The 72,089-nt window shown below is 42.9% G+C and overlaps 1 protein-coding gene across 2 annotated transcripts; it reads right to left on the bottom strand.

Annotated features, from left to right (window-relative positions):
• Positions 1-22,650: 22,650 nt before the first annotated feature.
• On the bottom strand, positions 22,651-59,487 carry ANAPC5 (anaphase promoting complex subunit 5). Of its 2 annotated transcripts, XM_073676289.1 has the most exons (17): positions 59,178-59,487; positions 57,086-57,165; positions 52,550-52,659; positions 52,179-52,413; positions 50,613-50,679; positions 49,699-49,800; positions 47,760-47,950; positions 47,220-47,301; positions 46,554-46,646; positions 46,288-46,469; positions 45,435-45,570; positions 41,299-41,373; positions 33,768-33,889; positions 33,577-33,684; positions 28,158-28,305; positions 27,258-27,420; positions 22,651-24,538 (listed from the first exon to the last, which is right to left on the bottom strand). In XM_073676289.1, the coding sequence occupies exons 1-17, from the start codon at positions 59,376-59,378 to the stop codon at positions 24,327-24,329; spliced, it is 2,307 nt and encodes a 768-aa protein (XP_073532390.1). In that variant the 5' UTR covers positions 59,379-59,487; the 3' UTR covers positions 22,651-24,326. The 2 variants fall into 2 exon arrangements, with proteins under 2 accessions (XP_073532390.1, XP_073532391.1); XM_073676290.1 differs by lacking the exons at positions 22,651-24,538; positions 27,258-27,420; positions 28,158-28,305 and adding an exon at positions 30,301-32,016.
• Positions 59,488-72,089: the final 12,602 nt, after the last annotated feature.

Below are 72,089 nucleotides of genomic sequence, written 5' to 3'. Positions count from 1 at the left end.
TCATTTTATATCCACAGGGAGAAATCTTCCTGGAACACTTCGGATAGCAAATCCAGAGCAGTCATAATGCATATATTAATCTGAAATCTGATAAACTTGACAGCCCTATAATATTTAATAATGATTAAAGCCAGATATTTTACATGGATTTGTTTCTTGCCAGACTAAATAACTCCTACCATAATCTTAAAACCAATTTTCCATGGACAATAAAGCAAGCGTTTAAACTCTGGCATGTTATTTGTGGTGCTCTCAGGGAAAATCGCTGGAATTTTTCCATGACCACATTCAGTTTCTAGTTAGGGCCATCACAAGAAAAAATGCGTCTGTTCAGACAAGAAAGAAGCATCACTTATCTGCAGCAATAAATAGTAAGTAAATGACTGAAATAGACGGCTATATGAACGGACAAAGCAAAGTAACTCAGTTTGGTGAAATTTACTAAGCAAAATGTGTCAAAATTCTATCACTATTTCTTCAAAAAGTGGTGTACATGGCATGCACCTAATGTATGTTTTTTAAACTGTAATTGTGTCATTTGAGATTTTTGAGTAGTCTATAAATATATAAAAGCCAAGGTTATAAACAGAATCTGTTAAAAGGATTTCACACCCCAAACTATTTACCGTATATGTGCATGTAGATCTTTCAAAGACAAGTCCAGCAATACCTTTACATGGCCAGTCCGTTCCTCGGTTGCTGAGAAATCAGCGTTTGAATTGATGCAAGTGAGGCTGTTGATCTGAAGCATCTGTCACTCCAGCTCTATTCCCCACCCAGCGCCAACTGCTCCGGCTTAACAGACACCTCCTTTGCCTGACATCACACAACACAGTCTGTCAGTCAAATTCCAAAATAATGTTGCTAGATTTATTATTAAGCTAATCCTATAGAGCAAACAACCTGTAAAATATACTGCCCTGGGGCAGTAACACATATGAATTATAAAAGAAAAGAAAATATGCCTGACAAAAAAATTTATAAAAAATAAATCAATTAAAACAAATGTGGAATGAAAAGGAGATCCATACAAAGTGACATGGAACAAAAAGGTGGGTATGAATGCAACTGATGGCTACAATATTAGAAATATATATACACACATACAAAATAATAAATCAATGAACATAGCCAAATTGGTTTTAAATAAAGTGTCAGTACAACACAAGAAAAATAAATAAATCAAACCCAGTTAGCTGGACCCAATGACTATGTATAAATAGTGAAGATCAGCTAGCTGAAATCGGTGAGAAATATAAAACTAACTTCACAAGTGTCAAATTTGGAGAATGTATTCACAAAGTATAGGCTAAATTGCCAGTATATATACATAAGTAGGTAAAGTACAGCTAGCTGAAGAAAGGAAGAAGTGTGGAGATAAAATTTACATACAGTGCCTACAAGTAGTATTCAACCCCCTGAATACTATTTCAATCTCATGGCAGTGGGGACATTGGTTTCAGTCAATACCATAAGTAACGTACTCCACCGCAATGGTCTCCGTTCCAGACGAGCCTGTATGGTACCTTTACTTTCAAAGCGTCATGTCAAGGCTCGTCTACAGTTTGCTCATGATCACTTGGAGGACTCTGAGACAGACTGGTTCAAGGTTCTATGGTCTGATGAGACCAAGATCGAGATCTTTGGTGCCAACCACACATGTGACGTTTGGAGACTGGATGGCACTGCATACGACCCCAAGAATACCATCCCTACAGTCAAGCATGGTGGTGGCAGCATCATGCTGTGGGGCTGTTTCTCAGCCAAGGGGCCTGGCCATCTGGTCCGCATCCATGGGAAGATGGATAGCACGGCCTACCTGGAGATTTTGGCCAAGAACCTCCGCTCCTCCATCAAGGATCTTAAGATGGGTCGTAATTTCATCTTCCAACAAGACAACGACCCAAAGCACACAGCCAAGAAAACCAAGGCCTGGTTCAAGAGGGAAAAAGTCAAGGTGTTGGAGTGGCCTAGTCAGTCTCCTGACCTTAACCCAATTGAAAACTTGTGGAAGGAGCTCAAGAATAAAGTCCACATGAGATACCCAAAGAACCTAGATAACTTGGAGAAGATCTGCATGGAGGAGTGGGCCAAGATAACTCCACAGACCTGTGCCGGCCTGATCAGGTCTTATAAAAGACGATTATTAGCTGTAATTGCAAACAAGGGTTATTCCACAAAATATTAAACATAGGGGTTGTATAATAATTGACCCACACTTTTATGTTTAAAATTTAATAAAATTCAACTGAGCAACATAACTTTTTGGTTTGTAAGATTTATGCTTCTGTTCATAAAACCTACTCTCGTTTGCAGTTTGAAGGCTCTAACTTATTTGCATCTTATCAAACCAGCTAAATCTGCAGGGGGTTGAATACTACTTGTAGGCACTGTATATCAATAAAAGAACATGTAATCAATTGCCAAATAAGGACAGACATTGAAGATATAACAAATCAATGTGGATAATGGACATCACAGCAGCCAAGGAGTGAACAAACCAGCTAAGGGCATAAAGCCATAATGCATAAAAAGAGACATACCCAACCACAAGAGTACACCCGACGCGCGTTTCGCCTGAGCTTCGTCCAGGGCATGATTTATTATTGCAAACAAGCCCCCTGTCTAGCTATGCATTTACCTCCCATTTGGATCAAGCGGACATTGTTACACATATACATGGGTTAATATCAAAGTAATGAAGCAGGAGAATCAGAGTCTGTCACTACTTTATAATGCCCTCATATTCAGCAAAAAAACAAACAAACTGGTGGCAGATTCTCTTTAATGGCTAGAAAACAATTCCATATTACTATTATTTGTTTTTAGAGCACCACTGTTTCCATGATGCCGTACATGTAAAAAGGGGTTACATACAAAATACAAATCTAGATTATAATGAACAAACTAACAATGACAGACTGGTAAAGAAAGGAGACGACCCTGCCCTTGCTGGCTTATAGTCTACAGGATGATGGCGAAGGAAAAAGTAGGTTGGCGGGGAGGGTGGTTTGCAGCAGCTCCCGTGGTGATGAGGTTGCAGGAGGGTCATTGCAGGTTGTAAGCTTTCTTGAAGAGATACGTTTTCAAGATCAGTCTGAAGGTTCCTAATGTGGTGGATATTCGTACATGTTGGGCACAGAATTCCAGAGGAGGTGGGATACTCTGGAAGCGATTGTGTGAGGAAAGTACGAGTTTGGAGGAGAGAAGGTCTTGGGAGGACCGGAGATTACATGTGATGTCGGGAGATTAGTTCGGAGATGTATGGAGGAGACAGATTATGGGTGGCTTTGTAGGTCAATGATAGTAGTTTGAACTGGATAAATTGGGGAATTGGGAGCCAATGAAGGGATTTGCAGAGGGGAGAAGCGGACAAGTAGCGACGAGAGAGGTGGATTAGTCTGGCAGCAGTCAATGATGGACTGGAGAGGTGCGAGAGTGTTAACAGGAAGGCCACAGAGAAGGATATTGCAGTAGTCAAGGTGGGAGATGATGAGGGCATGCACTAACCTTTTTGTAGATTCAGGGTTGAGGAAATATTTTTGAGTTTGAGTTGGCAGGAAGTTGTAAGGGCTTGGATGTACAGTTTGAAGGACAAAGCAGAGTCGAGGGTTACTCTGAGGCAGCAGATTTCTGTTGCAGAGAAAAGCATCATGTTATTTATTGTGATAGATAAGTAGAAGAGTTAGTTGAGATGGAGGAAAGATGAGAAGTTTGGTTTTGTCCACATTGAGCTTTAGGAAGCGTGATGAGAAGGAGAATATGGCTGAGAAACTCTGGGATTCTAGACAGCAGAGAGGTGAGTCTCAGGGAGAGAGGTAAATCTGAGTACCATCAGCTTATAGATGGTTCTGGAAGCCATGGGTCTTTATGAGTTGCCACGGGCCAAAGGTATAAATGGAGAAGAGAGCCTTGAGGGACAATAGAGAGGGTGGGATGAGGAGCTGGTATGGGAATGGGAGACACTAAATGTGCAGTTAAAAAGGTATGAGGAGATCCAGAAGAGGGCAAGTTCTTTGACACCAAGGGAAGAGGGGTTTTCTAGTAGGAGGAAGTTGTCAACTGTGTTGAAGGCAGGCAGAGGACAGGTCTAGGAATATAGAAAATTGTCTTTTAGCTTTGACGGTAAGTCGTTTGTAATGTTGGTTAGGGCAGTTTCAGTGGAATGGTGTGGACGGAAAATAGATTGTAGGTTGTCGAAGAGTGAGTTAGATGAGAGGTAGGAGGAAAGTTCAGATTGGACATGTTGTTCGAGGGTTTGGAGGCGAATAGGAGCAGCGATATGGGACAATAACTGGATGGAGAGGTCGGGCCGAGGGATGGCTTCATCAGGATAAGTGTGATTGTGGCATGTTTGAAAGCAGAAGTAAAAGTACCAGAAGTTAATGATAGGTTGAAGAGATGGGTTAAGGCCAGGGATAAATGTGGTGGTGAGGTTAGGGAGAAGGTGGGATGGGACTGGGTCAAGTGTACAAGAGGTGAGGTGTGATTTGGAGAGATGATGGAGCTTGGAGGGGCAATGGAGGGAGGTAAAAGTGGTGACAAACTGTTTGAGTTTGTGGGATAAAGAAAATATGAGGGCTGTGAAGTAGTCATGTTTAGAAGAGGTGAGAACCGTCTTGAATGTGAGGGCTGCTTGTTTGAATGTGAAGTCTTTGTGTGAGTGCATTTTCTTCCAGATCAGCTCAGTAACCTTGGACACTTGCTGAAGCTTTTCAGTGAGATTGGTGTGCCAGGGTGGTCTATTGATTCATACCACTCTGTCATGCACAAGAGGGGCAACCAAGTCAATACCTGATTTGAGTGTGGCGTTGTAAAAAATATTGGTACTGTGTGGTGAAAATATGGAGAACCTCGGTAGAATAACAGTGAGTGTCTAAGTGTGCAAAGTTTCTGCGGGGTTGTGCTAGTTGCTGGACATGAGGGGGCAGGTGAAGAGGACAAGGAAGAGAAAGTAAGTAGATGGTGGTCAGATGGGAGGTAAAGTAGGTAGTAGAGGCGAGTGAAGATAAGGTCTAATGTATGTCCGTGAGTGTAGGTGGCTGTGGATGACCATTCCGTAAGACCAAAGGATGAAGCAAGCGACAAGAGTATAGAGCCTGCCGACAGGCGAGTGTCAGTGGAGATGTTGAAATGACCGATGATGATGGGGGAATGTGAGCAGGGAGAAAGTGTAGAGGCGAGGTGGAGAAATGGTTGATAAAGGCAGTGGCCGGGCCCAGGAGTCAGTATATGACAGCCACTTGGAGTTTGGAAGAAGAGTAGATACGGACAGAGTCCACTTCAATAGAAGGGAAGAGATATGGGAAGGTATAGGTGGAATTGGGTTCAAGGTGCAGTTGTTCTAAAGAATTTTTAAACTGGATCTGGCACCAGGTTTCACATTACAAACAGCGCACAATGTTTAAAGGGAATCTGTCACCCCCTGGGACTTATCTGACCTACTAGTATGGGCATACAGGTGACAGGTATAGATTTACATTTCTACCAGTATGCCTCATATTAGAGGTCTAGTTGCTGTGAAATGTATTTTTATTAATTCAGGTTTCTGATGCCTTGCGGGCCCTGAAGAAATCCCCGCCTTTGTTAATCATAATGTTTCCCCCCTCCCTGCACGTAACAGTGCATCATCATCGATAGGAACCGTATGTGTGTATATATACATACATATACACACACACATACATACATATAAATATATACATACATATGGTTCCTAACGATGGCGATGCCGGGAGGAAGTGGGGAGAGCACCTTAGTGTTGCGTGCGGAAGAGTTACAGGTATCAATAAAAGAAAGCTTACACATTTTAATGATACAACACACTAAAATAATGAGCGTGGAAGACATATCAGTGGATCAGAGGGAAATCCGATCAAAGAACAGAGCATTACCTTTGTTATTAAAATGATAAATCACATTACCGTTTTCTGTGCTAATCCCTGGGATTGCCAGATGCTAGCCTTAGTTGGTTAATTGTAATACAATTTATGCCGGTCTAAAACGGTTTGATCAAAAGCAATCTGTTTCTAACCACATCATATTCCAATTATTTTGCATCAAAATCTTACATTTGATATTGCAATTTACAAAAAATTAAAGGGAACCTGTCAGGTGATTCATGCTGCTCAAAAAGCAGTCAGCATAAATGGCACCAGGTATTTAATTCTCTGAAACACCAGAGTGTTTCAGAGAAAATATACTTTAAAAGATCCGACCAGGGATGGATGGCTAGAAGATCCCAACAAATTTCACACTGGGTCATTATGGTAAATACTGCAGCTTCCTATGAGAGGGTGGTATATAAAAATAGACATTGTCCTCAAAAATTTGATAAAGGTATGGAAAGCCTTGGTTTGATTCCCATTTGACTCACATTAGACACCAGGCGAGGAGGACTATTCTCTCATGATAAAGTATGTGATATTTGGTGCATGACATGGGTATCTTATGGTTTTGGTTACGATATTAGACCCATGGACAGCATTAATGAGCAATGAGAAATGTTGATTGTTCTTTTATTCCATGATGTAACCTTGTAATGTTTTATAATCTTCAATAAAACAAGTTTAAAAATAGAAAAAAAAAAAAAAAAATTGACCAGAAACCATAGCTGGAGACCAAGCTAACCCAGCTCCGCTTGCAGCCAGCTCTTCCCAGCACCGCGGCAGGTGGTTGACAGGTCTTTCCCTCCTCTGACAAAGTCACTGGCAAACTACTCGAGGGGAGACATGTGTCACTGAGGTTTTTAGCTTCAGTGATCTGAATCTAGGAAAATGCTCTAGCACACTAAGTGCTGGGAGGGGTTAATCGGCCATGTTAAGGGCGAGGTTGAGTGAACATCTGAAGAGTGGGTGGGAGGCTGTTCACCATATCTCCACCCCAGGATGAAGTCCAGAAGGTAAATACACAGCCTTCTGGCTCATTCAGTTTTGGGTGTGTCTTGAGTCGAGAGCTCCTGAGCGGGCGGATCCCCGCAGTAACACGGACTGTGCCATACGTTATATTTTTGTTTTCCTGTTAGGACAGAAAGGGAGTGTTTATTTTGCTAACTCTGCACTGGTTTATGCAGTACCTTTAATAAGCCAGTGGAAGATTTAAAGAGACAGCGTTCCTATGTCTACCTCTATGTGCAGCCAAGTGAGCCGATCTACCACACTTCATACATGAGGGAGAAACCTGTCAATCATCTAAATCAGACCAGAATAGTGCATGCAACACCTTTTTTCCATGCAGACCACTGTTTTTTGTGGAAAATTAGCCATGTTCACTGGTACACCGGCTATAATGGGTATGTGTGCCGTGTGTGGTCAGTGACACACATGGACAGCATACATCCATATAGCACACGCGTCTAAACAAGCCCATAAAATCATATTTGTTTGTCATATCTGCAGCAGATTCACAGAGATATTGCTAGCTAGCTACTGTACATATACATACACTCATAAGCGTTATCCGATCGTATTTTCACAGATATATTACATATATACAGACAAACAAGGGATAATAGAAAGAACAGAACTCAGTACTTTATTAGAAAAAAAACTTTATGTACAACTATTAATGAGTGACGACAAAGAGCTTGAAGGCGTTGTCTGGGACAAAACAATTGAAACAAATGTGATTGGTGGGATTCCAACACACAGCATTCCCATCAATCAGCTAAAATCTGCTCTGGCGTGGCCAGATCTAAGCAATGTAAGCAGTGGAACACCTTATCTTCTATTTAAATGAATGGGAGACTAACTGCAGTAGTCAGCAGTGGACACCAAGTAATGTACAGAGCTGCAAACATTGCTTAGATCTGGCTAATGCCAGAGCGGATTTCAGCGGTATGGTGGGAGTGGCGGATTTTGGAGTGAATGAGAGATAAACTGCAGTACTGGGCAGTAGCCACTAAATGATGTACAGAGCTAGTGTTTTGCTATGGTGTTCCAGCCACTGCTAGAGCATATTTCACTGATTTGCGAGGGTGTCAATTGTCGGACCCCCACCAATTACATATTGATGACCTATCCTATCGTCATCAGTTGTTTAATCCTGGGAAACCCTATAATTATTTTACATAGTACATCACTCTTTCAGTGCAAAATCTGGCACCAGGAACCTGTAACTAGTATTAATATAATAAATGTTTCCTGAAAACTAGTGTAATTTATATTCAATGTCCCCAAAACAAAAGATTAGGATAACCAAAGTCTCAATAGTATCCATGCCATATAAAAGCTTCAAACTCCGTCAGGCCAAAGCTGAAAATTGCTCCATGCCAGTCTTTACTGTAGTGGTGACATCTGTAGCCACCCACGTGACCACTACAGCCATTCACTGGCTCCAGCAGTGTATCGCTTTTAGCCAATGATTTGGGGAATTGGGAGCCAATGAAGGGATTTGCAGAGGGGAGAAGCGGACAAGTAGCGACGAGAGAGGTGGATTAGTCTGGCAGCAGTCAATGATGGACTGGAGAGGTGCGAGAGTGTTAACAGGAAGGCCACAGAGAAGGATATTGCAGTAGTCAAGGTGGGAGATGATGAGGGCATGCACTAACCTTTTTGTAGATTCAGGGTTGAGGAAATATTTTTGAGTTTGAGTTGGCAGGAAGTTGTAAGGGCTTGGATGTACAGTTTGAAGGACAAAGCAGAGTCGAGGGTTACTCTGAGGCAGCAGATTTCTGTTGCAGAGAAAAGCATCATGTTATTTATTGTGATAGATAAGTAGAAGAGTTAGTTGAGATGGAGGAAAGATGAGAAGTTTGGTTTTGTCCACATTGAGCTTTAGGAAGCGTGATGAGAAGGAGAATATGGCTGAGAAACTCTGGGATTCTAGACAGCAGAGAGGTGAGTCTCAGGGAGAGAGGTAAATCTGAGTACCATCAGCTTATAGATGGTTCTGGAAGCCATGGGTCTTTATGAGTTGCCACGGGCCAAAGGTATAAATGGAGAAGAGAGCCTTGAGGGACAATAGAGAGGGTGGGATGAGGAGCTGGTATGGGAATGGGAGACACTAAATGTGCAGTTAAAAAGGTATGAGGAGATCCAGAAGAGGGCAAGTTCTTTGACACCAAGGGAAGAGGGGTTTTCTAGTAGGAGGAAGTTGTCAACTGTGTTGAAGGCAGGCAGAGGACAGGTCTAGGAATATAGAAAATTGTCTTTTAGCTTTGACGGTAAGTCGTTTGTAATGTTGGTTAGGGCAGTTTCAGTGGAATGGTGTGGACGGAAAATAGATTGTAGGTTGTCGAAGAGTGAGTTAGATGAGAGGTAGGAGGAAAGTTCAGATTGGACATGTTGTTCGAGGGTTTGGAGGCGAATAGGAGCAGCGATATGGGACAATAACTGGATGGAGAGGTCGGGCCGAGGGATGGCTTCATCAGGATAAGTGTGATTGTGGCATGTTTGAAAGCAGAAGTAAAAGTACCAGAAGTTAATGATAGGTTGAAGAGATGGGTTAAGGCCAGGGATAAATGTGGTGGTGAGGTTAGGGAGAAGGTGGGATGGGACTGGGTCAAGTGTACAAGAGGTGAGGTGTGATTTGGAGAGATGATGGAGCTTGGAGGGGCAATGGAGGGAGGTAAAAGTGGTGACAAACTGTTTGAGTTTGTGGGATAAAGAAAATATGAGGGCTGTGAAGTAGTCATGTTTAGAAGAGGTGAGAACCGTCTTGAATGTGAGGGCTGCTTGTTTGAATGTGAAGTCTTTGTGTGAGTGCATTTTCTTCCAGATCAGCTCAGTAACCTTGGACACTTGCTGAAGCTTTTCAGTGAGATTGGTGTGCCAGGGTGGTCTATTGATTCATACCACTCTGTCATGCACAAGAGGGGCAACCAAGTCAATACCTGATTTGAGTGTGGCGTTGTAAAAAATATTGGTACTGTGTGGTGAAAATATGGAGAACCTCGGTAGAATAACAGTGAGTGTCTAAGTGTGCAAAGTTTCTGCGGGGTTGTGCTAGTTGCTGGACATGAGGGGGCAGGTGAAGAGGACAAGGAAGAGAAAGTAAGTAGATGGTGGTCAGATGGGAGGTAAAGTAGGTAGTAGAGGCGAGTGAAGATAAGGTCTAATGTATGTCCGTGAGTGTAGGTGGCTGTGGATGACCATTCCGTAAGACCAAAGGATGAAGCAAGCGACAAGAGTATAGAGCCTGCCGACAGGCGAGTGTCAGTGGAGATGTTGAAATGACCGATGATGATGGGGGAATGTGAGCAGGGAGAAAGTGTAGAGGCGAGGTGGAGAAATGGTTGATAAAGGCAGTGGCCGGGCCCAGGAGTCAGTATATGACAGCCACTTGGAGTTTGGAAGAAGAGTAGATACGGACAGAGTCCACTTCAATAGAAGGGAAGAGATATGGGAAGGTATAGGTGGAATTGGGTTCAAGGTGCAGTTGTTCTAAAGAATTTTTAAACTGGATCTGGCACCAGGTTTCACATTACAAACAGCGCACAATGTTTAAAGGGAATCTGTCACCCCCTGGGACTTATCTGACCTACTAGTATGGGCATACAGGTGACAGGTATAGATTTACATTTCTACCAGTATGCCTCATATTAGAGGTCTAGTTGCTGTGAAATGTATTTTTATTAATTCAGGTTTCTGATGCCTTGCGGGCCCTGAAGAAATCCCCGCCTTTGTTAATCATAATGTTTCCCCCCTCCCTGCACGTAACAGTGCATCATCATCGATAGGAACCGTATGTGTGTATATATACATACATATACACACACACATACATACATATAAATATATACATACATATGGTTCCTAACGATGGCGATGCCGGGAGGAAGTGGGGAGAGCACCTTAGTGTTGCGTGCGGAAGAGTTACAGGTATCAATAAAAGAAAGCTTACACATTTTAATGATACAACACACTAAAATAATGAGCGTGGAAGACATATCAGTGGATCAGAGGGAAATCCGATCAAAGAACAGAGCATTACCTTTGTTATTAAAATGATAAATCACATTACCGTTTTCTGTGCTAATCCCTGGGATTGCCAGATGCTAGCCTTAGTTGGTTAATTGTAATACAATTTATGCCGGTCTAAAACGGTTTGATCAAAAGCAATCTGTTTCTAACCACATCATATTCCAATTATTTTGCATCAAAATCTTACATTTGATATTGCAATTTACAAAAAATTAAAGGGAACCTGTCAGGTGATTCATGCTGCTCAAAAAGCAGTCAGCATAAATGGCACCAGGTATTTAATTCTCTGAAACACCAGAGTGTTTCAGAGAAAATATACTTTAAAAGATCCGACCAGGGATGGATGGCTAGAAGATCCCAACAAATTTCACACTGGGTCATTATGGTAAATACTGCAGCTTCCTATGAGAGGGTGGTATATAAAAATAGACATTGTCCTCAAAAATTTGATAAAGGTATGGAAAGCCTTGGTTTGATTCCCATTTGACTCACATTAGACACCAGGCGAGGAGGACTATTCTCTCATGATAAAGTATGTGATATTTGGTGCATGACATGGGTATCTTATGGTTTTGGTTACGATATTAGACCCATGGACAGCATTAATGAGCAATGAGAAATGTTGATTGTTCTTTTATTCCATGATGTAACCTTGTAATGTTTTATAATCTTCAATAAAACAAGTTTAAAAATAGAAAAAAAAAAAAAAAAATTGACCAGAAACCATAGCTGGAGACCAAGCTAACCCAGCTCCGCTTGCAGCCAGCTCTTCCCAGCACCGCGGCAGGTGGTTGACAGGTCTTTCCCTCCTCTGACAAAGTCACTGGCAAACTACTCGAGGGGAGACATGTGTCACTGAGGTTTTTAGCTTCAGTGATCTGAATCTAGGAAAATGCTCTAGCACACTAAGTGCTGGGAGGGGTTAATCGGCCATGTTAAGGGCGAGGTTGAGTGAACATCTGAAGAGTGGGTGGGAGGCTGTTCACCATATCTCCACCCCAGGATGAAGTCCAGAAGGTAAATACACAGCCTTCTGGCTCATTCAGTTTTGGGTGTGTCTTGAGTCGAGAGCTCCTGAGCGGGCGGATCCCCGCAGTAACACGGACTGTGCCATACGTTATATTTTTGTTTTCCTGTTAGGACAGAAAGGGAGTGTTTATTTTGCTAACTCTGCACTGGTTTATGCAGTACCTTTAATAAGCCAGTGGAAGATTTAAAGAGACAGCGTTCCTATGTCTACCTCTATGTGCAGCCAAGTGAGCCGATCTACCACACTTCATACATGAGGGAGAAACCTGTCAATCATCTAAATCAGACCAGAATAGTGCATGCAACACCTTTTTTCCATGCAGACCACTGTTTTTTGTGGAAAATTAGCCATGTTCACTGGTACACCGGCTATAATGGGTATGTGTGCCGTGTGTGGTCAGTGACACACATGGACAGCATACATCCATATAGCACACGCGTCTAAACAAGCCCATAAAATCATATTTGTTTGTCATATCTGCAGCAGATTCACAGAGATATTGCTAGCTAGCTACTGTACATATACATACACTCATAAGCGTTATCCGATCGTATTTTCACAGATATATTACATATATACAGACAAACAAGGGATAATAGAAAGAACAGAACTCAGTACTTTATTAGAAAAAAACTTTATGTACAACTATTAATGAGTGACGACAAAGAGCTTGAAGGCGTTGTCTGGGACAAAACAATTGAAACAAATGTGATTGGTGGGATTCCAACACACAGCATTCCCATCAATCAGCTAAAATCTGCTCTGGCGTGGCCAGATCTAAGCAATGTAAGCAGTGGAACACCTTATCTTCTATTTAAATGAATGGGAGACTAACTGCAGTAGTCAGCAGTGGACACCAAGTAATGTACAGAGCTGCAAACATTGCTTAGATCTGGCTAATGCCAGAGCGGATTTCAGCGGTATGGTGGGAGTGGCGGATTTTGGAGTGAATGAGAGATAAACTGCAGTACTGGGCAGTAGCCACTAAATGATGTACAGAGCTAGTGTTTTGCTATGGTGTTCCAGCCACTGCTAGAGCATATTTCACTGATTTGCGAGGGTGTCAATTGTCGGACCCCCACCAATTACATATTGATGACCTATCCTATCGTCATCAGTTGTTTAATCCTGGGAAACCCTATAATTATTTTACATAGTACATCACTCTTTCAGTGCAAAATCTGGCACCAGGAACCTGTAACTAGTATTAATATAATAAATGTTTCCTGAAAACTAGTGTAATTTATATTCAATGTCCCCAAAACAAAAGATTAGGATAACCAAAGTCTCAATAGTATCCATGCCATATAAAAGCTTCAAACTCCGTCAGGCCAAAGCTGAAAATTGCTCCATGCCAGTCTTTACTGTAGTGGTGACATCTGTAGCCACCCACGTGACCACTACAGCCATTCACTGGCTCCAGCAGTGTATCGCTTTTAGCCAATGATTTGGGGAATTGGGAGCCAATGAAGGGATTTGCAGAGGGGAGAAGCGGACAAGTAGCGACGAGAGAGGTGGATTAGTCTGGCAGCAGTCAATGATGGACTGGAGAGGTGCGAGAGTGTTAACAGGAAGGCCACAGAGAAGGATATTGCAGTAGTCAAGGTGGGAGATGATGAGGGCATGCACTAACCTTTTTGTAGATTCAGGGTTGAGGAAATATTTTTGAGTTTGAGTTGGCAGGAAGTTGTAAGGGCTTGGATGTACAGTTTGAAGGACAAAGCAGAGTCGAGGGTTACTCTGAGGCAGCAGATTTCTGTTGCAGAGAAAAGCATCATGTTATTTATTGTGATAGATAAGTAGAAGAGTTAGTTGAGATGGAGGAAAGATGAGAAGTTTGGTTTTGTCCACATTGAGCTTTAGGAAGCGTGATGAGAAGGAGAATATGGCTGAGAAACTCTGGGATTCTAGACAGCAGAGAGGTGAGTCTCAGGGAGAGAGGTAAATCTGAGTACCATCAGCTTATAGATGGTTCTGGAAGCCATGGGTCTTTATGAGTTGCCACGGGCCAAAGGTATAAATGGAGAAGAGAGCCTTGAGGGACAATAGAGAGGGTGGGATGAGGAGCTGGTATGGGAATGGGAGACACTAAATGTGCAGTTAAAAAGGTATGAGGAGATCCAGAAGAGGGCAAGTTCTTTGACACCAAGGGAAGAGGGGTTTTCTAGTAGGAGGAAGTTGTCAACTGTGTTGAAGGCAGGCAGAGGACAGGTCTAGGAATATAGAAAATTGTCTTTTAGCTTTGACGGTAAGTCGTTTGTAATGTTGGTTAGGGCAGTTTCAGTGGAATGGTGTGGACGGAAAATAGATTGTAGGTTGTCGAAGAGTGAGTTAGATGAGAGGTAGGAGGAAAGTTCAGATTGGACATGTTGTTCGAGGGTTTGGAGGCGAATAGGAGCAGCGATATGGGACAATAACTGGATGGAGAGGTCGGGCCGAGGGATGGCTTCATCAGGATAAGTGTGATTGTGGCATGTTTGAAAGCAGAAGTAAAAGTACCAGAAGTTAATGATAGGTTGAAGAGATGGGTTAAGGCCAGGGATAAATGTGGTGGTGAGGTTAGGGAGAAGGTGGGATGGGACTGGGTCAAGTGTACAAGAGGTGAGGTGTGATTTGGAGAGATGATGGAGCTTGGAGGGGCAATGGAGGGAGGTAAAAGTGGTGACAAACTGTTTGAGTTTGTGGGATAAAGAAAATATGAGGGCTGTGAAGTAGTCATGTTTAGAAGAGGTGAGAACCGTCTTGAATGTGAGGGCTGCTTGTTTGAATGTGAAGTCTTTGTGTGAGTGCATTTTCTTCCAGATCAGCTCAGTAACCCTGGACACTTGCTGAAGCTTTTCAGTGAGATTGGTGTGCCAGGGTGGTCTATTGATTCATACCACTCTGTCATGCACAAGAGGGGCAACCAAGTCAATACCTGATTTGAGTGTGGCGTTGTAAAAAATATTGGTACTGTGTGGTGAAAATATGGAGAACCTCGGTAGAATAACAGTGAGTGTCTAAGTGTGCAAAGTTTCTGCGGGGTTGTGCTAGTTGCTGGACATGAGGGGGCAGGTGAAGAGGACAAGGAAGAGAAAGTAAGTAGATGGTGGTCAGATGGGAGGTAAAGTAGGTAGTAGAGGCGAGTGAAGATAAGGTCTAATGTATGTCCGTGAGTGTAGGTGGCTGTGGATGACCATTCCGTAAGACCAAAGGATGAAGCAAGCGACAAGAGTATAGAGCCTGCCGACAGGCGAGTGTCAGTGGAGATGTTGAAATGACCGATGATGATGGGGGAATGTGAGCAGGGAGAAAGTGTAGAGGCGAGGTGGAGAAATGGTTGATAAAGGCAGTGGCCGGGCCCAGGAGTCAGTATATGACAGCCACTTGGAGTTTGGAAGAAGAGTAGATACGGACAGAGTCCACTTCAATAGAAGGGAAGAGATATGGGAAGGTATAGGTGGAATTGGGTTCAAGGTGCAGTTGTTCTAAAGAATTTTTAAACTGGATCTGGCACCAGGTTTCACATTACAAACAGCGCACAATGTTTAAAGGGAATCTGTCACCCCCTGGGACTTATCTGACCTACTAGTATGGGCATACAGGTGACAGGTATAGATTTACATTTCTACCAGTATGCCTCATATTAGAGGTCTAGTTGCTGTGAAATGTATTTTTATTAATTCAGGTTTCTGATGCCTTGCGGGCCCTGAAGAAATCCCCGCCTTTGTTAATCATAATGTTTCCCCCCTCCCTGCACGTAACAGTGCATCATCATCGATAGGAACCGTATGTGTGTATATATACATACATATACACACACACACATACATACATATAAATATATACATACATATGGTTCCTAACGATGGCGATGCCGGGAGGAAGTGGGGAGAGCACCTTAGTGTTGCGTGCGGAAGAGTTACAGGTATCAATAAAAGAAAGCTTACACATTTTAATGATACAACACACTAAAATAATGAGCGTGGAAGACATATCAGTGGATCAGAGGGAAATCCGATCAAAGAACAGAGCATTACCTTTGTTATTAAAATGATAAATCACATTACCGTTTTCTGTGCTAATCCCTGGGATTGCCAGATGCTAGCCTTAGTTGGTTAATTGTAATACAATTTATGCCGGTCTAAAACGGTTTGATCAAAAGCAATCTGTTTCTAACCACATCATATTCCAATTATTTTGCATCAAAATCTTACATTTGATATTGCAATTTACAAAAAATTAAAGGGAACCTGTCAGGTGATTCATGCTGCTCAAAAAGCAGTCAGCATAAATGGCACCAGGTATTTAATTCTCTGAAACACCAGAGTGTTTCAGAGAAAATATACTTTAAAAGATCCGACCAGGGATGGATGGCTAGAAGATCCCAACAAATTTCACACTGGGTCATTATGGTAAATACTGCAGCTTCCTATGAGAGGGTGGTATATAAAAATAGACATTGTCCTCAAAAATTTGATAAAGGTATGGAAAGCCTTGGTTTGATTCCCATTTGACTCACATTAGACACCAGGCGAGGAGGACTATTCTCTCATGATAAAGTATGTGATATTTGGTGCATGACATGGGTATCTTATGGTTTTGGTTACGATATTAGACCCATGGACAGCATTAATGAGCAATGAGAAATGTTGATTGTTCTTTTATTCCATGATGTAACCTTGTAATGTTTTATAATCTTCAATAAAACAAGTTTAAAAATAGAAAAAAAAAAAAAAAAAATTGACCAGAAACCATAGCTGGAGACCAAGCTAACCCAGCTCCGCTTGCAGCCAGCTCTTCCCAGCACCGCGGCAGGTGGTTGACAGGTCTTTCCCTCCTCTGACAAAGTCACTGGCAAACTACTCGAGGGGAGACATGTGTCACTGAGGTTTTTAGCTTCAGTGATCTGAATCTAGGAAAATGCTCTAGCACACTAAGTGCTGGGAGGGGTTAATCGGCCATGTTAAGGGCGAGGTTGAGTGAACATCTGAAGAGTGGGTGGGAGGCTGTTCACCATATCTCCACCCCAGGATGAAGTCCAGAAGGTAAATACACAGCCTTCTGGCTCATTCAGTTTTGGGTGTGTCTTGAGTCGAGAGCTCCTGAGCGGGCGGATCCCCGCAGTAACACGGACTGTGCCATACGTTATATTTTTGTTTTCCTGTTAGGACAGAAAGGGAGTGTTTATTTTGCTAACTCTGCACTGGTTTATGCAGTACCTTTAATAAGCCAGTGGAAGATTTAAAGAGACAGCGTTCCTATGTCTACCTCTATGTGCAGCCAAGTGAGCCGATCTACCACACTTCATACATGAGGGAGAAACCTGTCAATCATCTAAATCAGACCAGAATAGTGCATGCAACACCTTTTTTCCATGCAGACCACTGTTTTTTGTGGAAAATTAGCCATGTTCACTGGTACACCGGCTATAATGGGTATGTGTGCCGTGTGTGGTCAGTGACACACATGGACAGCATACATCCATATAGCACACGCGTCTAAACAAGCCCATAAAATCATATTTGTTTGTCATATCTGCAGCAGATTCACAGAGATATTGCTAGCTAGCTACTGTACATATACATACACTCATAAGCGTTATCCGATCGTATTTTCACAGATATATTACATATATACAGACAAACAAGGGATAATAGAAAGAACAGAACTCAGTACTTTATTAGAAAAAAACTTTATGTACAACTATTAATGAGTGACGACAAAGAGCTTGAAGGCGTTGTCTGGGACAAAACAATTGAAACAAATGTGATTGGTGGGATTCCAACACACAGCATTCCCATCAATCAGCTAAAATCTGCTCTGGCGTGGCCAGATCTAAGCAATGTAAGCAGTGGAACACCTTATCTTCTATTTAAATGAATGGGAGACTAACTGCAGTAGTCAGCAGTGGACACCAAGTAATGTACAGAGCTGCAAACATTGCTTAGATCTGGCTAATGCCAGAGCGGATTTCAGCGGTATGGTGGGAGTGGCGGATTTTGGAGTGAATGAGAGATAAACTGCAGTACTGGGCAGTAGCCACTAAATGATGTACAGAGCTAGTGTTTTGCTATGGTGTTCCAGCCACTGCTAGAGCATATTTCACTGATTTGCGAGGGTGTCAATTGTCGGACCCCCACCAATTACATATTGATGACCTATCCTATCGTCATCAGTTGTTTAATCCTGGGAAACCCTATAATTATTTTACATAGTACATCACTCTTTCAGTGCAAAATCTGGCACCAGGAACCTGTAACTAGTATTAATATAATAAATGTTTCCTGAAAACTAGTGTAATTTATATTCAATGTCCCCAAAACAAAAGATTAGGATAACCAAAGTCTCAATAGTATCCATGCCATATAAAAGCTTCAAACTCCGTCAGGCCAAAGCTGAAAATTGCTCCATGCCAGTCTTTACTGTAGTGGTGACATCTGTAGCCACCCACGTGACCACTACAGCCATTCACTGGCTCCAGCAGTGTATCGCTTTTAGCCAATGATTTGGGGAATTGGGAGCCAATGAAGGGATTTGCAGAGGGGAGAAGCGGACAAGTAGCGACGAGAGAGGTGGATTAGTCTGGCAGCAGTCAATGATGGACTGGAGAGGTGCGAGAGTGTTAACAGGAAGGCCACAGAGAAGGATATTGCAGTAGTCAAGGTGGGAGATGATGAGGGCATGCACTAACCTTTTTGTAGATTCAGGGTTGAGGAAATATTTTTGAGTTTGAGTTGGCAGGAAGTTGTAAGGGCTTGGATGTACAGTTTGAAGGACAAAGCAGAGTCGAGGGTTACTCTGAGGCAGCAGATTTCTGTTGCAGAGAAAAGCATCATGTTATTTATTGTGATAGATAAGTAGAAGAGTTAGTTGAGATGGAGGAAAGATGAGAAGTTTGGTTTTGTCCACATTGAGCTTTAGGAAGCGTGATGAGAAGGAGAATATGGCTGAGAAACTCTGGGATTCTAGACAGCAGAGAGGTGAGTCTCAGGGAGAGAGGTAAATCTGAGTACCATCAGCTTATAGATGGTTCTGGAAGCCATGGGTCTTTATGAGTTGCCACGGGCCAAAGGTATAAATGGAGAAGAGAGCCTTGAGGGACAATAGAGAGGGTGGGATGAGGAGCTGGTATGGGAATGGGAGACACTAAATGTGCAGTTAAAAAGGTATGAGGAGATCCAGAAGAGGGCAAGTTCTTTGACACCAAGGGAAGAGGGGTTTTCTAGTAGGAGGAAGTTGTCAACTGTGTTGAAGGCAGGCAGAGGACAGGTCTAGGAATATAGAAAATTGTCTTTTAGCTTTGACGGTAAGTCGTTTGTAATGTTGGTTAGGGCAGTTTCAGTGGAATGGTGTGGACGGAAAATAGATTGTAGGTTGTCGAAGAGTGAGTTAGATGAGAGGTAGGAGGAAAGTTCAGATTGGACATGTTGTTCGAGGGTTTGGAGGCGAATAGGAGCAGCGATATGGGACAATAACTGGATGGAGAGGTCGGGCCGAGGGATGGCTTCATCAGGATAAGTGTGATTGTGGCATGTTTGAAAGCAGAAGTAAAAGTACCAGAAGTTAATGATAGGTTGAAGAGATGGGTTAAGGCCAGGGATAAATGTGGTGGTGAGGTTAGGGAGAAGGTGGGATGGGACTGGGTCAAGTGTACAAGAGGTGAGGTGTGATTTGGAGAGATGATGGAGCTTGGAGGGGCAATGGAGGGAGGTAAAAGTGGTGACAAACTGTTTGAGTTTGTGGGATAAAGAAAATATGAGGGCTGTGAAGTAGTCATGTTTAGAAGAGGTGAGAACCGTCTTGAATGTGAGGGCTGCTTGTTTGAATGTGAAGTCTTTGTGTGAGTGCATTTTCTTCCAGATCAGCTCAGTAACCCTGGACACTTGCTGAAGCTTTTCAGTGAGATTGGTGTGCCAGGGTGGTCTATTGATTCATACCACTCTGTCATGCACAAGAGGGGCAACCAAGTCAATACCTGATTTGAGTGTGGCGTTGTAAAAAATATTGGTACTGTGTGGTGAAAATATGGAGAACCTCGGTAGAATAACAGTGAGTGTCTAAGTGTGCAAAGTTTCTGCGGGGTTGTGCTAGTTGCTGGACATGAGGGGGCAGGTGAAGAGGACAAGGAAGAGAAAGTAAGTAGATGGTGGTCAGATGGGAGGTAAAGTAGGTAGTAGAGGCGAGTGAAGATAAGGTCTAATGTATGTCCGTGAGTGTAGGTGGCTGTGGATGACCATTCCGTAAGACCAAAGGATGAAGCAAGCGACAAGAGTATAGAGCCTGCCGACAGGCGAGTGTCAGTGGAGATGTTGAAATGACCGATGATGATGGGGGAATGTGAGCAGGGAGAAAGTGTAGAGGCGAGGTGGAGAAATGGTTGATAAAGGCAGTGGCCGGGCCCAGGAGTCAGTATATGACAGCCACTTGGAGTTTGGAAGAAGAGTAGATACGGACAGAGTCCACTTCAATAGAAGGGAAGAGATATGGGAAGGTATAGGTGGAATTGGGTTCAAGGTGCAGTTGTTCTAAAGAATTTTTAAACTGGATCTGGCACCAGGTTTCACATTACAAACAGCGCACAATGTTTAAAGGGAATCTGTCACCCCCTGGGACTTATCTGACCTACTAGTATGGGCATACAGGTGACAGGTATAGATTTACATTTCTACCAGTATGCCTCATATTAGAGGTCTAGTTGCTGTGAAATGTATTTTTATTAATTCAGGTTTCTGATGCCTTGCGGGCCCTGAAGAAATCCCCGCCTTTGTTAATCATAATGTTTCCCCCCTCCCTGCACGTAACAGTGCATCATCATCGATAGGAACCGTATGTGTGTATATATACATACATATACACACACACACATACATACATATAAATATATACATACATATGGTTCCTAACGATGGCGATGCCGGGAGGAAGTGGGGAGAGCACCTTAGTGTTGCGTGCGGAAGAGTTACAGGTATCAATAAAAGAAAGCTTACACATTTTAATGATACAACACACTAAAATAATGAGCGTGGAAGACATATCAGTGGATCAGAGGGAAATCCGATCAAAGAACAGAGCATTACCTTTGTTATTAAAATGATAAATCACATTACCGTTTTCTGTGCTAATCCCTGGGATTGCCAGATGCTAGCCTTAGTTGGTTAATTGTAATACAATTTATGCCGGTCTAAAACGGTTTGATCAAAAGCAATCTGTTTCTAACCACATCATATTCCAATTATTTTGCATCAAAATCTTACATTTGATATTGCAATTTACAAAAAATTAAAGGGAACCTGTCAGGTGATTCATGCTGCTCAAAAAGCAGTCAGCATAAATGGCACCAGGTATTTAATTCTCTGAAACACCAGAGTGTTTCAGAGAAAATATACTTTAAAAGATCCGACCAGGGATGGATGGCTAGAAGATCCCAACAAATTTCACACTGGGTCATTATGGTAAATACTGCAGCTTCCTATGAGAGGGTGGTATATAAAAATAGACATTGTCCTCAAAAATTTGATAAAGGTATGGAAAGCCTTGGTTTGATTCCCATTTGACTCACATTAGACACCAGGCGAGGAGGACTATTCTCTCATGATAAAGTATGTGATATTTGGTGCATGACATGGGTATCTTATGGTTTTGGTTACGATATTAGACCCATGGACAGCATTAATGAGCAATGAGAAATGTTGATTGTTCTTTTATTCCATGATGTAACCTTGTAATGTTTTATAATCTTCAATAAAACAAGTTTAAAAATAGAAAAAAAAAAAAAAAAAATTGACCAGAAACCATAGCTGGAGACCAAGCTAACCCAGCTCCGCTTGCAGCCAGCTCTTCCCAGCACCGCGGCAGGTGGTTGACAGGTCTTTCCCTCCTCTGACAAAGTCACTGGCAAACTACTCGAGGGGAGACATGTGTCACTGAGGTTTTTAGCTTCAGTGATCTGAATCTAGGAAAATGCTCTAGCACACTAAGTGCTGGGAGGGGTTAATCGGCCATGTTAAGGGCGAGGTTGAGTGAACATCTGAAGAGTGGGTGGGAGGCTGTTCACCATATCTCCACCCCAGGATGAAGTCCAGAAGGTAAATACACAGCCTTCTGGCTCATTCAGTTTTGGGTGTGTCTTGAGTCGAGAGCTCCTGAGCGGGCGGATCCCCGCAGTAACACGGACTGTGCCATACGTTATATTTTTGTTTTCCTGTTAGGACAGAAAGGGAGTGTTTATTTTGCTAACTCTGCACTGGTTTATGCAGTACCTTTAATAAGCCAGTGGAAGATTTAAAGAGACAGCGTTCCTATGTCTACCTCTATGTGCAGCCAAGTGAGCCGATCTACCACACTTCATACATGAGGGAGAAACCTGTCAATCATCTAAATCAGACCAGAATAGTGCATGCAACACCTTTTTTCCATGCAGACCACTGTTTTTTGTGGAAAATTAGCCATGTTCACTGGTACACCGGCTATAATGGGTATGTGTGCCGTGTGTGGTCAGTGACACACATGGACAGCATACATCCATATAGCACACGCGTCTAAACAAGCCCATAAAATCATATTTGTTTGTCATATCTGCAGCAGATTCACAGAGATATTGCTAGCTAGCTACTGTACATATACATACACTCATAAGCGTTATCCGATCGTATTTTCACAGATATATTACATATATACAGACAAACAAGGGATAATAGAAAGAACAGAACTCAGTACTTTATTAGAAAAAAACTTTATGTACAACTATTAATGAGTGACGACAAAGAGCTTGAAGGCGTTGTCTGGGACAAAACAATTGAAACAAATGTGATTGGTGGGATTCCAACACACAGCATTCCCATCAATCAGCTAAAATCTGCTCTGGCGTGGCCAGATCTAAGCAATGTAAGCAGTGGAACACCTTATCTTCTATTTAAATGAATGGGAGACTAACTGCAGTAGTCAGCAGTGGACACCAAGTAATGTACAGAGCTGCAAACATTGCTTAGATCTGGCTAATGCCAGAGCGGATTTCAGCGGTATGGTGGGAGTGGCGGATTTTGGAGTGAATGAGAGATAAACTGCAGTACTGGGCAGTAGCCACTAAATGATGTACAGAGCTAGTGTTTTGCTATGGTGTTCCAGCCACTGCTAGAGCATATTTCACTGATTTGCGAGGGTGTCAATTGTCGGACCCCCACCAATTACATATTGATGACCTATCCTATCGTCATCAGTTGTTTAATCCTGGGAAACCCTATAATTATTTTACATAGTACATCACTCTTTCAGTGCAAAATCTGGCACCAGGAACCTGTAACTAGTATTAATATAATAAATGTTTCCTGAAAACTAGTGTAATTTATATTCAATGTCCCCAAAACAAAAGATTAGGATAACCAAAGTCTCAATAGTATCCATGCCATATAAAAGCTTCAAACTCCGTCAGGCCAAAGCTGAAAATTGCTCCATGCCAGTCTTTACTGTAGTGGTGACATCTGTAGCCACCCACGTGACCACTACAGCCATTCACTGGCTCCAGCAGTGTATCGCTTTTAGCCAATGATTTACTGCAGTGCTCACATGGGTTGTCAGTAACGCAATTGCCCAAGGCTGCTGCATAATGATACGCCCAACTTCTCCACAGGACCGATGCAGTAATTGACTCCAATGGTCACGTGGGTATACCATCACTGCTGGAAAGACCAGAGCACTGGCATTGGACTGTTTAGGCAAGCAATCTCTTTTTCCTGATCTTACTAAATTAATTTATTAAACTCTATGCACGTCGTATTCAGTGATATATCAAACAAGGAAATGCAAAATGAGCAGGAACAATATTTGCAACCATGGAAATTTCCATCATTGGCAAGATCTTTCATTTCATTGTATGACCTGTTGACAACCAGGGTCCTAATAAGGAAAATACCAAAACATTATTGAATCAGTGGCAAATTGCCTGGTATTGTGATAAACAAAAATTGCAATACATCCTACCATGCAGTAATGGCACTAGTAAACCTTAAATGGCATTTTAAGAGTATGTTTCACACTTTGTCTTGCAACAGATGAATTTAGCACTCTCAGCACAGATAACTGACAAGCTATGGATTTTAAAAGTTGTACTACATGTCAATTTCTACGCAACTTTCCACAATATGTACAAGAGATTTGCAGAACTCTCATCTACTTAATGTATTACACCGCAGAATTTCCATGTACAAATCTGCAGCGGCCACTAAACAACGTGGGGAGCTTTGGTGTTCAGCATTCCTTATATCCGGCCACTGTCGGAGCAGATATCAGCTGACTGGTGAAGGTGCTGGACCCCCATCCACCACATAGTAATGACCTATCCTATAGGTCAACATTTGTATAGTTTGAAGCAACGTGAGAACATAGCCTAAAACTCTTTATAAACTGATTAATAATGAGACTCCATGGCACGGTAGCTCCTGATGTATCTGTCGAAAGAGCATGGCACACTTGTTCCTTTCTTGTATTTTTCCTAAACTATTGTACAATCTAGCTTGTAAATACAGGATGTCTCGTATCTGTTCTTTGCAGTCCACTTTAGAAAAGTAGGTTTTAGCTTCATCCAGATTAAGTATGGCTGATTCCAAAGCTGCAATAAACATGAAAGGTAGTAGTTAATTGTTAAAAATAAAATCTAACTAAATTCTATACATACACATTAACACACACATTAGTTCTAGGATTAGAATGACCTGTGTAAGGGGAATGGAGAACCACCAGAGAATTTATACAGTCATGTTTTGTTTATCAGGGCATGGATGAAAAGAATGGGGGTCCTTTCAATTTATGTACCATTATATTAGGGGAAAAAACAATTCTTACAGTCATCATGTCTCCCCCCTTTCCTTTAAATGAAATAGAGGAATCGTTCTCATAAGCGGTGAGGGTACCAGAAGTTGGGCCCTCACCAAAGAAATAAAAGACCGATGGGAAAGTTCCTTTAATTGATCCATGTAATAAATTAGTGGGATCTGTGCGGTCTTTTCCCAAAAGTATATAATATTTTATTATTCTAGGACCTAAAGATCCTGCTATTCGCTACCACAATAGAATCTACATAATTTTGATTCATAATATGTTTATTGCTCTCATTATGCTGTATATAGCTTAGAATTGTGAAAACACGTTAACATGTAATATGAATTGCGAAATCAGGTTAACATGTAATATTCTCCCAAAATATATCAAATATGTTCCCCCCTTTGTAGGGTACACATCCACTTGCATCTCCCCTCATTTTTACCTGCAAATTGCCTCTTCAGAGAGGAAGAGGACTTGAACTCTATATTGCCACCTGTTGGAAGAAGCAATCGCACAAGTCGACCCTTTAACGAGTCTTGCAATATGACATAGGATAAAAATCAGAATCTCAATTTGCAGACAGTGTTTCGGGGTGTTGCCCCTCGTCAGTGCAAAGTATGAGAACCGATTTGGCTAGGTGAGAGGCTCTGGACTGAGGTCTAAGGGGTAACGTTTCTCCTTGTGGAGAGTGACATACAAGGCTCTGGCATGTCAAGGTAAGGAGGCTTATTCGCTGTGCAATGCTTCTCTGGGAAATTTATAGGAAAAATCTACCCATTTACAAAAAAAAAAAAAACACAAAAAAACAGCAGAGAATCATAAATGGGCAAAAAATTATGGAACAAAATTGTTACATAGGTTAAAAAAAAAATTATATATATATATATATATATATATATATATATATATATATATATATATATATATATATATAAAATACGGGAGGGTCCATCTTCCAAATTGTGCGTGTGAATAAACCTAAATATTCAAAAAGGGAAGGATATAAAATAAATAGCTTTTGACTACTCTGTGACTCTCCTGCAGCTCCAGTATTCCTTGCTTGTTACTGGAAGGGATGATCTGTCAGTCACATGTCTGATGCACACAATTTTGGGAAGACAATGGGTTCCAGCTTCTGGTAAAAATATTTTTCAGTCCAACCTTACTGGGTTAAAAATCCATATGGGTTTGAAAGAGAACGCCGGATTGCATTAGAAACGCGTTGCCTTGCTCCTGTCTCTTGCACCTTACTTTTGATATGGATTTTTAACCCAATAAAGTTGGAATGAAAAATATTTTTACCAGAAGCTGGAACCCATTTTTTTTCCTCCTATTTGCCAATTTTGGTCTAACGCCGTTCCTTGCATATTGGACTGCCTATTCAATGGTGAGCTGGCTTTTTCCCTTCTAGTTTTAGACTATTAATTTGCCCAGGCGGTGATATTTGCATGCATGCACGTGACCGCTAAGGCTAATGACTGATCGACAGAATGTCATGCCTTCTAGTACTGATGGCAACCACCATAGCATTGAGGAATTCAAAGGGTAGGTAAAGCTCTTTCTTTATTTTATTACAGTCCCTATACTTTAGAAAATTGAGAAGTTTCAGAAAGTTGGGAACCAAAATGCTTTGGCTTGTTGATATATTTATATCACGGAATAAGACATAGTTAATTAAATTTATCTGTCAAAAGAGTATGGCACACTTGTTCCTTTCTTGAAGTTTTCTTATTTAACTATTGTACAATCTGGCTGGTAAATACAGGAGGTCTCATACCTGTTCTTTGCAGTCCACCTAAAAAAAGTAGGTCTTAGCTTCATCCACATTGTTATTTTCTGCTGGATTTGGGGAACTCTTCTTAGAAATTGATAACGGTCTTACTTTTTCGCTAGCACTTTCACTTACAGGGAATTTTTCACTATGTTTTTGCCACCTAATCTGAGAGCAGCATAATGTAGGGGCAGAGGCCCTGATTCCAACAATGTGTCACTTACTGGGCTGCATGCCATAGTTTTGATTAAAAAAAATCACCACTTTATTAGCAATAGGTTATCACTAGAGGACCAGTAATCCTGCTGTCATGTAGTCCTCCATATTCATGAGCTCTGTATAACCCCACTCCACCGCTGATTGGCAACTTTCTGTGTTCACTGTGCATAGGCAGAATGCTTGCAATCAGTAATGAAGGGGGGTTATATGGGGTTTAGCATTCAGAGAACTGATAGATCTGTAGCAGGTAAAACAGTGATTTTATCAAAACGGCAGCAAAAAGCCCAGTAAGTAATGCATCGCTGGAATCAGGATCTCTGTCTCTACATCATGCTTCTCTCATGTGGGGTTGAAAAATCCATGTGACATTCCCTTTAAGTTAAACTTACATTAACTAAGTGGAGCACAAATTTATCTGCCATTGCCAGAGGAAGTCATTTTGTATCCGGGTACATAATAATACAAATAAAAAACACATTTTTCCATTATTAAAAAAATATAGTGTCAAAATGGTTACCATCAGTCTTTTTTTGTGAACTATATGATGCTGCTGATGCTACTTGACATTTTGCCACAAGAAACAATGCCCGGCCCTTATCTAAAACAGCTCCATGAGCCAGAATGGGCTCTATTGCCATGTGCAGGATATTCAGTGCTTGCTCCGGGATGCCAACCATCAGCTGTAAAAAGTTCAATAGTGTCAAAGGGAGAGCAGATTAGTGCTCAAAGAACAATTGCATGTAACAAGCTAAATTGAGCAAATTATTTTTACTAAATCAGTAAATACGTGGTTATGGATATTTGAACATTAATCTTCAATATATCTATCTATATAGAATTATTTTTACTATTTACCCAGTTATATAATTATCTAAATAATATAGTGAATAGATGGGGAGGAGGAAATAAGAGGGATCTAGCTGCAATTTCAGTGTCTGATAGATCAGCAGATATCTGACTGGGTCTTTGTCACATTACAGGAGTTGCTGAACCTCAGCAGGTAAGAATAAATAAAAATATCCATTTTCAGAAAAGCACATTAAAAGGGGTTGTCCATCCCTGAAAGGACTTTCGGCAGGCCTGTCACATGCTTACTAGAGTCTCAGCCTCTCTTCTTAGTAGAACATTGAGACTGTAGTCAATTGTTGGCCACAACTATGTAAATCGTAAGCTTGCAATCAAGTGACGATCACTGGAACGAATCCTAACTGTGTGTACATGACAAATTACAAGGATTTGGCAAGCTGCAAGGCTTGCCGAAAATTTCATCAGGACTGGACAACCTATTTATGGACAAGACTTCTGTCTGTCTTACATTTAATATAAATCTAAAGCTCCCTAAGCAGTGACTGTAGCTTATGTTTGCAATAACAAATAAATTTTTTTCCATCCAGCATTTAGGTGTAACTGTTCCAACCTGTGAGAAAGCCAAATTAAGCAGCGTCTCAGAGGCCAAGTACTGTAAGCGGTACTCCCTAGATAGAGCTAGTGCTTGGAGTAGCACCGGCAATGCCACTGGGTGACATGAAGACCTCCAGTAGAGCTCTGCTAAGGAAAGGAGGACTCTGAAAAGACAAAGCAAATACAGGAACGGGATTTCTATTACATTGCAATACATCAATTACATGACACAATATTAGGACATAAAAAGGAATCAAGCACTCGAGACATTCCAATTCCGCTGTCACTATTAAACTATAAATGAATAACTAGTGTAACAACTTCAAGATAAACTTTTATGCAATCCAGCAGGAAAGGAAATTAAAATACGGTTCAGATATTGCCACACATTGAGAAATTTTTCAAAGACTTTAAGAGTCAGCGTTGTTTAAATTATTTCATAAATCTCCTTTAGGAGCAGCAGCTGCCATCTCCTATCACAGCAATGGGAAAGTCTGCATTCACTGAAGGCAGATTTTACCCCTCCACACCTAGAACAGTGGAAGAAATAAGGGCTTTATCCAATTCTTTAAAACGTGCTAGTCTATCCAAAAGACCCCGATACACATTAGACTGATGCCGGCTGAATCCCCTGACATGAACGACTTTGGCCGACATTGTAATGTGTATGGGAGCCCCTAGCAGATGATTGTTGGGGAAGTTAAGGATTCTGAATATCTGATTTCCGACTGCCAATCCTTGTCTTCTCTAGGAATAAGCTGCTGGCAGAGATGTCTGTGAATGGCTCTCTCATACAGAACACAGATGTGCACAACAAAATGAGCATTCCAGTGTATTGTGGGCCAGATTGCTGTCAGTCAAACGATTGGCTGAACCATTTTTCAACCGACCGCTATCTAATATGTATGGGAAGGAGGGTGTGGGGGAGTTAGTACAAGGGCTTATGCAGATGTCTGTGCATATTGGTCCGAGATCGGAATGTAATGAACGCGGGTCTCCCAACCTGAGCGTGACAGCTTCACATTTCTATGAAGCAGTCACGATCGGAAGAGCCGTGGCCAGTCCGTGCGTTAGCAGTGCGTGCTCGGACATCTGAATGAGCCCTAAAGCATTAATATTCAGTCTGTGGGAATCCAACTCTCAGGACCCCTTTACGATTAGCTGGTGATGGAACTGTGATGTTTCGGTTAGGGCCAAGTCCTCTTCATTGTTTAACAGGCACAGCTCCATACTTTAGTAGCTGCTGTACCTGGTATTGCCGCTCAGTCTCATTTACTTGAATGCGATGAAGCAGTAGTGAGCGACTATGATACGGAGCAGTGCCCGCTAAACAATAAAGGGAACACCATCATTACTACAGTTATCAGTGGTTTCGATCCCACCTATTAAATATTTAAAAAAAAGTTTAAAAGAATTTAATAACCCATTTAAAGGCTAAAATATAAAACCTCTTTGGGCTACTATATATATTAAGCAGTAGAATAATCTTTCAAGAGTTTCTCTTTCAATGTCACACTTGGTAATGTGGGTGACTTTCTATGTCCACATTTAAATCCAAGGGGTAACATTTCTCTTTGTGGAGAGTGACAAGCCAGTCCTGGCATGCCAAAGCAAGGAGACTTAGGTTTGCCATGCATTCTCTCTCTGGGATATTAAATATGCAAATTGCCTCTTCAGAGAGGAAGAGGACTAGAACTCTAGTGCCAACTATTGAAAGTAGCAATCCGAAATGTCAATATCAACCTATTAAAGAGCCTTTCCATATGACTTAGGATAAAAGCCAAACCAGAATCTCAATTTGCAGCAGGGTGGATTTGATTTAAATCGAACTGATTTAAATCAGTAGTCAGTAAGGCTTGATTTAAATCAGTGATTTAAATCAAAGTTTCTACCTAAACTAGTTCTTGCTACTTTAACATGCAAGTAGATGAAGATTTTTAGAATCACTTTTTATATTACTTTTATCTCCCCAGTTTAATGGGTTAATCATTCATATTTGGACACCACTGTTCTGTTGTACTTAGGAAGGAGAAAAATAATCCTGACCTTAATAACAATTTAAATAGATTTATTCAACTGAAACAATAACAACATTACAGCATAAGTTATTTGCTTAAACAAACATCCATGTTTGTTAACTAATTTGGCTAAACAAAATATATATATATTTTAAGAAACAGACTGTCAGCCCAGCCGACACATGAAAAACTTAAATACTACTGTCCCTGCTGTCCTCTGTAGCTCACTCGTCGTCATCTTCATCATCATCTTCTTCTTTGTTCCTATTCATAATCTGGAAAAGAAAAACAAGCTTTCCTGCTTTATTGGGTCCCAACCGATTTCTCAATTTAGAATGAATGAGTCCAAAGGAAGAGAATATTCTTTCAACGCCTGCAGAAGAAGCTACTGCTGTTAAAAGTGAAGTCATTACTTGAACAGTCTCTAAATCCAAGCGCTTAAGTGACTTCCACCAGTTTACTGGTGTGACCTTCCTTAAAATATCTTCAGCAAACATATATTTCTTGAATGGTTCCCCCTTAGCTCTGAAGTTTATTATAGTTGGCATTAAAGATGGATGATTGCTGGATACCCATGTCATATAGCTAACTCCTCTTCCTCAGCACTTAGGTTTTGACCCTGATATTGGATATTGACAATATTTTCCAAAAAATGAGCTGGAGTCAGTGCTTGTCCCATTCGTTTGTTTACTGCTTGTAATTTAATTCTGTCCATGTGTAGTTCTGTTTTTAAGTGTTCACTCAGTTCCTTCCAAATTTCAACAGCATCCGCAATAAAACAGCTATTTTTCTGTATTTTGTTTAAAGCTTGAGAGATGGGTTTCAGGAAGCTCAGCATATGTTCAACATTTCTCTTAAGCCCAATGTTGAGGATTTTGGCCGTGACAGTGCCATCTATTTTATCTCGATTTTCTTCACAAAGTGTCATCAGAATAGGCCAGTTTTTGATATACTGCTCAAAACAGTCCACCACAGAGTTCCATCTAACATCTTGTGGGAGCGTTAGCTTGGTTCCACCCATCCTTTTCAGAGCTGCTGCAGCAAAATGATTATTATGGAAGTATTTAGCAATTTCAACAACATTAGCCTTTATTTCTGGAACACTTAAGTCTTTGGCTAAGAGGTGCAGCAAATGAGCACTGCAACCATATGTTAGCAGCTTTGTATTCCCTCCCTGCTCTTCTAAATTTCTTCTCATCTTGGATACGTTTGCAGCATTGTCAGTGACCAAACTGCGTACTAGACATTTGAATTTTTGTTCACATGTTGTTATAGCTTTTACTGCCACTTCTTGTAAGTATTCTGCTGTGTGTGCATTTCCTGACGTATCAGTTGTTTGTGCAAGGAAGACTTTACCTTCTTCTGTTGTTATACAAGCACATACAATAGGATCATTGTGGACATTACTCCACCCATCAATACTTAGGTTAACAATTTTACCCTCCAGAGCTGTTGCACATTGCTCCATTTCTCTGTCATACACTTGATCCAGCAGTTTCCCTGCAACATCAGCTCTGCTGGGTGGACTGTATCCTGGTCTCAGTGACTGAACCATATTAATGAAATGTGGGTTCTCAGTCAGACGGAAAGAAGAGTTCGTTGCATAAATAAACTGGGCAATTTTTTCATCAATCAACTCTTTTTCTAATCTGCTAGTTCTTATCACAAACCTATCTATGGTGGTTCCAGGAGGTAAAGGTTTTTTCTTCCTTTTGGGTGATGGTGATATGTGGCTGTGGGTGTCTGATGATGATGCTGCTGCTAATGAAGCACTATCCTGGATGGATAACTCTGAAACTGTAGAACAGGATGATGGTGATCTTGGAGGTGGATAGTTTCCAGAATCCATGAATTCCCCTAAACAAAAAAAGTCAATGCTGTTATTTTATTGTTTATACAATTTCTGCTTATTGTACACAACACATCACTGCCCCTGCCCCAAAAGGAATATTTGTTTTTCTTCATAACTGTACCAAATGACAGTAACATGCAGTAATAATAAGAAATATAATTTTTCTCACACAAGACAGTTCAGTCTTTAGAAATAGGATTCAATAAAAATGTTTACCAACAGATACTGCCTGTTCAGAAGTGTTTCTTTGGTCATCTTCATCACCGCACTTCTCATGATGATGCCTCATTCGCGCCACCAGGCCTTGCATCTCTTTGTTGCATCGTTTGCATTTTGCACGCATGCCTGCCTTACCGATAGGCGAAGGAGCTTCATTAAAATATTCCCAAACTGGGTCTCTTTTACGGCCTGCTACCATTATAAGGAAAGAATGTAATAAACCTCAGATCGTACACACAAACAGATCCAGACTTGTCTGTCTGTGGCTATGCTGCAGTATTGTGCTCAAAGTTTCACTTTCATTTTCTTGTCTGCTTGCCCTTCCTCCTCCTCACACTTAGATTCACATTCTTCTTGTGTTGTGCAGATCTATTCCACTCCAAACAATCAGAAACATATTGTCTAACTTCTTGGACTTGGCACTGAAGGGGTTGATTCTGTATTCATAGGTTTGTAGAACAATAGGATTAAGGTCTTTTTCTCAACTCTGTTCATGTTGTAACATTTTTGCCGTGAAGAAGAGGCTGGGACCTCTGCGGAGTCGAATTCAGTTTTGAGAACTGCGTAAGTAAAGCGAGCGTCTGTGATAATATAGGAGAGAAACTGCCCACTAATCCTACAGAAACCTCTGGAAGAGCATGGCATTGTGAATGTTACACATATACAGCCTTTATTCTACTGAGTTAAACAACTCAGCTTTATCTCATGATGGAAGAACCTTTGGATGGTAAAATATTTTCCTCAAAAAGCAGTTTATTGAAAAAAATCCGATTTAAATAAAAAAAATCCGATTTAAATCAAAAAAATCTAATTTTTTTGATTTTTAAAAAAAAAACATTGATTTTTATCCACCCTGATTTGCAGACACGTGTTTTGGGGTATTGCCCCTCATCAGTGCAATGTAGGAGATCTGCTTTGGCTATGTGAGAGGTTTAAAACTGGGATTTGAAGGGTAATGTTTCCACACTCTCCTAAAGGAGAAACATAACTCCTTACATCCCAGTCTTAAGCCTCTCACCTAGCCAAATCAGATCTCATACTTTGCATCGACAAGGGGCAATACCCCAAAAGACCATGTCTGCAAATTGAGATTCTGGTTTGGCTTTTATCCCAAGTCATATGGCAAGGCTCATTAAAGGGTCTATATTGACTTTTAGGATTGCTACCTCCTATAGGTGGCACTAGAGTTCTAGTCCTCTTCCTCTCTGAAGAGGCAATTTGCATGTGTCAACATTTGAAACCCTGACAGCAAAATCTTGATAAATGCTCTCCTATTTCGATAAATTTGGTAGAAAATGAACTCTTCCCTTCTGAGGAGCACTTCACATACATGAGTTGTAACTAACCTTATAACCATCTCCATATTCTTTACCTTCTGACAGTGAGTCAGTAGCACCTGTAGAATTTTATGAGCTTCCGCTGTTTGGTTTTGTGCTTTCAGAACAACGGCTTTCCTAAGAAAAAAAAAAGTAAAAATCCTATTTCAGAAGTGTTCCGGCTTATATTACATTAAGTAGCACAAATGACAAACAGTTACCTGTACAATCCCTCAATGCTGTTTAGGGCTGTAATTCCTGTCACTAGTGATTCAGTAATGTGATACTTCCCATCATTCATGGCTCGATCAAATTGTATTTTCTGATCAAACAGCATCCACAGCTGGAAAAAAATAGTACCAAGCAAGTGAATCATTTTTTTTGTCATTTACATTTAAAACGTTAAAGGTAAAAAAATAGCTTTTTATGAGAGATCGAAGTAATAGATGCATTGTTACTGAAAGGGAAAGGGTAAATTTGTAGTGGCAACAGAGCAGTACAGGACAACCTGGCTGTAATTTTTATTTTGAGCTAAACATCTTCATGTTATTAACAATTTCTTCCTAATAATTCAGAATGCTTGAATATCTTCTTACCAGACTACTAAAAGTTGCCTATAATTACTTAACGTTACAAAAAAATAAAAATTAATAAAGCTTCCCATGTGAACCTACCAAACGCGATTGTCAACTTTTGGTGCCAATTTTATTTTTTCTACTTACATGCATATATTTGGGGAGAAAAATCATTTTTACAAATGGAGGAACTCCGAAAAGGACAGGTAAAAGAGTTACAAACTCCCTGTCAGACTGTCATAGCAAGCAGTACAAAAAAAAATGTCTGCAGCACACTCAACGTTGCAAGAGACGGTCACAAAAATGAGACAAAAGTATACTAGTCTCCAGCAATCCAAAAACAAAAAATCACGACATCGCTCTCCATAGTTTGCAAAAAAGTAGAAAAAGGGAGAAATTAAACCTTTTCTACTTTTTTTTTCTTGCTACCCCTGGTGAGCGCTGTCATAATTTTTGCTTTCGTCATAGCAAGCAAGTCATGTCCAAAAAAGTGGCTAACCCCTTGACGTGTAATTCCTGTTTCATGGTTAGATCTTACATACAACTGTAAGCCACTAAGATGGAGGCAATTTCGGCCTTCAAAAGGGTCATTTCAGGAGGACTTTTCACCAAATTTTTCACGCCTAACTGGACACAAGATGTAACAGGGGCTGCAGAGCAGAATAAAACGTGTTTTTTTTTCTATTTATATTTCGCTTCTCAGTTGCAGAAATATTAGCAAATCAAAGTATTTGGCACCTAATAAGTTAATTGTTTTTAAGCCCAAGTAGGTGTTATCAGACAGTTTTCACTGGGGGCGTGCACTTATTCCCCCTGTATGATGATGACCAATCATAAGCGGGCAGCAACAGTCAAAGAAAGGAACACGCCCCAACCAAAACTTAGAGCAGGTTTTTCACTGTATGAGCTGTATAATGCCAGACAACCCTGATCTCAGAGTCTACCCTCCAGCATGATTAGAAAGCACAGATCACTAACACCTTTCAAATAAGTTCTCTGTGGGGGGAGGGGCAGCATAGCCGAGTTTAGCTGTGTCACACTACAAACCCTTCCATTAGCGCTCCTGATTACTAAAGCCCCCGTCTCACATAGCGAGATCGCTAGCGAGATCGCTGCTGTGTCACGGTTTTGCAGAGGTCGCTGATCGCTGCAGAATGTCCTGGACCTTTTTTGGGTCGTTGCCCTCCCGCTCGTCAGCACACATCGCTGTGTGTGACAAGCGGGAGCAGCGATCAGGCTGGTAACCATGGTAAACATCGGGTTACTAGGGGCGCACGTGCACTTAGTAACCCGCTGTTTATCATGGTTACGAGCCTGCTAAAGTGAGCGGTAACCTCCCGCTAACCGTAGCAGAGAGGTAACCATGATAAACAGCGGGTTACTAGGTGCGCGTGTGCCCCTAGTAACCCGATGTTTACCATGGTTACTAGCCTGCTCCTGCTTCAGCAGGCTCGTAACCAGGAGCAGGACATCGTGGAAAGATTCTTTCCACGATGTCGCTGCTCCCCTGATCGTTGGTGAGCCTGCCTGTTTGACAGCTGACCAGCAATCACATAGCGACGCAGCAACGATCCCTGACAGGTCGTATCGTTGTCGGGATCGCTGCAGCGTCGCTAAGTGTGACGGGGCCTTAAGTGATTACTCTGTCAGGATTTTCCGATGTTGCTGTGAGAGCAGGTGGTTTGCAATCTGCACACATGTGGTCATGTCCTGACTAAGCAAGCTCAGCCTCTCTCAATTCACTACTGAATGAGGCCAAGCACGTCTAGCCAGAATGTGCCCTGAAGTACTACTAGCGATCATATGAACGCTTGTTCTCGGCTTCAATAACAGTCGCACAGTAATGATTCGGACTTCTGCAATCACAAGTTTGGACAATTCCTTTACGAACCAAGGAAATTTTACACCTCCTCACATTCAATCATAACTTTTTTCTTTTGTTATTTGTATCTGTTGGGCACATGTAGGTTTATTTTATTATTTTTTTACAGTTACCGTATATTCCGGCGTATAAGACGACTTTTGAAGACTGAAAAATCTTCTGTCTAGTCTGGGGTCGTCTTATACGCCGGTAATGTTTTTGAACTTTCAGAAATTGACATGCGGGGATACTCTGGGGGTGTTAAAAAGCTGCCGTGGCCGTATCCCTGCCATGTCGGAGTTAATATAAGGTGGAGGGAGTTAAAATACGGCGGCGGTAGGTCCAGACAGTCAGCGCTTCTGTGCTGAAACTGACACATCGCTGCGTATTCCCAGCTCCGGACACAGCGCAGGGCTTCTGTGCCGACAGCTTTCACTTGTCACAGAAGCGCTGCGCTGTGTCCGGAGCAGGGAAGTTCGCATCGCTTCTGTGACAATATATGAAAAGCCGGCAATTCAGCAGCGGCATAAGCCGGCACCCGACAATTTAGAATAGAAAGAATAGAGAATCACACATAGATTAGATAGATAGAAACATGTCAGTCACATATATATGAAGTACAGTGACAGTGTTGCTTACTGTACTTGTCATTTAGTGTAAAGGATTTATTAAAACAAATAATAGTGTTTTCATGCACCGTCTCTTTAAAAAAGCCGGCCGGCAATTCAGCAGCGGTACCCGACAATTTATAACAGAAAGAATAGAGCATCACACATAGATTAGATACATAGAAACATGACAGTGACATTTATAATAAGTACAGTGACAGTGTTGCTTACTGTACTTGTCATCTAGTGTTAAAATAACGGATTTATTAAAAAAAAAATTGGCGTGGGGTTCCCCTTAATTTTAGTCTCTAGCGGAGGTTAAGCAGACGGCTGGGGCAAATGTTTGAAGCCTGGGAAGGGGGTAATACCCACGGAGCTTCCCAGGCTACTAATATGAGCCCCCAGCTGAATACCTAGCCTTTACTAGCTATTAAAATGGGGGATCCCAAAAAAATGACGTGGGGTCCCCCCTATTTTAATAGCTAGCAAAGGCTAGGCAGACAGCTGGGGGCTGATATTAATAGCCCAGGAAGGGAGCCATGAATATTGGCCCACTCCCAGGCTAGAAACACCAGCCATCAGCCGCCCCAGAAATGGCGCATCCATAGGATGCGCCAATTCTGGCACTTAGCCTCGCTCTTCCACGCTGCCCTGGTGCGGTGGCAGGGGGTAATAGGGTTGGGGTTGATGTCAGCTTATAATGCCAGCTGACATCAAGCCCAGGTTAGTAATGGAGAGGCGTCTATAAGACACCCCCATTACTAACCCCGTAGTCAAAGTAAAAAAAAAACACAAACACCCAGAATAAAGTCCTTTAATTGAAATAAAGACACAATTCTTTATTGTTCTAAATTAAACCATACTTACCATCACGCCCATTCCAGCTGAAGCCAACGATCTCCTGCAATAAAAGAAAAATAATAAAGCAACCTCATCCTTACCTTTCCATGGTTCCCAGGACCGGTCCAGCTCTGCTACATCGAGATGACAGGCTGGACCGCAGCAGAACGCTGCCATCCAGCCTGTCATCCCGCAGACACTGAGAAGCGCAGGCTTGCTTGCGCTCCTCAGTGTCTGACTGTGACGGCATCCAGATGAGCCGACAATGAACTCAGCTCACCTCCTGGACGTCCGTCACTGACAGCGTGGGAAACTTCTACTGCGCATGCGGGGAGCAGGAGAATTTTCCCACGCTGTCAGTGACGTGCATGAGGTGAGCCGAGTTCATTGGACATGATCTCGGCTCATCTGGATGCCGTCACAGTCAGACACTGAGGAGCACAAGCATGCCTGCGCTTCTCAGTGTCTGCGGGATGACAGGCTGGATGGCAGCGTTCTGCTGCGGTGCAGCCTGTCATGTGAATGTAGCAGAGCTGGATCGGTCCTGGGAACCATGGAAAGGTAAGGATGAGGTTGGTTTATTATTTTACTTTTATTGCAGGAGATCGTTGGCTTCAGCTGGAATGTGCGTGATGGTAAGTATGGTTTAATTTAGAACAATAAAGAATTGTGTGTTTATTTCAATTAAAGGACTTTTTTTCTGGGTGTTTGTGTTTTTTTTTAAATACTTTACTAGAAATTCATGGCGGTCATGTCTAATACTGGCGTGACCCCATGAATTTCAGGCTTAGGGCCAGCTGATAATGCCAAGCTGACCTTAACCCCTTTATTACCCAGTGAGCCACCGCACCAGGGCCCTGGATGAGTTGGGTACAGCGCCAGAAGATGGCGCTTCTATGAACGCGCCATTTTCCGGGGCGGCTGCGGACTGCAATTTGCAGCGGGGGGGGGCCCAGAAAGCTTGGGCCTCCCTGCGCTGCAGATTCCAGCCCCCAGCTGCCTAGTTGTACCTGGCTGGACACAAAAATAGGGCGAAGCCCCACGTATTTTTTTTTTAAATTATTTCATGAAATAATTAAAAAAAAAAAAGGGCTTCCCTATATTGTTGTGTCCGGCCAGGTACAAATAGGCAGCTGGTGGTTGGGGGCAGCCCGTTCCTGCCTGCTGTACCTGGCTGGACACAAAAATATGGCGAAGCCCCACGTCAACATTTTTGGGAAAAATGAATTACAAAATTAATAATTTAGGGACTGCATCTTTATTAACCCCTCAATTGTCATTTAGTGTTAAAATAAAGGATTTTTTAAAAAGAAAATTGGCGTGGGATCCACCATCATTATAGTCTCTAGCGGAGGTTAAGCAGACGGCTGGGGCAGATGTTTGAAGTCTGGGAAGAGGGTAATACCCACGGAGCTTCCCAGGCTACTAATATCAGCCCCCAGCTGAATACCTAGCCTTTACTAGCTATTAGAATGGGGGACCCCCCCAAAAAATGACGTGGGGTCCCCCCTATTTTAATATGTTTATGAGTGACAGTTTTCCTGCTATATACCTGCATGTCATAAGAATTTAAATTAAAAAAGGACCATGTTAAATTCAAATCTGTTTTTTTTTAATTTTTACCGGTGTTTGGTATGCGTTGGAAAAGGGGTAGTCTTATACGGTGAATATATCCTAAACTCTATATTTTAACAGGAAAGTAGGGGGGTCGTCTTATACACCAGGTCGTCTTATACGCCGGAATATACGGTAATAAAAATAGTGTTTATGGAAGTTTTTTTTTAGATAAATAGCTAATTATCTTACTTTATGATTTTTTTTTCATTAGGAGGCTTAAGAGGTTATTCTAATCTTTTGAAGTCATCATCTATACACAGACTATGGGACTGCTGGAGATAGTCAAGTACAGTGTTCAGATTTTTCCTGTAGTCCCATAGAGATGGTGTGGTCATGAGCAGGCTGAGCTGCTACTCCTTCTAGACAGGGCTCTCTGGATCAATGGGGATCCCAGCAGTTAGACCTCCATCGATCAGCAAGTTATCACTTCTTGTATGGGTAGGTGAATACTTTTAAAGATAGGAATTACCCTTAAACTTTTGTCTTTGTAATATATTTTCAAGCATCAGTTAGAGTATAAAACAATTAACCTCAGTGAGGCTGGTAAAAAGCATAGTATATCAGCATCATGTTGAATATCAAAGGATTATAGAGCCAGGACAGTTTTCGCAAATTCCAGCTGTTAGTGAGGTCGTCAATCACAGTAAAGGCCCCGTCACACTTAGCGACGCTGCAACGATCCCGACAACGACACGACCTGTCAGGGATCGTTGCTGCGTCGCTATGTGGTCGCTGGTGAGCTGTCAAACAGGCAGGCTCACCAACGATCAGGGGAGCAGCGACATCGTAGAAAGAATCTTTCCACGATGTCCTGCTCCTGGTTACGAGCCTGCTGAAGCAGGAGCAGGCTGGTAACCATGGTAAACATCGGGTTACTAGGGGCACACGCGCTCCTAGTAACCCGTTGTTTATCATGGTTACCACTCTGCTACAGTGAGCGGGAGGTTACCACTCACTTTAGCAGGCTCGTAACCATGATAAACAGCGGGTTACTAGGTGCGCGTGTGCCCCTAGTAACCCGATGTTTATCATGGTTACCAGCCTGATCGCTGCTCCCGCTGGTCACACACAGCGGTGTGCTGACCAGCGGGAGAGCAACGACCAAAAAATGGTCCAGGACACTTTGCAGCGATCAGCGACCTCACAGCAGGGGCCTGATCGCTGCAAAGTGTCACACATAGCGACATCGCTGATGAGGTCGCTGTTGTGTCACCAAAACCGTGACACAGCAGCGATCTCACTATGTGAGACGGGGGCTTAACACTCCCAATGGTGACTGTATAGACACAGCTATTGTTCCGAAGCAATCATTGAGGATGACGTAAGACATTTGTATAGGAATTTCCACCGATGATGCACATGTATTTCATGGCATGGCAAATGTTTAAAATATATAAATATATATATATAATTATATAATTTTTATTTATTTTATTTTTTTTTTTACAAACTGTTAATATAAGAGTATACAGTAGATTTATTTTAAAAGGGGTTTTCCACTCTTGTTTCTTACTGGGAAGGAATGCTAATTAAAAAAAGTAAACAAGTAATAATTACCTTGTGAATGTGCCCCCTGCTCTAGAATTGCTGCTGTCATGGTCTGTGGCAGACTAGAAGCGATGACTGCTTTACCACCAATAATCTGAACGCTATAGCAACCTATTGCTGAATGGTCAGGTAACTGGTGGTCTAGACGTCATTTCTTCCAGACCAGGCTTCTTCTTTCCTTTTTGAAGCATGGCTTTACAATGTGAAGTTTTATACCAAGAAGGAAATTGTTTCTTCAGGGAGGAAGAAGACGTGAACTCTAGTGCCACCTACTGTAAGCAGCGATCCAAAAAGTCAATATCAACCCTTCAACGAGCCTTGTCACATGCCACTCCTCAGTGCAAAGTATGAGATCTGAATTGGCAAGGTGAAAGGCTCTGGACTGGGGTCTAAAGAGTAACGCTTCTCCTTTTGGAGAGTATTCACTTTTAGGACCGCTGCTTCCAATAGGTGACACTAGAGTTCTAGTCGTCTTCCTCTCTGAATAGATAATTTGCATATTTAATTTCCCAGAGGAACATAAATGGCTTTTAAGTCTCCTCACTCTGGCACACCAGGTCTGACATGGCACTCTCCACAAGGAGAAACGTTACCCTTTAGACGCCTTATACCAAGAAGGGAAAGAGACAATTTTGCATTTGTATGGACATACAAAGAATAATCCCAAGAAATAGGCGCAGGAATTATTGTGGAAAAGTGTTACCTTTGCATGCTGGGAGTTTGGAGGGAATCTTTCCTTTAAATGTGTTAAGATCTCAGATGCAGCAGAAAAACAGCCCTACAAAACAAGATTTATATCAGCACCTACTGTATATTAGGGTTATATATAACACTTTACAATAATCCACTTTTAGGGTATTGAAACATAGAGCAGATGCTAAAATAAGTGTAAATTGATTATATATAATTAGGAGGAGTGTCCTGTCACAATGTAGAGTTGAGCCATTCTTTAACCCCTTAACCCCCAAGGGTGGTTTGCACGTTAATGACTAGGCCAATTTTTACAATTCTGACCACTGTCATTTTATGAGGTAATTACTCTGGAACGCTTCAACGGATCCCCCCTGATTCTGAGATTGTTTTTTCGTGACATATTGTACTTCATGATTGCGGTAAAATTTCTTCGATATCACTTGCGTTTATTTGTGAAAAAAATGGAAATTTGGCGAAAATTTTGCAATTTTCAAACTTTGAATTTTTATGCCCTTAAATCAGAGAGATATGTCACACAAAATAGTTAATAAATAACATTTCCCACATGTCTACTTTACATCAGCACAATTTTGGAACAGGGAGCTATAAGGGTTAAAAGTTGACCAGCGATTTCTCATTTTTCCAACAAAATTTACAAAACCATTTTTTTAGGGACCACATCACATTTGAAGTCACTTTGAGGGGTCTTTATGACAGAAAATACCCAAAAGTGACACCATTCTAAAAACTGCACCCCTCAAGGTGCTCAAAGCCACATTCAAGAACTTTATTAACCCTTCAGGTGCTTCACAGGAATTTTTGGAATGTGGAAGAAAAAAATTAACATTTAACTTTTTTCACAAAAATGTTACTTTAGACCCAATTTTTTTTACTTTCACAGGGGTAACAAGAAAAAATGGACCCCAAAATTTGTTGTGCAATTTCCCCTGGGCATGCAGATACCCCATATGTGGGGAAAAAACACTGCTTGGGCGCACGGCAGGGCTCGGAAGGGAAGGAGCGCCATTTGACTTTTTGATTGTAAAATTTGCTTGAATAATTAGCGGACGCCATGTTGCGTTTGGAGAGCCCCTGATGTGGGGGAGCTCCAATGTTTAGGCACACAGGGACTCTCCAAATGCAACATGGTGTCCGCTAACAAATTGAATGGAAAATCGGCTCAAATTGTTAGCGGACGCCATGTTGTGTTTGGAGAGCCCCTGCGTGCCTAAACATTGGAGCTCCCCCACAAGTGACCCCATTTTGGAAACTAGACACCCCAAGGCACCTATCTAGATGCATAGTGAGCACTTGGAACCCCCAGGTGCTTCACAAATTGATTAGTAAAAATGGAAAAGTATTTTTTTTTCCACTTTTTCATTTTTACAAATCAATTTGTGAAGCACCTGGGGGTTCCAAGTGCTCACTATGCATCTAGATAGGTGCCTTGGGGGGGTCTAGTTTCCAAAATGGGGTCACTTGTGGGGGAGCTCCAATGTTTAGGCACGCAGGGGCTCTCCAAACGCAACATGGCGTCCGCTAACAATTTGAGCCGATTTTCCATTCAATTTGTTAGCGGACACCATGTTGCATTTGGAGAGTCCCTGTGTGCCCAAACATTGGAGCTCCCCCACAAGTGACCCCATTTTGGAAACTAGACCCCCCAAGGCACCTATCTAGATGCATAGTGAGCAGTTGGAACCCCCAGGTGCTTCACAAATTGATTCGTAAAAATGAAAAAGTGGAAAAAAAAATACTTTTCCATTTTTACGAATCAATTTGTGAAGCACCTAGGGGTTCCAAGTGCTCACTATGCATCTAGATAGGTGCCTTGGGTGGTCTAGTTTCCAAAATGGGGTCATTTGTGGGGGAGCTCCAATGTTTAGGCACGCAGGGGCTCTCCAAACGCAACATGGCGTCCGCTAACAATTTGAGCCGATTTTCCATTCAATTTGTTAGCGGACACCATGTCGCGTTTGGAGAGCCCCTGATGTGCCTAAACAGTGGAGCTCCCCCTCAAGTGACCCCATTTTGGAAACTATACCCCTCAAGGATTTTATTAAGGGGTATAGTGAACATTTTGAACTCAGAGGTACGACACAGAATTTGATAACATTAGGTCATCATATTGAATAAGTTGTCATTAGTCTTGAGCGCAAGTGCTCGCTACTTGAGTTTGCATCGGGTACTCAGGTATGCACCATGTACTGCGTGTGCTCGAGTGACATGCTCGAGTCCCTGCCCCGCATGTTTCACGGTTATTAGACACCCAAAAAAAAACATGCGGGGATGGCTCGTGCATGGCAGGCAATCCCCGCAAAGTTTTTTTTGGCCGCGAAGCATATGGGGCGGAGACTCGAGCATGTCACTCAAATACCCACGATACTCAATGCACACCCGAGCACCCGATGCAAACACAAGTAGCGAGCACTTGCGCTCAACACTAGTCGCCATATCGTCATCTTTTTTTCTTACTTTTGAAAAAAATCCCAACCCCATCACAACCCTAACCCCAAACCCAGCCCAACCCTAACCCGAGAGTTTATTTTTTACGCCGTTCCTCGTGCGGTATAAGTGATTAGACTACTTTATTCTTCGGGTCGGTGCGATTACAGTGATACCAGAATCATATGGGGTTTTTATGACTGACAGCTGTCACACACTAAAAGACGCATTTTTTGTAAAATCTAGTTTTTGCATCGCCATATTTTGAGAGCTATAATTTTTCCAGATTTTGGCAGACAGTCATGTGACGGCTTGTTTTTTTGCGGGATGAGTTGACGTCGTTATTGGTGCCATTTTCAGGCACGTGACATTTTTTGATTGCTTTCTATTCCGATTTTTGGGAGGCAGAATAAACAAAAACCAACAATTCAGGAATTGTTTTTTTTTTTATTCTGTTCCGCGTGTGGTAAAATTGATAAGGCAGCTTTATTCTTCGGGTCAGTACGTTTACAGCGCTACCACATTTATATCGTTTTTCTATGTTTTGCACTTTTACATAATAAAAGCAATTTTATAGAAAAAAATATTTTTTAGCATAGCTTTATTCGGAGAGCTATAACTTTTTTATTTTTCGGCTGATGGAGCTGTATGGCGGCTTGTTTTTTGCGGGACGAGATGACCTTTTCAGCGGTACCATTTTTATTTATATTCGTCTTTTTGATCGCGTGTTATTCCATTTTTTGTTTGGCGGTATGATGATAAAGCATTGTTTTTTGCTTCGTTTTTTATTTTTTACCGCGTTCACTGAAGGGGTTAACTAGTGGGACAGTTTTATAGGTCAGGTTGTTCCGGACGCGGCGATACCAAATATGTGTACTTTTATTGTTTTTTTTTTTTTTTTTTTATAATAATATTTATTGATGGGTACATTATATTTTTATTTTTGGTGGCTTATTTTTTTTATTTGATTTTTAATATTTATACAATTTTTTTTTTTTTTTTTTTTTCACTTTGACAGTTTTTACACTTTTTTACTCTGTCCCACTCTGGGACTTTCACTTTTTTTATTCTGATCGCCTGCATGGCACAGGAATGCAGCACCATCCCTGTGCCATGCAGGCTGTCAGTGCTGGACAGGGAGAAGATAGTTTGGAGATGCACTGCGCATGTCCAAACAATCTTCCTGCAGTCTGGTGACCCGGATGTTGTCATGACGACATCGGGTCGTCATGGCAACATCCTGGAAGCCACGGCAGACAGCGCTGGAGGCCGGAAGAGGAGGCGAGTATCTGCGATCACCTCCCCTTGCCACCGCAATGCTGCGATCGACTTCGATCGCAGCATTGCGGGGGTTAATGTGCTGGGAGCGGTGCGGGACCGCTCCCTGCACATTGTCACGGGTGTCAGCTGTGACAATCAGCTGACACCTGGCGGCGATCGCGCCCGCACAGCCTGTGTGCGCGCGCGATCGCGATGACGTACTAATACGGGTCTGGCTCTTAAGTCTCAGGGCACAGACGCGCATTAGTACATCTAATGTTTTTAAGGGGTTAATGGTCCCGTGTTTGCATATTGTTAATGGCTGTGCCACTTCTGCACAGTCAATTTACACTCACTTTCTTATAATCCATTGGAAAGTCACAGTGACTGCTACATATGACCTTACCCTTAATAATGTGCTAAATAAAATATCAGATTCACCTGTTCTGCATGTAGCTCTGCAAGATGACACAAAACTACTGCAAATGATTCAGTGTTGTTCTGCTGGACGCTCACATTAACGCAATCCAAACTGTTCATGCTGAGGAGCATCTGTGCCTGCTGCAATGCCATAGTGCTAGAAGAGATAATGCCCACGTGTCAAATCTTATAGGAGGTGTTCATACTGAGGATCAATTGTGCCCGCTGCAATGTCATTGTTCTGTTATGGACAATTTGGGCAATGCAGGAATGTAATCTAGTTTACCCGCATTATCCCCAGGGTTATGCACTACAAATATCAGGGAAAGGTGTACAAAAACTTCTATAAATCATAATTTTCCATTTGTGTGGTTGGAGTGAGGCACGTTATAAGGTTTTCCCAGCATACGTATTTATGACCTATCACATAGATAGCAGATTGGTGGGGGTGCGACACCTGGCACCTCCACTGATCTGCTCATGCGGTGGTCAAAGGTTAACACTTTGAACGGAACTGGTGAGTGCAAATCCGGTCAAAGCGTAGCAGCCGCTGCCAGATACTGCAGCAAAGCTCTTATTCAAACGTACACGAGCTGTGCTGCAGCAGCCATCAACATCCGGCATAAGCCACCACATTTTGGTCGGTGCTGCGCTAAGCAGCTCCACGCAAAGTGTTTACATTCAGCCACTGCAAATAACAGCGGATTGGTGGTGGCAATGGATATTGGGCCCCAACCAATCTGCTATCCCTAGCTTATCAATACTGTAAGCCTGAACAACCCCTTTAAATGCTCCACAGTAAGATGACTGATAATGTTCCACTAAAATATTGTTTCAAAGGCTTTTCACACAGTTCATATAAAGAATTTGATACCTCTGTCCATACAATCGCCAGATTGCTGTCTTTTGAGCAGTACTGATGTCAATTAGCTCAGACAAACTGTGCTTCCAATGAAGAAGATCAGAGTCTTTAAGTGCATCCATAAGTTTATCTGCAGTCTTTCCTGCAAACGCCCTTTGCTGAACCAATGACTGAATGCCAAGGGAAGCCAGATACTGAAAGACAAAAAAGTGTTGCTTCTGTCAGCATCTATGCACTGAATGCTGTCATAAAAGTTAGGAAGAAAAGTATTAACCTACCGGCAGCCCAAAGTGCACAGCTTTCTTTACAGAATGTTCCAGCAACACGCTGCTGTCCTCGCCCTTTCTGCTCTTTAGTATGTATAACCAACTCTTGAGAAAGAAAAAAAGTTACAAAACACTTCATCAGAAGCTACAAAACAGAGTTTGGAAGTTAAAAAAATAATTCTCAAAATCTTTGCACAATCCTTGTTGCAGTGCTTTACAGATTTACTATACTTGCAGCAAAAAATGGTATAAATAGTAGTGGAGATCTATGCTATAATCAGTTTGTGGTGCACAGACCACCCAAAAAGGTGCTAAATTTATAAAGAAATATGTTTTGGGTATCTTACTCCAGGAGACTTTTGACAATGACAGGCATATGAAAAACAACCTTGATAAATTCCTAGAATAATGCTTAAGATGTGAAATTCTCCGTGGAAAGTTTCCTTATTCGCAAGAGTAGACAGTAGATGCATATCTTCTAAGTTTAAAATTTCACCACACAAGTCAATTTTGGCCTGAAAATTTTTATTCTCGTAGAGGATGAGATTTAGTAAAATGTCAAGCTTTTTGTCTAGTACTGTAATATACAGAACATTTTCTGAACAAAAAATCCACATCTAATCTGAAAAAAACTCTAATTGTGCTGACACCATAAAAGAAAAAGAACAGTGAACATACCAGACAGTGCTGCAGGCAAACATGGTCACTTGATTCTTGCGCTATCCTTATGGCTTCTTGCAGGGCCAGCTCTGCTTGATGACTACAGAAAGGAAACATTAAAAACACTGAAAAGTATATTAAGATAGCTAGAAAGATAGCTAGATAGATAGATAGACATATAAAATTTTATACTAAGGCATCACATTTGAAAGCTGTTATAAAATATTCTAACTTACTGAGATAATGACTTTTGTGGTTTCATTGGCTGTAAGCCATAATCATCAACATTAACAGAATTAAACACTTGAAATAGATCACTCTGTTTGTAATGACTCTATATAATATATGAGTTTCACTTTTTGCATTGAAGAACTGAAAAATTTACTTTTTGATGATATTCTAATTTAGTGAGATACACCTGTACATGGGTGCAAATCACATACTTGCGGGCACACACCCATCACTCTGAACAGTGCCACAGAAGAATCCTCTTAGACCTGTAGCCAAAAGCTGGACAATTCCTTTAATACTAAGTAATGATACTCAGAAATTACATACTAGTGTCCAAAGCGACAGTGGAGAGCAGCCAGGTTGAGTGCAGCATATCGTAGGCTTCGTCCATAACCTTCATCTCCATTGCTTTTACTCTCTGCACCAGTGAGGATGAGGCGGTCAAAATAATGAAGCAGGCTGTGTGTTGAACTGAACACATCTTGGACACGCAAACTATTTAAATAGCTTAGGTAATGCTGAAAAATAATAAGAAAGAAGCTTTGATGAAATAAAGTGTTAGTTCACAGCTGTACCATGAGGACAACCACTGACATATACACTAATGACATAAGGGACTTCTCCCCCCTTTACGCAGCTCCTAGTCTGGTGAACAAGGGCCGTCCTTGTATTAGAACCACTCATCTACATGGCCATCGTGTAGATTTCTCTGCAGTGTCTGTGCTTGGCTGGCAATGGCTTCCCCAGCAAAATGAACAGTATTTGGGGGCGCCAGTGGCAGAAGAAATCAGCCAACTCTCCTACAGGCGCATTTTAACAAGGGTCAATGCCAAAATGACAATCCCTTAAACAAATATGGCTTTTAAAAGGGAGACACCAGGTTATTCAATTGTACCTAGATTATCAGTTTTCCATTAGATTTATGAATGCTTCATTAGGAAGCTTAATCAAGCAAAAGATGATACAATAGAACTACACCAGACCATACGCCAAGTCTGCAGAAGCAGCAGAGACATGTACTGGTGACCCCATAAATAAACACCACATGCAAAATAAGAGACAGCGTGGCAAACATATATCAATGTCTTTTCCTCCAAAATAACGTATTTGCCCTTAGTGGTATTCCTTTGCTCTTTTACGGATAAAATTGCAAAGTGCTTGAAAAAACAAGCAACTTTGCAATTTACATCTTAGAAAAAAATTCTCTTTCCCAACAAAGGAAATATTTTTCATTTTCTTGTTTATTGCTCATTGCATTGGCTTCTAGCCACCGCTGTAAATGAACATTTGAAGTGCTTACAAGCAGTTTACAAGAGCTTGTAAGCACTGCTCTGAAGCTGGCCACGATTGCAGGAGTACATTATTAACTCCTGAGACCAGTCATCTGGGCTCCTGCAATGCTGCAAAGGCAAACCTGACTCAGAACATCATCTGAGAGTCAATCAAGCAGGAGCACAATGTCCCCTCCCCCCCAGCAAGCCGGGAGGCTGGGGAGCGGTGCACTCTTGCTGATGATCATGGAAATAACCCTTTAACAATTTGCACCAGAATTTTGCGCTATTTACATCATGTACAGGAATTTGCAAAAGTCAAGTGAAAAATGCAATATTAAAACAGGTAAAGGAAAAAAAAAATTGCATTTAGATTCCAAATAGGAGGAATTTTATATTTTGGGAGGTGTAAGCAAATTAATGAAAAAAATAAAATAGTAGAAGGAAACTTCCGACACTCATCAATAAATTCAATGCACTTTATTCCATAACACTGCAGGCAGGGGGGAAAAGCGGCGCTCCCTCATGCCAACGCCATTTTGCATAAACATGTGTTTTGTCTGAGGCTCTGAAAAAGTGATTGTTCATGTATAACAGTGGTGACCTGAAGGAGCGCCGCTTATCCCGTATAAACTGTGGTATTATTGCTATTGTCTGCACTTGTCTAAAAATGATTACAGTCCTTGGCTATATACTAGAAGAAGTAACGGATTCAGCAGTGACAGTAAGGAACTTTTTATATTGCTAATTTAATGTCAGAGATGTAAGTGACAAATGTATAAAGTTGTATAAGCAAAGTCAAAAATTTGTTGCAATGTACATCAGTAAGTTAGAGTAGACATTTGCTAAATTTACACCGCATTATTGGATACATGTGAGTCATTAGAAAGTGAGGAGAACCAAACCCTCAGTTTAAACTTTTTTTGGGGAGCATTCACAAAAAAAACAAATGGACTTATTCACAAAAATGCAATCACTGTTCCTAGAAAACTCACAGCTTCAGCAAAATCCGGATTAAACTTCAGCAGATTGTTCAGTTCTTTTTGTAACAAGACAGGAGACAGAGCTTTACTTTCATCATTCTTCAGTAATGAGGCCTGGAAAGCACAATAATTGGATTAAGGATGCACTGAAATGAAGAAGTAACCAATATATAATCATTTACAAGCTTATCCTATTATAAATGGCATGCACAAGAGGACGCCTAGGGTTTCTGTACATTGATTCATACAAAACATCCAATAAGAGCATGGTATGAGTGCTTTCAAAATTCATACAGAATCTATCAGAAATAACTTCTATGTGAGAATAGAAGACATATTAAAGAGGTTTTCCCATGAACAAAGTTCATTTTAATTAATATTTAGTTTTAGCTGGTGACACAGCCACTTTCACCAGTGCTAAACAGCCTTTATCTTATGTGTTATGCTGAAATAGGGGAAAAAAATGTACATATGGGAATAAGAATGTTTAAAGAGCGCACGACAGTGGATACATGCTGCCCGATCCAGGGAGCGCGCATCAGACTGGCTGTATGATTCCAGCCACATATGTAGGACTCAGATGCTGCAACGTTTCAGAGAAAAACCTACTTCTGCCCATCCGCTGCCAATGACTGGGAGGTCTTAGGTCTTTCCCTATACACGCACACAGGGAGAGACCCGTCAGTTAAGTGGAGCAGACAGGGACAAGCCGAGGGCCTGCCTTTTCGACTAGCTTCCTATGCGGCTCGGTCCCTGGTCAGGTTTCACATACATGATTGGAATCATACAGTCAGTGCCTGATACATGCTGCCCGTGGTTCGTATCCACTATCATGTTTTTTTAAATACTATTTTGAAGTCTAATACTTGATCAATGAAATCTTAAAGTGACATGCAATTATAAATCATATTCAAACATTGACAAACCTGATGGGACAGGAAATATTCAGCCTGCTTTTGCGACAGAGGTCCGTTACATGCCAATTCTTCCTCTCTAAGAAAAAATAAATTGAGAATTAGTATCGTATATATGTTACATCAACTACTAAAGCAAAGAAATGGTGTCCGAGGGTGGGAAGCTCCGATCATTGATCTATTACGTTCCGGCTGTTTCCCGTGATTTTTTTTACAACCTAATCTGCAGTCAAAACATCAGAAACCAGAGGAAGCCCATTGTAAACCTATGAAATCAGCAAGGGTGCATTAGAAAACAGATCTGTCCTAGCTGTCAGTGCAATCACTGTAGGGGGATTAGACCCTAACATATCTATGCTAACAATATTAACAAAACAGTACAAGTAATTGTAAACCCTTCTATCATTGGGGTATGCACAGGTAAACTTACATGTACAGGTTATGCAGCACTTTGCTCACTATGGCAGTGTACCCCAACAGATGGATGAATTACATTGTAGTGAACTCCCCATACACACACACACACACTAGTACAGTTCCTCATAATACAGTTCCAAATAAACACATATATATGAATATTCTAGGGCCTCCAAAATCAGTGATTCATTTTAAGAAAAAGAACATTTCATACAAAGCTCCACATATATATTACTGTATCTGTCGCTGGTTTATGGTGTATTTTACTCTCATCTGCACGGCGACATATGTATTAACAATTTGTGCTAGAATTTACAACATTTTGGTCAGGTACATCAAGTGTAAAATTGTAATGAAAAGTGGGCTTATCTAGCTGCTTTGTCAGGATTTAGATACATTTATGAAAAAATTTAAAGAGGTTGGCCATTACTTCAGACATTGATGACCTATCCTTAGGATAGGTCATCAATGTCTGATTGGCCAGGGTACGACACCCCCGCCCATCAGCTGTTATTGGAGGCGGTGGCCGTCGGAAAAACTCACTTGCGGAGCTGCTCCATCTTCTGATAGTGGCCGGGGCTTGGTACTACACATCCACCTTCTAGTCAAATCAATAAGAGGCGAATGTGTAGTACCAAGCCCCGGCCACTATCAGAAGATGGAGCAGCTCCGCAAGTGAGTACTTCCGGCTGGCAGCCGCCGACATCTATAACAGCTGATGGGCGGGGGTGCTGGGTGTCGGACCCCGACCGATTGGACATTGATGACCTATCCTAAAGATAAGTCATCAATGCTAAAGTAGTAGACAACTTCTAAGTATTTCAAAAGATCATTAAAAAAACTGCCTGATCTCCTCCTCCTCTGACATTAGCTATGTGGGGCGAGCTGGAAAGCTACAATAAACATTAGATGGTAGGCAGCTCCTGCCAAAATGTGTGTAGACAACTTATCGGGGTTGTCCGGTTCTGCTTTCTTCTGCATCAGAAGGTAAGCATGCTGATTATGTACTAGAATAGGGCAGATGCCGATCGTGCATGCATCCTAGCAGATATATAAAGATGTTACATTACCAGCACTGCTCACATCTGATGTGAAAGTGAGCTGGTCTTGACCCTCTAACTTTTTGAGATTAGAAAGAAAAATAGTCCCATTTCATATTACCCAATAGGACCGTCAAGGTCGTCTTTCTCCATTTCTCGATCATCACTTAATTCTTGTTCCTCTTCGTCGTCTTCTTCAGCGTTTGCGAGCTCCATGTCAGCCACTTCACTTTCCGTTTTTGATGTGGTCTTGCCTTTATCACACTGAAAGTAATTCTGCAGCGAGGTGTACAATTTGTATACCTGACTGAATGACAGTTTGTTGTAGGCCAAGATCATGTGGCGAAGAAAAAGACCTTAAAAAGTGTTGAGAAAGTGCAATTAAAAAGCATATATCGTCTGTTAGAGTAAATATAATGTACTTAGTTGAGTGGAATTAATTTATTTTACATAAACACTTTTACCGCCAATTATATTCATTGCTGCACCTACCCACAACACTGGTTTTGTGCACATCTGGTTCCGTCCCTGAGAAGGAGTCTGAAAGTTCATCAAAAAACTGCTCCATGTCTTTTAGTTCTCCTTCAGCCATGAGCTTTATCCTAGGAAAGAGGAAAGGATTAAGTGAGATCTAATGTGGCCTGAAATAATCAAAAGGAAGGGGTTGAGGGAGAAGGGTATGTGATTACATATATTATACATGTAATATAACTTTTCACATGAAAAATTCTTTACATACATAATGTAATGGTCAGTCTGGTCTTGACTTCATGACCCAATGAAATAAAATAAATTCCCTTATGCCCAGAATTAATTAATTCTCAAAATTCTCAATAAGGTAAAAATCTGCCACTGGCATGGGTGACCTGTACAGACCCCTATGAGTGATTAACTGTTAGAGATAAACATAAAAGTATTATTGTAAACTATTCTGTTATGGCCACATTATTTTTTGTGCAGATCCTTGCTATATTATCGATCAATTGTAAAAAACTCAGGGTAACTGGGCAGGTAATCTATTGGTCAATGTTATGACAGTGGTAGTGCATCAATGTTTGTTTCGCTTTATTTTGTGATTTAATTTCTTTATTTTATTATTGAATGAATCTGTCATCAGGTTTTTGTTATGTAATCTGAGCACCATGATGTGGTATAAAAGAACTGGATTCCAAGGATGTGTCACTTACTGGGTTGAGTTTTGCTGTTTTAATACAATCAGTGTTTTATCAGCAGGAGATTATCACTACGGGACAACTGGCCTTGTGCCTGCTAGTTTGACCACACATCCACCACTGATTAGCAGCTCTGTCACTATACAGTGTACACAGAAAGCTGTGGAAAGGGCGCGATCATACAGAGCTCAGCATTCTGGGCTCTGCTGGATCTGCAGCAGAGAAAACTGTGGTTCTATCATTACTGCTGCACCCCGTAAACTGAGTGATACATCACTGTAATCAGGGTCTCTGTCCCTACATCATGCTGCTTTCAGATTACATAGCAAAAACCTCTCAGCAGATTCCCTTTAAACCTGAGAGTCACCCCATTTATTGAGATAGTGCTGTACTTACGATGAAGCAGTAATGTACTGGTTATGTAATAATTATTACAAACTGCTCTCATTAATTAATAGTATTCACAATCTTACTACTATAGTAGCAAAAGTGTGAATATATGTACATATTTTGGACATTTCGACCAGAATATAGACCAAAACAATACATTATACACTATAGCAGACCTAAACAAAGTGTTGCTCACAGACTGAGACAGCCAAAGGGCTGGAAACTAGGGCTGTGGAGTCGGTAAGCCAAACCTCCGACTCCACAGCCCTGCCTCACTACTAAGCGTGTACATAGAGTGCAGCACAGATTCATCTCAACTAAAAAAAACTGAGATCCTTAGATCAGGAACAGAACAGACATTTAAAGGACATTTCATAACTTTCCCAAATTCTTATGAAAACATTTACAGCACATCCTGCATTGTACTACTGTACCCAATTTATTATATATTTATGAGTCGGTCCATTTTATACAGACTCCACAGCCATGCTGGAAACGATGGTGTCTTGCCCCAGGCGGCCACCCTCCGCCCAGCATCTCAATTCTACTGGTATCTGTATCTTCAAAGATGCAAATAGCTGTGAATACAGTGATGGAACAGGAGGTCGTCAGCTCCCTCTTCTACCATTGAGCCTGTCGTTTGACAGCTAAGCAGGTGCAATGCTGTCACTACATCGCGCCATTTGTGCAGAGCCTCAGAACACTGCACAGACCACAGTAGCAGGGAATTGGGAGAGGTGTGTAGTTGTTTTATTTTTAAATAGTCAGTAGTTGTGGAGGGTTGTGTGGGGGGACATCATACTCTGTGGGGGTAACAGATCAACCTACAAGAGCTAAATAACAGGTGTAGTATGATTTACTATTTTTTTTATAAACTTAATAAAAATCATTAAATTATATATTATTGATTAGTCGAAACTGATAAGAATACAAGTAACAGTAACCCCTATCATAACATGCATTAGAAGTATCAAATAGCAGCTAGCCAAAGGACAATTCTGCACAATATTAAGCAATAGAATTAATATAAAACATTAATAAACAGCATAACTAAGTTCAGATGGTTGGTTCGGCCCTCCAAAACGGTCATGGTCTCTCATGCATTTGATCCCTTGGGAAAATTACCCACCTCTGCACTATAGGATCGCCTGAAAATGTAATATCTCCATCAACAATATAATCTGAGTGATGGGTTTTCTTATACACATGCTTAAATGGGTTGTCCAGATATAAAAAAAAAAAAAGTGATGACCTATCCCTATGATAACAGGTTATCAATATCAGATCTGTCAGAGACCAAACACCCCTGCTGATCAGCTGGGGGTTCAATGCACCCATTAATCAGCTGCTGGATGTAGACCACGAACAGAGCTGAATAGAACAGGTCTGTTCAAAGTGTAGTGCCTACTGTCAGGTGTCACTTGTTCAAACCAAGTGTTACGAGATGGCCTTGTTCTAAAGACTATTGGACCAATGTACGTAGAGTGGAGTCCGCGGCTCTAAGGGGAGAAGCATTTTCCAGCATGGAGCACTGATTACGTCAATCTTATTGCTGTGTTTTATTAGACATTCGCTTGCTCGTCAGTTCAGCCTCAGGAATCAATGTTTCCATTCAGTGACAGTAAGCAGAGGAAGACATGCAAGATGGATCTTATGTATACATAAGGCCAAACAGGAGATTGCTAAAGGTAAATGTAAAGCAATCATTCCATTAATCTCGTTTGTGTCTCAGGGGGCTCAAGCCATTGTTCTAACAGCCACTAGGCCCATTGTGTTGGATGAGGATAGTAGACCCAGGGGAGCCATCACCACAGGGGTCTCACATACAGTTCCAGGTGATGGGATTTAACTTGACAAAAATACCTCCACCAATGCACAGTTAGCTGTGGGTGGGTGGGGGGGGGGGGGGAGTGTGTGAACACTTCTGCCCATTCAGGGGGCTGATCCCAGGAAGGGAAGAAAATAAGCCACATCTTTAGTCAGGCAGTTGGGAGAGTGACGTCGAAGGGAGAGGATCTAGGCTGAGGTCCTGGAGCCCATGGATTGATTGTCTATGGAGTTTGGAGATCGGTTGCCAGCTGGGCTGGACACACGTGCTACAGTTGTGGGATCTGTCGTCTGGATTTGATGAACTTTCTTAAAGCACACCTGTCAGCAGGATTGTGCTTAGTAAACTACATACACTGTCAGGTGGGCGACATTAGACTGAGTAAAATGATACCGTTGATGAAATCCGTCCAGTGATTCTTTTATAATCTTTATTTTATAGTTCTGACATGACGATATGCTCGTGCGCTGGTGCTCTCATTATGTATTTCTATCTGTGCCTTGTGACAAGTCACTGTGCTTTCAGTGACCTGCCTATTTTAAATATTGCCTGTGTAATTTCTGTTCAAAAGTGAAAATTTACATCCCCCAATATGGCTGCTGCAGGCCGCGCATGCGCAGTAGCGTCTTTTGGTTACCGAGAGATGATACTGCGCACGCGCCATTTTGCTTCAGGAAAAATAATTTGGGTGCAGCAATATGGCGCCGCGCATGCGCAGTAGTATCTCTCGGCAAACTGCGCATGCACTGGCCGCGGCCATTTTGGGGGGAATGTAAATTTCACTTTGTGACAAATTACACAGTCAGCATGCAAAATAGTAGGCAGGTCACTGAAACCACAGTGACCTGTCACAAGGCACAGATAGGAATACACAATGAGAGCACATGCATATCATTATGGCAGAACTGAAAATAAAAATTATAAAAGAACCACTGGATGGATTTCATCATCAAAGGTATCATTTTACTCAGTATAACAGCGCCCACCCGACAGTGTATGTAGTTTACTAAGCACAATCCTGCGGACAGGTGCGCTTTATGGACTATTGCTGCTTGATACATGGGCTTCGATCATGTTATCTATCGTCTGGAGGAGCGTGGACTGTGGCTACAGACTATACTGGTGGGAGATACGAAATATGTGGGCCAACCAAAAGTTGGGAGACAGTGAGTATCGCCTGCGTACGTGGGCAGTAGAACTACCGATCCCGGGTTGGAAACTTGCGGACTGAGAGCATTGTATTTTAGCCATTTTACCTGGAATTGTTGTAAAACAATGGATGTAAGGAATAAAATATTGTTGCATTGTTAACCTGCCTAGATGATTATTACAACCCACAACCTCAGATCTTCACACCAAGTTCAAGAGCCCGGTGCACCTTTGGTGTGGCAAAACAATTCCGTGTACCTTTCCATCTATCTCCACCGTCCTCTTCCATGATTGACAGCATATGCTTTGCATAAGCCAGAGAAAGGCTGATACAGAAAACAAGTAGGTGAAGGTGCACTGAACCATGCCAAATGTACACTGAGCGCCTCTGCTTGGCTGGAACAGTCATTCTGTACTGACAGACTCCGCTTTAAGTGATGAATACCTCAAATACCGTTAGAGCAATTAACTGCAATTCTGAGAACCTACCTGATTTGTAAAGAACTTGCCACATTTGGACAGCAGTCATTCACAATCTTAATAAGCTTTGAAAGTGACATGTCAGGACCCTAGAAAAACAGAGAAAAGATATTTACGCATGTACATACATAGACTAACGTTAGTCTAAAAACTAAATACGATCATACATTCAGGAGAAAAAGTTTTAACTACTATTTAACAATATGTTTACTGTAAAAATGTGACCTAGTTTTCAGCTAAAAAAAAAATAATGTTTTACTATTATTATTCTAAAATGTTGACTTCCCGTGCTGTTAGGCTATGTTCACACACGTGTTTTCCTGCGTATTTTGCAGCAGATTTTTATGCAAATTTTCAGCTGCGTTTTGCAGTACCAGCAAAGTCTATGAGAAACCAGAATTCTCTGTTCACACGTTGCTTTTTGCTTGCTGCGCATTTTCTGCCTTGCTTGCGTTTTTGGAAAATAGAGCATGTCACTTCTTTCAGTGTTTTTTTTTTCACCCATAGGAAGTAATAGGTGGTGAAAAAACGCACCTGCGTTTTTGATGGCAAAATAGAATGGGATTCTTTTTTTTTTTTCACAGAACTTTATGTACACGCCTAAATAGAGACAGAAGGACAGTGAAAAAAACGCAGCAAAAAACGCAGGAAAACCTGCTATTTTCCTGCCAGAGAAAAATTGTCAGCAGATTAGCAACAAATTTAGCTGCAGAAAAAAATACGTGTGTGAACATAGCCTAACGATACAAGAAACAGGCTTGGATTGGTTTTGTGACCAAAAAGGTGCAGAAATTACAAGGCAGTAAACTCACAACAAATGTTATTGATTTTCATGCAGATTTTCCTTTTTCATTGATTCTTCATTAAAAAAAAAATATAAATATATATAATTTTTTTTAATTTATATTAGAATAATAAAAATGCTCCCCTGCCTACTCTCCCCTAGTACCCATCCAGCCTCTGTTGTTTCACGCATGTGACTGCCTCAGATTGCGATGTGGTATCACTAGTGCACAGCAAACAAAAATTGACAGGAGAAACAGAATAGCGCCATCATAGGATTGTCCCGGGCTGGTGAAAAATGTCCATATTTTTATTATTATGCTTCCTTAAATAACACTATCATACCTTGCAGTACTTTACATTGTCATCAGTTGGGGTTCACAATCTACATTCAGTATGTTTTCAGAGAATCACCCCTTTGAGGACATAATCTAGACTGTGTCATTAAAGGGGTTGTCCTATTTAATTTCTCAGTTCAAGGCTTATAAAATAAACTGAGAGGTTACTCAGCCTCCTTGGGCTCAGCGGTTACTGACTGCCTTTGATTTGGTCTTTGTTGATCTGCTGCAAAAGTGATGTGATGTCTAAAGCCGTGGTCTGCAGCCTCTGACCTCACAAGCTTGTGCTGTCTACATTGGCTGAGCCTAGTGATTGGCTGCAGAGGTCTATGACGGCTTTAGACATGAAATCACTTTTGCAGCAGATAAACAAAGACCAAATCAATAGCAGAGAGCAATCGCTGGGCCCAACGAGGCAGAGTGACAGCTTTGCTTGTTATTTTATAAAACTTGAAGCCTCTGGACTAAAATAAATATAGACAGGACAACCCCTTCTAAGGGTTTACATAGTTGTCCAGCAATTCTGAGAGCCTCCTCAGCAGTCTAATGATGGCTGCGGCCCCAGCTTCCCCAACATGGCCTCCCCTCAATGAAAATCAGATGGCAGCTGTTATAAGCCCTTTATTTACGATACGTTATGAAATAGTCTGCGAGATTCTCCTACATTTGTGTATCCATTCTTCAGTTTTCCATATCTTTGCTTGTTATCACATTACATCCAGAAGCTGATGACCTGTCCTGATCATGTCTAACTGGTACAGGAAGAGGAATTGTCCTCAACGTACAGCGTTCCAGCTGTTAAAGTACTACAACTCCCAGCATTACCCTGACAGCCTCATCCATACTCTCCTGGTTATAGCCTGTGATCTAGGGGACTGTTCAGATGCTGCGCTCAGAGACTGACACCTCGCCTGCAGCCCCCAGAGCCCGCACATTGCCTGGTGACCACTGTGCACAATGCAGCCACCTGTGTAAATCACCTGGAGAAGCGGCAGGATCTGCTTGTTCAGCCGCCTCTTGTCCACCATAGTGACCTCTGTGCTTATAGTCATCTCACTCAGCAGTACAAGCACCGAGATCTTGTACGGGGTCACCCAGTCCTTGATACCAAACACATTGGCATGCACTACGCCATTGGTCATCATGGGGTTAAAATACAGACTCTCGTGAACACTGGCCATGTCCGAACGGGCACCGGGCTCTGCCCGATACTCCACTCCGCAGCTTCTACAGTTCGGAGCTTCACAGACAGGCGCGTCATGAAACGGGCCAATCGGAAGGTACGCTGAGTATCATGTGACCGGAGGCCTTTGTCCTCTCTCTAAGGCTTCCCCTGGAAACCCATGTACGTCAATAACTGTTCCGCATTGAAAAGCGTTGAGCGCGTTGTGCCTCCAGTACAATATTGTACCTTATACCAAGTGTACACAGTGGCAAAAACACAAGCCTAGACGTAAAATGTGTCATAGCCAGTAGCAAAAAAAACTAGAAAGAAAAGGCATCCAATTTTGCTATAATTACTGCAAGAAAACCGGCTTTATAGAAAGTTAAGAATGTGGCACAAGCCGCAGGACAGCGCCATAAACCACATCCCTTTCTATATGTCCCAAACTTTTACAGAACAGAAAGAGGAGCAAAACACGCCCCAAGGTGCACCCATTTACCATTTCTACCCTGGCAGGAGATGTCAGATCGGCTGTGATTCTGTGATTGCTCCATTTTTAATGCCTTATAATATATTCCCTGTGCTTGATAAGTGGGGAATGAACATGAAATATATGTAGATAATAGAGGAGAATGAACACATATTCCATATAAACAGGTGTATATTATATTCCCTGTGCCTGTTAGGTAAAAACTTATGACTAGTGATGGGCGAGCACTAAAATGCTCGAGTGCTAGTTACTCAAATTAAGCAGGTCAGACGCTCGGACAGGCTCGACTTGATTAACGAACATAATGGAAATCAATGGGAAACTCGAGCCTTTTTGCGGCGGACTCCCAGGTCGCTGACTGGAACAATGTTGTCCAAGTATTACGCCACATTTACGGACTGGCAATAAAACATACAAAACCGAAGATAAAACAAATTTTACAGGCAAAAAGGTTAGGAAACATTCTTTCCTGTATAATGACTTGGATATGAGGCAAATAAAAAAGAGAAATAAAAAAAATGCCTCCTCCACCCCTTAGGCTAAGTTCACACATAAGTGTTTTTGCACTTTATCATTGCTTACAATGGTGAAAAAAAAAAAACACTGCAAAAATACTGAAAGAATTGACATGCTCCTTCTTTCAAAAATGCATTAGTTTTCCATTTCAGTAAGGAATAAAAAGGATTAAGGAATCGTGTGCATGAGATTTCTGAAGTTTTTCACTTTTGTAAGGAGTGGGACTCCTAGACTGGTAAAGCCTATATGACGCGCCCCCTGGGTCGTGGGGTACTCGGTAGCCAGGAAGGTCGTTGCTAGGAGAGATGTCACAGTGGCGGTGATCCGGTCCGTGACCCAGGGCGGTCAATAAAAGGGGAATTTGGGAAAGGGGATTATAGTTTTTATATAATGTTCGTGACGCCACCTGTGGTATGCGGCTATATCGGGCCACCGCTGCGGTGCAGATCCTCTGGAGCCGATGATGACGCAGCAGAGTTGGTTCAGCTCTCCACAGGGAGAGCTTAGCTCCAGGGCAGGAAGTAGTGATTTTATAGATGTTGTTGGTGCGGTGTAGTGCAGAGGATGGCGCAGTTAATAATCAGTCCACAACTTAATGGCGGTTTCCTCTTATCTTTACTTGCGGTGGTTAGGCAGACCTAATGGGTACTAGCTGGTAGTAGAGGTCCGGGCGGCCCAGAAGCAAGTTGGGAATCCACCTCGCCAGGTGGAGTTGTAGGCCTTCCCTTTGCGCTAATATCTTTGGCCCTGCTGCTTATAGCTGTGCTGTGGCCCTCGTCCCTGAGTAAAACATCTTTGTGCTCACCCGTATGGCAGACAACTCGGGCCTTCCTGGGGTGTCGCTCCCACGTGGCGGTGCTGGGCCCTATCGTGCTGCTGAGCCTCCGGGCGTCTGATGGGGCCAGGAGACCTGCAGTCTACTGCCCTCCGGTTTCTGCTGCTGGGCCTTCAGTGCCCCACAACCTCGGACTCGGGTGTCTGGAGCCAGGAAAGTGTTGCATGCTAGTATACCTGACTAGGGGACCCCTCTTTGCTTCCAAGCATGGCATCACCCCTTGTGAGGGAGGCAATGCCACTGTGGCAACAGGACTCCTGGGGTGCCACACTCCCCCCTAGTTAACTTCAGTACAATCAACAATAACAATTCATATTACAAACAGTTTACAAAATCTCAAAAGGCAAAAACTACAAAAACCCAAGCAAAAACGTACAGCAGTCACTGCGGCGCTTAGTCTTTACGCCACAATCCGGGGATTGTCTTTTTCCGGATAATTGAAATTTGGCTGGTGGGAACCGCATCAACCCACTTTGTGTATCGTCCCTGGGCGTGGCTTCAGGGCACTCTTTCGGTGGGCCTGGTCTTCAGCCACGCCTGCGGTTTATTTTCAAGGCCACTTACTAACTATTTTCAATATTGTCCTGACCACACCTAGTCCTGTGGTCCAATTGTCCATAAATTTAACAAATATATATATATCTAGCATTATTTAACGATTACAACTATATACAACATACACTTTTATTCTCTTACACTTTAGTTCCTCCAGCGGGCAGGGAGCTGACCTTTAGTACTTCGGGTCGATCTACGTAGTACATTTGTTGTCACTGACCTACCCTGGTCCCTAGTGTCTACCCCTGGTGTGGTGGGTTCAGTGTGAATTACACTACGGGTAGTCTGAGGTAACACCGGTAGGCTGGGTAATCTCCTACGAATTCTTTGGCTCACCCTGGGTACGACAGGTTCACAGCTAGCAGAGGGTAGATTCTCCTGATCTGCTGCTGATGAAGCATCTGTCTCTGGGGCCGATTGGTCTTCCAGATGTTCTGGAGCCTCTGCAGCTTCCGGTGAGGCCGCTTGGAGAAAGGTCAGGACAGGTACCACAATTGCTCTGTTCACCTGCGTCCAAGGCCGGGGAAATGCTCCAACGACTGTCTGGACCGTTTCTTCCACCTCTTCTGTGGGCTGAGGGCTGTCTTGGTCTTCTTCTTTGAGTTTCAACTGTTGAGGACATATCTTCAAGTGGTCTATTGAGACTGCTGCTGAAGTTTCCCCTCCATCTTTACTGATGAGGCACACTTTTGTGTTATTGTAATTCGAGGGTAGGACGGTGTATGGTTCAACCTCCCACTGGTCATCTAATTTATGGACTCGTCTCTTCCTCTTGAGTACCTGTTCTCCAGGTGACAAGGGAACTGCCGGTGCGTGCTGATTGTAAGTTTTCTCCTACTTCTGTCTCGCCTGGGACAAACTTCTCTCCACGCATTCTTGCACCTTGCGGTATTGTTGCTGCCGCTCTGTATCCCAATCTGCATCTGGTGATGTCGTCTCTGGTGTTAAAACTCCCATGTCTAAGTCAATGGGTAGCTTACCAGGTCTTGCTCTCACCAAGTAAGCGGGTGTACAGTTGGTGGAGTTCACCGGCATGTGGTTATATAGGTCCACCAAATCTGGTAACTTCTCTGGCCACAGGCTATGTTCTTCAAGGGGCAACGTCTTCAACAGGTCTATTACCACCTGGTTCATTTTCTCGCACAACCCGTTGGTCTAGGGATGATACGGCGTCGTCCTTATTTTCTTGCAGCCATACAAGTTACAGAATTCTTGAAACACTTCTGCTTCAAAGGCTGGACCTTGGTTCAGGGTAACCGTGCGGGCGACAAAAGTGTTGTTGAAACGCTTTGGCTGCCATCTGATCTTTCACTGGCACTACTACAAGGAATCGGGAATATTGGTCTACTATTGTGAGAGTGTAGACATAGCCTGACCGTCTTGGGGCTAGCTTCACGTGGTCCAAGGCTACCAGTTCAAGTGGTTGGTGATTATGGGCTGCAGGGGAGCCCTGTGGCTATCGCGGTCTTTCCGTCTCATGGATTGCATGGACCACATTCTCGACACCATCTCTCGATTGCTTTCCTCATGCCAGCCCAGTAGAATCGCTAACGTAGCAGGGCTTCCAACTTCTTCCACCCGAAGTGTCCTGCTCCATCGTGGTACGCTTCTAAGACCATTGGCGCATCCCGCCTCGGGACTACCACCTGCCAGACCAGTTCGTGTGTCCGGGAGTTGATACTTCTTCGACACCGCTTTCCCTCATAGATGAACAGCTTGCCCTTCTCCTTCCACAACTGTTGGGTCTCCTGTGGAGCATTTGGATCAGGGTGCGAGTCAGCTTGTGTCAGCTTGTTACCAGGCGGACAGCTGGGTCGCTATCCTGCGTCTCTGCCCATCCATGATGGGGCAATGGGTTGAACGTGGCCTCTCTGCTGGCGGAGCGCTTGTCCCTCACACAGTGGGAGCACTGGGTCACCCCGTGACGATGGAAAGCGGGTAGCTCTATCTCCTACAGATCTTCCGGGTATTCTCCCCAATCTGGTTAGTTGGGCATCCTGGACAGCGCATCAGCATTAGTGTTTTTATGCCCCGCCCGATACTTGATGGAAAACTCGTAGTTAGACAGTCGGGCCATCCATCGTTGCTCTAGGGCACCAAGCTTCGCAGTCTCCAGGTGCGTCAGCGGGTTGTCTGTGAAGACTGTAAATCTGGAGGAGGCGAGGTAGTGTTTGAAGCGCTCTGTTACAGCCCAGACTATGGCTAAAAACTCCAACTTGAAGGATCTATAGTTGTCGGGGTACCTTTCCGTAGGACTGAGCTTCCTGCTGGCATAAGCAATCACTCTCTCTCTACCCTGCTGTACCTGGGACAGCACCGCTCCCAATCCCACGTTGCTGGCATCCGTATGGAGTACAAATGGTTGGCCATAGTCGGGGTAGGCCAGGACTTCGTCTCCAGTAAGAGCCATTTTCAGTCGAGTGAAAGATTTGTCTTCCAGTTTACCCCATTTGAACGGAGGTTTCGGGTTCTTGGCCTTCTTGGACTGGCCCACTAAGAGGTTCTGCATGAGTGCCGCTATCTTGGTGAAACCCTTGATGAATCTCCTGTAGTAGCCCACCAGCCCGAGGAACTGCCGCACTTCCTTAATAGTGGAGGGTCTTGGCCAGTCCTTGATCACGGTGACTTTTTCAGGGTCTGGTGCTACACCTTCGGCGCTTACCACATGACCTAGGTACTGCACCTTGGGCTTCAACAGGTGGCACTTGGACGGCTTTACCTTCAGGCCAAAACCAGAAAGGGCTTCGAACACCTCGGCCAGATGCTCCAGGTGGTCTTCATATGTCTTTGAGTAGACGATTACGTCGTCTAGGTACAGCAGGATGGTTTCGACGTTTTTGTGTCCTAGGCAACACTCCATTAACTGCTGGAAGGTTCCTGGGGCGTTGCAGAGCCCGAATGGCATGCAGTTGAACTCGCTGAGGCCCATTGGTGTTGTAAACGCGGTCTTTTCTCTGTCCGCCTCTGCCACAGGAACCTGCCAGTACCCACTGGTGAGATCCAAAGTAGAGAAATAGTTAGCTGATCTCAATGCTGCTAATGATTCCTCAATTCTGGGTAATGAGTAGGCGTCCTTATGTGTAATGCAGTTAATCTGCCTGTAATCAACACACATCCTCATTGTACCATCTTTCTTTCTAACGAGAACTAATGGAGCTGCCCAGGGGCTACAACTATCTCTGATCACCCCAGCCTCCTTCATCTCCCGTAACATTCCTTTGGCACATTGATAGTGAGCTGGGGGTACAGGCCGGTACCTCTCTTTAATGGGCGGATGATCTCCTGTGGGGATATGATGTTGGACCCCTTTTACCTGCCCAAAGTCTAGTGGATGTTTTCTGAAGACTCGCTCATATTCTTGGACCACCCGGTATACTCCATGCTTTTGGTGCAAAGGGGTGGAGTCAGTGCCTACTTGTAACTTCTGACACCAATCCTCCATCTGCCCCTTGGAGCCATTATCCTCCGCCAGTTTGGATGGAGGCAAGGGTTCCACTGTCTTTATAGCGTTGCTACTGACAGTGAATAGCTTAGCAAGGGTAGCATACCGGGGTAAATGGACCTCTTTCTCCCCACAATTCAGGATGCGTATCGGTACTCTCCCCTTGCGGACATCAACTACCCCCTTGGCTGTCAAGATGGGGGCCTACTATCAGAGTACACGGGTTCTACGAGGGCCTGATAATCTTGACCCCTGAGACCGATTGCTGCCCGACACCATATTAACATTTCACTCCTAGGGGGCATTGCAATGGGGAATGGATCACTCATTCTGACACTGCCAACTTCTCCTCCAGACACCTCTACCTGTTGTCTTTTCATCAGGGTTCTAATTTCCTTCTGCAGAACTCGGTGCTGACTGGAACTGGCAGTCTCTGCGACCTGTTGCGACAAAAGAATAATTTCCCCAAGACAGTTCTCTATCACATTGGTGCCTATAGCTATCATAGGATGACTTTCTCGGCGATCAATATCAACAATAATCATTCCTTGTGATGGCAATTCTACTCGGCCAACTTTTATGGTCACCTCTTTATACCTGAGGCAAGGGCTGACCATTGCTGGCATAGATACAAAGATGTTCATCTGGACGGCGGATAATGTCTGAATCAGTCCAGTATTGTTTATAAAGGATATATGGCATCGTTGTCACCTGGGACCCAGTGTCCTGCAGTGCGTTCATCGGGATGCCATCAAGCACGACAGGTAGGACCAGCCGTCCTCCCACGTACTTGTCTCGCCAGCTTTGTGGGCCTGGTCGTCTTACTCCTGGGGGTTGGCCCTCTGCCCCAGGGGTTGCTCGTTTAAATTACAGAATCGTGCGAAGTGCCCCACCTTTTGACAGCGGCGGCAGATGGGTTGTCTGTCCTGGTCGTAGCGATCGCTGTTCCTCCCTCTGGTCGGTGGAATTCTTCTCTGCCGTCGCCACGGGAAGTCATCTGGACTGGAAGCCTGCTGGATTCTTTCCTTTGGAGACACTTGCATGGCCTGCACGATTTTGGTTAACGCAGCCACACTTTTGGTCAGCTCCTGGACCTGAAGGCGTAGGTCTGCAGACGGGTCATTGTCTAGAGTCTGCGCGTCAGCCTCCACAGGTGCTGGGGGAAAGAACGCCACCTCCTGGTGGTATGTGATAGCTGGGCGCCGGAGGGGTGCAGTGCCACCTGGGGTTGGTTCTCGCAGCACCCGGATGGCTCAGTCCTTAAATTGCGCAAAGTCCAGATCAGGGTTTTGCAGAGCCATAATGTGCAGCTGTGTCCGGTGAGCGTTAGACAGGAGCCCCTCAATAAACTGCTCAGTTAGCAATCTGTCCTCATCTCGCACACTATCGGGGTCTGCCTGTTTGATAGCTCGCAGTGCCTCCTGCAGGTTTAGAGCATAGTCTCGTACACTGTTCTGCACCCTTTGTTTGCACCCATAGAACTTCATCTTCATTTCTGCTGCGGTGCGGGTGTCAAAGGTATCCTTCAACCGGGCCAGTATTTCCTTGACAGTGCCTTTGTCCCTGCCCGGCCAGGACTTCACCTCTCTCTGGGCTGCACCGATTAGCTGGCCTATGAGGAAGCTGACTTTTTGCTTCTCAGACAGGGGGTACACTTTAAATAAACTGCGCAGTCTCTCCTCAAAGTCGTTCAGGGTGTGTGACTCCCCTGAGTACTGGGGTAACCACGCCGCCTCTGGTATATACAGAATTGATAACGGCATTACAGTGGCGGCGGCCGCGCCTGAATCCTCTCCTCGGTTGGGCATCCTCCTCCACCCTAGTGAACCTCAGCCAGGTCCTGGGCGTCTGCTGACATACCAGTATGCTGCTCTGCAGGTGGAAGGATCTTTAACCCGGCGGTTCTGGATAGGGGCCTCCTGCTTCCCCTCGGCTGACGGCAAATGACGTGCTAACACAGTTCAGTACAGTCTATGGCACACAGGACCCGGTTATACTGGGCTTCGTGAATCCTGTCCGTGACGCCAAGTATAACGCGCCCCCTGGGCCGCGGGGTACTCGGTAGCCGGGCTGGTCGTTGCTAGGGGAGATGTCACAGTGGCGGTGACCCGGTCCGTGACCCAGGGCGGTCAATAAAAGGGGAATTTGGGAAAGGGGATTATAGTTTTTATATAATGTTCGTGACGCCACCTGTGGTATGCGGCTATATGGGGCCGCTGCTGCGGTGAAGATCCTCTGGAGCCGAGGATGACGCAGCAGACTTGGTTCAGCTCTCCACAGGCAGAGCTTAGCTCCAGGGCAGGAAGTAGTGATTTTCTAGATGTTGCTGTGAGGTGTTGTGCAGAGGATGGCAGAGTTAATAATCAGTCCACAACTTAATGGCGGTTTCCTCTTATCTTTACTTGCGATGGTTAGGCAAACCGGGGCACGGGTACTAGCTGGTAGTAGAGGTCTGGGCGGCCTGGAAGCCAGTTGGGAATCCACCTCGCCAGGTGAAGTTGGAGGCCTTCCCTTTGCGCTAATCTCTTTGGCCCTGCTGCTTGTAGCTATGCTGTAAAACGTCTTTGTTCTCACCTGTATAGAAGACAGCTCGGGCCTTCCTGGAGTGTCGCTCCCACGTGGTGGTGATGGGCCCTATCGTGCTGCTGAACCTCCGGGCATCTGATGGGGCCAGGAGACCTGCAGTCTCCTGCCCTCTGGTTTCTGCTGCTGGGTCTTCAGTGCCCCACAACCTCGGACTCCGGTGTCCGGTTCTTCAGCGCTTCTCTCTGGGGTGAGCTGGCTGACAGCTCCACTCCCCAGGTCTTTCCTCGTCGACGTCCTGACTTCAACTCCTCTCTGCTCTCTTCACACTAACTAACCCTGCCTCCAGATCCCAGTTGCTAAGGGGAGGAGCTCCCCTTGCTGGTCTGGAGCCAGGAAAGTATTGCATGCTAGCAAAACCTGATTAGGGGACCCCTCCTTGCTTCCAGGCATGGCATCACCCCCTTGTGAGGGAGGCAATGCCACTGTGGCAACCGGACTCCTGGGGTGCCACATATACACTAAGTGCAAGGCCTATCAAAACTGGAAAGGTGGAATTGCAATACACCATGTAATACACAGAGGATGGCCTCAGAAATTTTTGTTTTCCCCATTTTGAAGCAGTGGACTGGTAAAGCCAGGGGCGGACATACCGCCGGTGCAGCTGCACCAGGGCCCAGAGCAGGAGGGGGCCCAGGAAAACTAATGGATGTTCATAATCAATCACTGCGCCGGCAGCAGCATCATCATCGCTAACGAGAGAGGTAGGGCCAGCTCTACTGCACACTACGCAAGATTATGATGAAAGGGGCCCCTGTTCTCACCTGTCAAGTGTTGATGCTGCTATCCAGTTTTATCTATGTGCAGATGCTGCGGGGAGGGAGGGAGCCTCACCCTGTGATTCACTCTGCTGCTGACACCTGCCTGTTTCGTGCTTCTGATCTGAGGGTATGAGAGGGAGGTCGCTGAAGCAGGACATTAACCATGTCCTGATCACTATAAGGGGGTCTTCTGAGTGTCCTCTCATACAGCTTTATTAAGTTATAGGCACTGCACACGATGACAGTTGTGCCTCATTTCCTGTCAGCCAATCAAAGACTTTGCTTTATAAGCAGATCTGTGATTGGCTGACAGGGAATGCTATGCCTGTGTCCTCTGTGCCCTGGAGTCACAGCTTGGAGCGGGAAGCTTCAACAGAAGACGACTGTGGACCAGACTGACAGGATGGTAAGACACTCAGCCTCTCCTGTGGAAGTTCTGGAACAGTATTGTTTTAAAAAAATACAAATTCAAACCTCAATAGGGTCCAAAGCTCAGGAAACCTCCTTCAAAATTATCTCTAGATGGTACCGGGTACCAGCAGTCCTTCATAGATGGTACCCAGTGGTCTCAGACAGATGTTGGAGATGTGGGGAGGGGGAAGGGACAATGTCACACATATGGTGGGGGTGCCCTATAATAAATGCATTTTGGGCAAAGGTGGTTCCCATGATTGAGAAAATAACTGGTTTGACTATCCCTAATACGCCAGAAGCCCTCCTTTTATCAATGTTACCAATAAGTAAACGTAGTTATAAAAGGTCATCAATAGGCTACCTAATACAGGCGGCTAAGAATGTCATTCCACGACACTGGAAAAGCAGAGACCCACCCACTGTGGAGGAATGGTTTGCGGAGATATCCCTCCTTAATGGGATGGAGCATCTGACTGCCATCTCACCGGCTGATGTTGATAGATACTGTGTGATTTGGAGGGATTGGATGGATTTCCAAAACTCTAACGCCTACCATCTAGCCCCCAACTAAAGTTATCCGGGATGTCGTCACAACAATGATCATAATCACACTCTATTGATTGGTGGTCTGCCGTGGTCTGGTCCCTCTCTCTCTATCTTTCATATGGAAAAATACATGCTTGATCTGGATATTGATGGAAAACCCTCCCTATACCCCCCAATGTACTGTAGTTATGCATAGATTTATAGTTACGTTACGCCTTTTACTATGTATATTGTATTTTCTTGTACTTTTTCAACACAAAAAATAAAAAAAACTTGAATTTGAAAAAAAAAAATACAAATTCATTTATATATGAACATGTTGGCAGCAGTGGTGACCGGAGGAAAGTGCATGGTTCATATCCACAAGTTGTATGCACAGCGGCTGCCAGTGACGTGCACTTGTGCAGTCTGTACCTGGCAGGGGCAAACTTCTATCCCACATAGACCATAAGTCTGTATGAAGAATCGCTCAAGTCCCCTGGTACACTGGTTATTATGGTTATTCAGTTTCATGTCCGTTGCACTTTGGCATCATACTGACCCAATATACAATTGTTCAAATGAGCCTGTTACATTCCTTAAAATAAATTGCAGTCCTGATTCTCTGTGCTAGTGGTCGGTTGTGTGATTGCTTGTATGTGATTTGCATACTGGTGGTCACGTGCCGACTACTTTCCTCCAACTTCTCACAGTTCTCTCCTATTGAGAGAAGCTGAAGGCATCTATTCACCAAGTGACCACAAGTATGCAAATTACATAGATGTAGTTATAAGACTGGGAATCCTGACAGTGTGTGCACCTCACATTGTCACGATTCAGCAGTCTACAGCCACACAATTTGCCTGCAGACTTTTGTCTCAAGCTTGGTTAACCCCTTTAAATTTATTTTAAGAGTTGTAACAGGGCTCATTCAAACAGTTGTATATTCAGTCAGTATGAAACTCAACGGACAGCACATTGACCCATTAATTTCTCCCAAGTCTGGCCACCCCCTTCCTGACATAAGACATAACAGTATGTCTTTTGTCAGGTCCCATGTATGATATGAGCTCTGGAGCTCAGCCTGCACCATGCAAAGCAGATGAAGCCAGCTTTACACAGCCAGCATCTGCCTTTAACAGCAGAAACTGCAGATCACTGTCATCACTGCTGTTTACCCTTTTAAATACCACTGTCAATCATTGACAACATCATTTATATGATGTGATAGCCCATGCTCCCATCAGCCCCTCTTGAGATTTTGGGGTGGCAATGGGTTGTCACAGCAGCTGGGGGAAAAAAAATTAATTAACGTGAACAAATAACTGTGCAGAGAAAAAAATATAAATGCCAAAATTTGCTTTTTTTTGGTCACCACATTTCCCAAAAAAATAAATAAAAAGCCATTAAAACATCCTATGCAACTCAGAATGGTATCAATAAAAACTTCAGCTCTGCATACAAAAACCAGCTCTCACACCACTCCATCAATGTAAAACTTAGGATGTTATGGACACAAACTATTTAAAAAATAAAAAAACACACTTTTTCTCCACTTAAAGTGCGTTGAAAATATCTTGTGATCAGTGAGATTGCACCAATCGCTCAAAACACCATTCTGAAGTGTGCTGCTCTTGTAAGCAGCACATACACAAAATGTGTGAACCAATAGGATTACTATTCACCCCATACACTGTCTTATGCATGTTCTGCTTTCCAGGGCTGTGGAGTCAGAGTTGGAGTCGGTGGTTTGGCTTACCGACTCCACAGCCCTGCTGCTTACAAGAGCAGTGCACATCTTAGCTGTGTTTTGAGCAATTAGTTGGGGTCTCAGGACCCAGACCACCACCGATCACAAGATGGTTGCAGTGCGTATAGTATAGTTAATAAAAAATTATTATTATTATACTAAATAAAATGACCGTTCACTTTAAAGGACTACTAATATTTTACTGTTGGCTAAGAAATAACGGTCAGGTAAAGGACATCTAAATAAGACTTATCAATGACTTATATTTATTGTTTAGATTTAATAGTTGTGCTCTAACCTAGTAATAAATATAACAATCTATATGTTTACATAACTTTGTTGAGGTATGGGAGGCCCAGAAAGATTTCTTGCACAGGGGCCCCCTGCAGTCTGTGACTGCCCGTGGGTAAAGCGTATGCACTATGTGCCAGGACTTTAAAAAATTAGAAGGAGTTACTGCGATACACCCTTGAAGAGACGTAGAATAGGGCCTCAGAAAACATTTACCGTATTTTTCGGACTATAAGACGCACCGGACCATAAGATGCACCCCAAATTTTGGGGAGGAAAATAGGAAAAACATTTTTTTATTAGACGGGGGTCCGTCTTGTAGTCTGAATAGGTATCTTACCTAGGGGGGGGGTGGAGCGGGCGTCACAGGAGGCAGGGTCCTTCAGTGGAGGAATGCTACTGACTCTGGATGCGAGAAGCCGGTACTCCAGCATTGGGGAGTTGCGGTGGTGGTCAAGCAGGATCACAGGGCCCTCCGCTCCCTCCCTCAGGAACCCGGCGGTTGCAGCAGAAGAGGTGAGTTGCTGCGGGGCCGGTGCCTGGCGCTGGGGGTCTGGGCCTGGCG

The sequence above is a fragment of the Phyllobates terribilis genome, unplaced genomic scaffold (genome assembly GCF_046119375.1).
Source record: "Phyllobates terribilis strain yellow unplaced genomic scaffold, ASM4611937v1 Scaffold_1__5_contigs__length_1240528914, whole genome shotgun sequence".
NCBI lineage: Eukaryota > Metazoa > Chordata > Amphibia > Anura > Dendrobatidae > Phyllobates > Phyllobates terribilis.
The sequence above is the reverse complement of the archived record's forward strand: the minus strand, read 5'-3'. Positions and strand labels throughout refer to the sequence as shown.

Bases quoted from the DNA above. Each gene is read 5' to 3' on its own strand.
- ANAPC5 (XM_073676289.1), bottom strand. From the start codon at position 59,378: ATGGCCAGTGTTCACGAGAGTCTGTATTTTAACCCCATGATGACCAAT. The intron at 49,801-50,612 runs GTTTGTCAATGT...TGTGCTTTCCAG, and splicing joins AATATTTCCTGTCCCATCAG to GCCTCATTACTGAAGAATGA. The intron at 46,470-46,553 runs GTAGGTTAATAC...TTTGTCTTTCAG, and splicing joins CTGTGCACTTTGGGCTGCCG to TATCTGGCTTCCCTTGGCAT.